Consider the following 72089-nt stretch of genomic DNA (forward strand, 5'->3'; position numbering starts at 1 on the left):
AAGTCCTTGCACGTTAATGCTTTTTGGGAAGGCACCGAGATGCATGCGGTCTTACTGGTCTTAGCCCTAAGTGACACAACAAGAAAAGGGATTGTAGACACAAGGGCAGGAGTTAGTGTACTGAGCCACGCAGTGCTCCAGACTTGGGGAAACCCACCTGTCGTCACTGCTAGGTTCAATGTCACATTAGCTAATGGAATGAAAGTGAAGCCATTCGGGGTGCTAAAAAACTGGCCAATGAAAATCGTAGGAGTCCAATTCTCTGTTGACTTTATAGTCATGAAGGGAGTGGACTACGATATCCTATTGGGCTAAACATGGATGCACGATGCCAAAGTGATCAAAGATTGGGGGAATGGTCTCATCTTCATAGAAAATAGAACAAAAGCCATAAGGGTAGAAATGGACTCTTGGAAGACTACACCAGTCGACCTCGGAGCCATTTCCGCGATGCTTAAGGGTGATGCTCAGATCAAGAAATCCTACGGGCCCTGACTAAGTATATTCCATGTCCTAAAGGCGAGGAGATTGGATGCATGTCCTTGCTACCATCAACCTACCATTCTCGGACAATGAGGAGTACAAATAGGAGGCCATTAAAATGATCGGCAAGCCCAAGGGTACAGCCTCGGTAGTACGGGTCTACATGGTGGTAGGAAATCTTTGCAAAAGACCCAACCCTAGCACTTTTCAAGTGTCAAACAACAAGAGGGAACTCCATGAGATTTTAGAGTATTTGACCGGCAAGCTAGCTGGCAATCCAGCAACAAATTTCAAGCCATTCCTAGATCTCTTAGATGAACCAAGGTGGCAATGGACCAGGGTGCATGACCTAGCCCTCATGTACAATTGGGCCCTAGTCCCCGATCAAAGACATGAGACATATCAAGACTTAGGAGACAATGAGCAGTTAGACGAAGATTCTTTTGATGAAGAATACAAAGACTACCACTCCTTCAGTGACAAGAGTGAGGGTGAGATAGATACCATAGAATACGACATTGAAGGATGAGAGATAGAATAGATATGAGCAGACTCCAAGCCACAGAGAAAGAACACCTTTAGGATAGAGCGAGGGGTCATGTGTGTGGATTATGACCGCACTTGCTTGGAATATATAGGAGCCATAGACTTTGAACAAGCAGGCATAACCCAACCGCATACCACACCAATGCTTAGAATAGAGTCACCCTCTAAGCTGCGACACCACCGGGAGAAACTACCTTTTCTAGCGAAGATGAGGAGTCGATTTTGAGTCAAAAGTGAGTTCAAAGAGTGACCCAGAAATACCTAGCCCTTCTCCACCTGAGGCAGAGACAGTTAAAGAAAGAAAGAGCAAAACAACCTAAGGACACACGAGCAGACGAACAATGAAAACCACATAACCTCCCTAAGAGATTTACAAAGCTCAAGAAGGGTGATAGGGTAGTTATCCTATTGGATGCCAAACGTCAAGCGCAAGCAAGTGAACCCATCAAGGGACCTGCCAAATTCAAGGAGGTGAACCCATCCCAGGAAGGGGAGACACCCCGACCTATCTTTATTGCTGATGACTTGATGGAGGAAGAGGAAACAAGTCTCATTGCTCTCTTGCGAGAGTATATAGACATATTCACTTAGTCCTTAGAAGAGCTTAAGGGGGTAGATCCGAGTGTAGTGACTCATAATATACCCATGATGCCAAATGCAACGCCGGTCAAGCAGTGACCGTATCCTATGAATCCAAAACATGCTCATGAGGTCAAGGAAGAGATTGACAAGCTGATGAGAGCGGGATTCATCTATGACATTGAGCACACAAGTGGGTGTCACCCATAGTCATTGTAACGAAGAAAAACGGAAAGATTAGAGTGTGTGTCAATTACAAGAAGGTGAACGTTGCCACTAAGAGAGGGACAGCTACCCATTGTCATACACGGAGCACATGCTCAAGAGAGTGGTGGGCAAAGAGGCCTACAGTTTTTTAGACGTATTCTTTGGATAAATCAGGTGCAGGTGCATCCTGACAATAGTCATAAGACTGCATTTGCCACTGAGTGGGGTGTCTTTGCCTACATAGTCATGCCATTCGAGTTGACTAACGCTCCAGCCACCTTTCAATGCCTTATGTGCACTATATTTAAAGACATGCTCAGGACAGACTTATTAGTCTTCGTAGACGGCTTGTGTGTCCACTCGACCTAGAGAGAACACTTAGACAAACTCCGAGCAATATTTGAATAGTGTCGCCTATATCGTCTCTCTTTGAATCCCTTAAAGTGCCAATTCTGGGTAAAGTGTGGATGCATCCTAGGGCACATGGTGTCGAAGAATGGCATTGCTACACACTTTTTGAAAGTCAGGGTCATTGTTTACCTTAACCACCTATAAGGGAGTTCGATGCTTCTTAGGACATATGGGGTATTATCGGCGGTTTGTGCTGAATTATGCATTGATTACTAGACCTCTGTACAAACTATTGATTATATTCGAATGGACTGAAGAATGCCAACGTGCATATGAGAAATTGAAAAAGGCTCTAACCACAACATCGATTCTATGAGCCCTAGATTGGACCATTACCTTCCATGTGTATATTGATGCTTCAAAATTCGCTATGGGGGCAGTGTTGTGCCAACATGGCAAACACAATCTTGACTATCCAGTGAGCTTTGCTAGTAGACAACTCACTGAGACCGAGATGAACTACTCAACGACAGAAAGAGAAGGTCTGGCCATGGTATTTTTCGTGAAGAAATTTCGGTATTATTTATTAGCCACGCCTTTCACTTTCTTTGTGGACCATCAAACCTTGCTATATTTAGTAAATAAACCTTGTGCTATAGGGGACATATAGCTCGATGGCTCCTACTTTTAGAATTTGACTTCTCCGTGGTTATACGAAAAGGAAAGCAGCACTACATGGCCGACCAGATGTCATGCACCCCCACGGGAGAGGCCACTAGACAAGGCATCACCGATGAGTTGCCAGACGCGCACTTGTTTAGCCTATCCAGCGAGAGAAATTTATTTTGAGCCAACTTGATGCCATATTGGGTAGACAACATAGTCCAAGTGCTTGAGCATGGACTACCTGAACGATCGATAGAGAAAGCCCGACTTAGGTGACTTATCCTCAAGATCCAACCCTATCAGTTGATAGCAGGCCAGCTATATAGGCTAGGGCAAGATGGATTGTTGCATAGATGCGTATGCGAGAAGGAGATGCACAATGCGCTCTCAGAGGCGCATAGCGGAATTGCCGAAGGACACTTTAGCAGAGATACAACAGCCCACAAGGTGTTGCAGTCTCAACTGTGGTGGCCCACACTTTTTTGTGATGCAGCACGATTCGTTAAGCACTGTGACGAGTATTAGTAGACAAAGGTCCCGATTGGCAAGGATCAGATGGAGCTAACCCCAATAATTGCACGATAGCCCTTCAAAAAATGGGAAATTGACTTCATAGGACCCATTAGTCCTATGCCACAATACTCGCAAGCCAAGTACATCATTGTAGCAATTGACTATCTAACGAAATGGGCAAAAGCAAGAGCTACGAGAAAGAATGATGCTAGAATGACTGCCAAGCTCCTATGGGAGTAGGTAATCTCATGATTCGACTATCCCATCAAACTAGTTAGCGACCAAGGCACACACTTCATTAATGAAGTGATAGCGCATCTTCTATCCACCTTTCTAATTATCCATCGAAAATCCTCGCCATACTATCCTCAGGCAAACGGCCAGGTGGAATCCACAAATAAAATTCTAGTAAATGCCTTGACCAAGGTAGTCTCTACTTCGAGCAGTGACTGGGATAACAAGTTGATGGCAGCCTTGTGGGCTTACCGCACAGCCTATAAAATGGCTGCAGACCAGACGCCTTTTAGGTTGACCTATGGAACTGAAGCAATTCTACCTATAGAGTTCTTCGTTCCTAGCTTAAGGATCGCACTTCACGAACGATGGGAAGGGAAGGAGGCATGGACAGAATGTCTAGTTGAACTCGAACGCCTCTCGAAAACTCGACTTCTAGCTACCCATGCGCACATATGTGAGAAAGCACGACGCAAAAGCTGGTTTGACAAGCATGTCAAGCAGTGCGACTTTGAACAAGGAGACTTAGTGCTCTTGTACCTCGTTAAGGGGCATAAACAGAAAATGAAGTTTAAAGGTCTAGGGCCTTTCAAGGTTCGTTCCATCAACCAAATTAGTAATGTCGAACTCGAGACTTTGGAATGTGAGGGCATAGGCTTCTTCAATGGCAATCGAATCAAGAAGTACTACCCTCCCACGCATCCTCTACAGCATGAACCACCAATGTTAGAAGCCCTTGTCAAGCTATGAGTAGCCACAATCACGAAGATTGACGATGAAAATGAGGGAGCCGTAGAACCTGCTTACCTCTGCATCATGGTCACTTCCAAGCAGACATGCACTTTCAACGCCTTGATCGATGAGGGAGTAGACTTCAATGTTTTAACCCATGATCATTGGACCCACATTGGAAAACCACAATTATAGCCCACTACTACCAAACTAAGCCCATATGGAGGCCAATCATATGCACTCCTAGGGAAGTGTAGGCCCATAGTATCTATCGAGCCTAAGAGCATACCAATTATCTTTTATGTGTTGCCAAACACTAAATATGTCGACACAAAGTCGCTACTAGGTCAAACCTTTAAAAAGCAACCTCACTACAATGTCGATTATGAGTCGCGGTGTATCAAACTAGCCATTGGCAATGTCCGCATAGTAGCAGCTTGCAGCAAGGGCTGTGCAACTCCTACAAGATCCGCAAAGCCACCGATAGAAACACCTACAGCCAAGTCTAAGGAGGGGGGTTGTGACTTGTTACAACCCGCCAAGCCTCTACGCCAGCAACCCGCTAAGGCCAAAGCCAATGCTCGTGAACCCCGATTCACATGGGTATCTAAACATTAGAGCCTGCAGCCACACCTTTACAAGGCTAAGAACACAACCTCAAAACCTAGGAGGCCAAGACAAAGCTATAGACAGTGACATACAGTCAGCTGTGATGGGCTCCTAAGACCCTATTGCAAGTGCAAGGCTATTATGAGGGTAATGCCTGGATACGGATCCCTAAGGCTAAAACAGCCAAAGGCACTGATCAAACGTTGACATCCCGCTTAACCATACCTAGCCATACAATGTGTCAAGGCCTAAAGTAGCATAAGCCTCGAGACACCAAGCCCATAGACTCACAACTGATTATTCCCATGAAGACCGACCAAGTCTATCGGCCCAAATCTCAGCCTGCCACTCCCAAACCAGTACCATGTAACTCTACCAAGACTCAGGAAGCTACATCCGCAAGTAGTAGTGCCCCATTAACAGTCCAGTCGCGTTGTGCAAGGAACCCAACCACAATCTCAAGAACAATTGAAACTGCAACCATCTGCTGCCAAACTCTCTAGTTCTGTCAAACCCCAACCACCCACGGGCCTTAGACCCTCCTATGAGAGAAAATCATTCTTGACATTGGCCGCATAACTAGTCGAAGACATAGGGGATGACGTGATTGCTTGCCTTAGACGCTTAGATACCACATTCATGTCACTGGATCTGAGCTATGACCACTTGGACTCGGACCTATTGCAAGAGCCCTTAGCAACTGAATTTTGTACGATACCTTGTTCATGGGACACATTTGAACTCGCATTCATCAAAGCACCCCACTCAGCTCAGAGTTGCTCAGCACAGAGATATCTAGAGAGCAAGCCATCAAACAGTGTCTCATTACGTCATACGGATAAGCGAGCTACTTCTGCTATCACAGAGCAAGAAATCGAGGAGTTGAAATAGCTTGCTGAAATCGAATCCCTGTTCTTACAAAATTTGTATGCTCTTCAATTGCAATGGGAACTCGAACAATGCCAAATAATGGCCAACGCTGAGTAGCAACGCGCAATCAATACATCGGAGTATGACCCAACTTATGTCACTCCAACCTCGTATAGGGTGTTAATAACTATTTGTGGCCGACCCATGGAAGAGCACATCAAAGGACACCCTTACCCTGATCACCTCCTAACCAAGAAACAGTTACATATTGCTAGCCATGTTGATTCCGAAGACTTCCTAACGGATATCCTTACTTACATCACACACGTAAGCAGCTAACCCTTCAATTTGGACCATGAAGCTCAATTGGAATACAATCCTGATTTCTATACTTGGCTCATGCGAAGGTAAACACTCGACCTGTACGTAGAATGCCCTTGGCCTGCTAACCTTCAATCCTAGGAAGGATTCTTCTCAAATCTGGAAGGGGAGGGGGTAAGGTGAGTCAAATCAGAATCAATCAAAATCAAGCAAGTAAGAAAAAACACACCGTCGTGAAAACCTCAGTCTACACTTAAAAGCAAAAAGGAAAGAAACATGTTAACTTGTGATTGAGAAAAAATGTAACAAAAATTTTAAAATAAAGAGCGAAAAGTGTGAAAGGAAAGTTTATTTTGGAGCTTAAATGTTTTCATTCAACAAACATGAAGTCTCTCTTTTCATCAAATAATTGTTTTGAAAGCACTAAATAATGGGAATCATGGTTCATGATAGGATCGAGACATGTCGCAACAAGATCGTGCTCACTGACTCCCTTTCATGGAGGAGGAGAGGACACAATATGGCATCAACGTAGAAAACTGTGCTTATAATCAGTTGAAATTCCGCAGTATCCACAACCTCGAAGAGATGGTAGCCAAGGAGGAGGCTACAAGGAGAGTGGTGGAACAGTGTAACCTCTCGAAATACCTAGAGAAGTTTGTGCGGGAGCCTAACCACACAAAGTGTGTGGAATTTCTGAGAACGCACAACCCCGATCAAGAATGCAGAACGGTGACTATGGGAGGAGGGGAGAATGCTAAATAGGTGCAAGTGCCATTGAACCAAGCCTTGGTGGAGAAGGCGCACTGGGGTTGGAACATAACATAAGAGAGATGTGTATGCTATGTTAAAGATGAAGAGGGAGGATGTTTTGACAAATGACAGCATCAACATATAGGATATCCCCAATGCTGAGGCCCGTATGCAGGCAAAATTGGTGCACTCACTATTGTCCAGCCAGTGCTATAACTCCCTCACGCACCGAATCAGTGTGCCTGTGCTGGAGAATGTGGCAGCCCACACCTTGGATGGGGTAGGCTGGAAGGGCTATGTGCGCAAGACTATAAACCAAGCAGCCAAAGCACTAGCCCTGAGCAGCAGACCGAATAGGCAGAGTTCAAATGTCACTGAAAGAATAAAGAATGAAGTGATAGTGATGGCCGCCTGCCGCCTGTAGTGTGCAGGTATGGGTACTATCAATGTAGTAATACACGCGCAGCTAGGCAAAGGCACCTTTACCCCCCAACAAGTGTATCCCATCACTCTTGTATCCTAGCCACTATAGCATAAGCACATATCTCATGTGCCCTTTAGGTACCTCATGATACCCATGAAGGCATCCTAGTGCTACCTACTAGGTGTAGCCATGTAGCATGCCACAACTCCCACAACAAATGCTATGTTAGGATGTATTTGAAATTTACTTATAGTGATAGTGTAGTTGTATAAAACTAAGAGTGCTATATGGTTATAATATATGTGCATTCTAGGTTATGTCTGAGAATTTTGAAACCGAGGATGAGACTCCAGATAGGTCATCGATCCACCAAGAGAAAGAGCCATCGAGCGACATGACAAAAACTGAGACAGAGAAGGAGGATCAAGAGGCTCAATCCACAAGGAAAAAAGCAAAGAAGCCCACTAAAAAGACAGCTCAAAAGAAGAAACAAGATGAGGGCAAGAAGAAAGAAAAAGAAGATCTAGAGAAAGCCAAAAGGAAATCCCTAAGAGAGGCTGAAGAGAGGGAGAAGAATAAAAAGAAAGAGGCAGAGGAGTTGAAAGAGGAAGCCAAAAAAACCAAGGAGTCAGAAAAAGAGGCTGAAGAGAGGAAGAAGAAAGAGAAGAAAGATGCTGAAAAGCTGGCAAAACAATCAAGGAAAACAGAGGAAGAGAGAGAGAGAGAAGAGCTGCGGAAAAGGAGGCAAAGTTGAGGAGAAAGGAGGATGAAGATATGGTCGAAGAAACTCACCGATCCATAGAACAACAAAGCCAACTCGATGACCTAGGGGCTTTAAGCACACCCAGGGATGAGGGACCTAGCTCAAGCACTCATGTACCCGAAGTCATACCACTTGTGTTCATCAAAGGCAAGGGCAAGGCTTCCATCCATCCTATCCTGCCCCTCTTGGTGCCCACCAATGAAGCAACCACTCTCACTCCAAGCATCCCGGCCAACGCCGATATAAAAAATTTTGTGGCATAGATGCAGCACTTCATTAATAAGGCACTGGCCCAAGGGAAGCATGTGGAGACTACGGCCATTGGGCGGAAAAGACCGGCCACATATGTCGAGTCTAGGCAGTATCCGAAACGCCAAAAAGGTGCAAGCTTCAACTACTCCAATCCCTACTACTATGACGCCACCAGCAAACTATGATGAATATGTTTCTAAACTGCTCTCTCCACTAGAGAAGGAAAAGAAGGAAAGAAAGATAGTGGTGGCCGAGTTGGAAGAGGAAAAGGAGTCAATGGCAACCTTCTAGCTTGAAAAGACGAGGCAAATAGCTATGCAACAAAAGGAGATCTTTGATCTAAAATAGGAACTAAAGGCCAAAGATAACAAGAAGGAAAGCTGGCGGCAATGGCTCAAAGATGAAAATCAAGAGCTAGTGAAAATGCAGAGAGAATATAAACTTTTAATCATGCAACATGAGGATTTGGCAGCAAAAACAGCTTGGATCAAATGAGGCATGGAAGAGTTTTCCGTAAGGGAAGAAGAAAGGAAGCAAGAGGAGGAGCAACACCACACAAAGAGATGGAAACCATGACCGAAAAGTTCAACCTTGAAAGAAAAGAGCAAGGGAGAATGAGCAGGGAATTGGAAGACCAGGAGCAAAGAATCATGGCCCTGGTACAAAGACAAGGAGAAAGTATGGAGGAGATGAAAAAGAGAGACGAAGAGTGGGCAAGCCAAAATGAATGAAGAGTGAAGACCTTGGGGTGTCGCCTGGCTCTCGTGGAAAAAGAGAAAGTCCTAGCAGAAAGTATAGCAGAGGCAGCCCAAGTGGGCTTCAATACTCAACAACAAGCTTTCCTGAATACTCTAATAGATGCCACTCACACGGAGGAAGGGGAGTCCCTTGAGGTGGTAAAGAAAAAGCTGAGCATAGCACGCAAAGCTCTGCAAGCAGGGCTACACATGCCACCACAACCCGTTGTAGTTGGGTTGTGAGCCTTGATAAACAACACAAGCACCTATTGTTGGCTGGCCTAATCCCGCAAGAGATTGATGCACTGGGGTTTGTAGAGGGGGTACAGCAAGAAGATCACCAAAGGGGTGATGCTGTTGACATGGGCAGATTCGAAGAAGAAGTGATCCCACAACCCCTTTCACCCCACTCTGAAGAACATCAACAGTCAGCAAACACATCCGCGGAAAGAAAAACCACCCTGAGGGAAAAGAGAAAGAAAATGGTGAAAGAAGCCAGAAAGAGATTGAGGACCAAACATATGGCACAGCTGTCCGCACCTCTTCCACCATGCCCAGGTGATCTGCCAGCTAGCTTCCATGTAGAACTCGTAGTCTGGGAGAGACAAGAAAAAGAGAAACGGCCTTTTAACTTCAACTTCCTCCTCCCCAATGGCCTGTGCAGAGTCCTTCCCCTTAAAGTAGTGGAAGAGGTGATCGGCATTGAAAGCCGACTATGACAACAATGGCTGGAAGAAAGAGAGAAGAATCCCACCCTTTAGGACACTGAGGATGCAGAGTATTGGCAAAATAAGGTTTTTGAAGTGCCTCGGCCTGTACCCGGATACAAGTACCAGCCACTATGTGGTGGAGACGCATTTGTGATGACAATGTGTTCTCTTGGATGGTTTTTTGTAATACCCTTCCATTTGAGAGAAACAACACCACCTTCATGGCGTATCCTCGTAGGGTAGGAGTAGATTTTGATACAAGCACCCATGGTCGCTACGACTTTCTCATCATATATAAACCCTGTACTACTACCTTAGCACAAGCCCTCACTTTCACCTCGGATAGCTTGGATGCTACCATGACGTGCTTGATTGCTGACTTCTCCTCCTGTTCTGATCCTGCCTTCATTACCACATGCAACTACCTTAGACTATTAAAAATCTTACTTAAGCAGGATCCTACCCCGGCAGAACGTGGTGTCCCTCCACTCTTTTTTGATCCTAACGCCATAGATAGATGCACAATGACCCGCCTAATGATGCGAGCTAGCCTTCTACCTTCCTTCTGTCTAGCTATTCTCGAGGATATTATTGACGACCAATTCAACTGCTATAACCACCCATTTCTCTCCACCACCTCTCTCTATGTCTGCTTGAGCCGTAAGGGTTACATGTAGAGGTTGAAATTTTTAAGTCACTCCATTAAATCCCCTTGCCCACCACATTTTTATGATTATAACTAGCAATTAGCTACTACCCGAATCATTTAACTCAGCAAAAAAAAAGAGAGAGAAAAGTAAAGTAAAGAAAAGAGAAGGCCAAACATAAAGACAGCAAACAAATAACAATGAAAGGAGCACACGACACGTCCAAACACAATTCGCAGCACATAGCTCATAGTCACTACACCTAGGGTCCTCAAGCTAGGCACGTCCAGTGGCCTTGGTCGGCCGGCTCCGTTCCTAACCCCCTAGCCCTTTTTGACTCCCCACTTCACGCTTAGGGCACCCCAAGGGCAGAACATACCTAGGGAGGTAACACTCGCCTATGGTTAGACCTGTCACCCTAAGCTATACACACCACACCTCCCTTCGCATGAACGGGGTCCTCAGGTGTGGGACATCACCCAAGCTTGCCTATGATTAGACCCAGCTCCCCGTTCCACTAGCACTAGCATAGAGCACTGCACGGTAAGGTAGACACTCCTCTTAGGTAGAGCACTTTCTCCTTTCACGTATAATAAAATACTGCAAACCACCAACTTCGGAGGCCCCCATCATCCAGTCATTGGGTTCTCCATCCAAATCATTACCAAAGCTTCCCAATCAATGGAGTCCACATGTGGCCCTATCATCACCCCATCAGCCACTTGCCCAAAGCCCAACCACCCTTCCACAATAAAGAGCTTAAAGTGCCATGGGACTAGCACCCGTCTCGGAGAGGGGTAATGTTAATCTCAATTTGAGATGGCAGAAATATGAAGCAAAGAATAGAAAAAGAATAGAAAAAGAGCAAAGGTGCATAGGTTGCCCCTAAAGCTAAGCTGAGGCAAAAAGCACAAATTCAAATGGAAGACGTCTCAAAAAACTCTTGTAAAAGAGCGTCGGACTCCCTCATGTGCCATTTGTAAAAGAACAGATGAGTGTGGGCTTAAGACATGAGGCAAGAAGAGGGAAATAGGAAATAGGACCTTGCCACAACGGCCGGTCATGTAAAAAGAGATGGGTGCCCATGGGATTTTAGGGCTTGTATATAAAGTTCAAAAAGAGAATGGAAGCTCATTCTTTGGTGTGTGGCTAACAAGAGTCCTCTCTTCTTCTCTTCACCTTGCTTATGTGCGTGCTCTTGAGAGAGGGAGTGTGAGAGTGTGAGGGAATGAGTGTATGGGAGTGAGGGATCAAGAGAGTGAAGCTCTTGTTGAGAGTGGAAAAAGACTGAATTTTTGGCTGATTTTTGTTGTTTTTTGTGGACTAAATGATTGATTCGATATGATTTTTGATTGATTTTAGAATGATTTTGATTGATTTTGATAGCTCCTGATATTTTTTTATGAAGATATACTGATGTGATAAGTTCTGATGATGTTCTGATAGCTTCTGTATGATCCTGTTTTTTGAGCCTGTTAAGCTTCTGTTTTGCTCTGTATTGTTTGAGTAAGTGAAGTTGGGATATTGAATTATGAATTTTGAAGTTTTATGATAGCTTATTGAGTGATTTATGATGGGTTTATTTGGTTTTAGTTGAGCTGAATGTTTGTTGTTTAGTTGATGTTGAACCTCTGTAGACCTTCTGTAGAGCTTCTGTAAATTCTCTATATGCTTCTGTATGTGTTCTGTGATATGAGGGTGTACTTTGGAAAAGTTTTTTGACTTTTGGAAAGGATGAATTTAAGTTCAAAAGAGCTAAAACAAATGGAAGAAGTAGTTATTGAAGACTGAAGTGAAGTGACAATAGTGAGCTATGAAGAGGCACTGTAGTGGCTCCAGTGTCCTTTCATACCTCCCATGCCTTTTGGAAGGGGCATCCACGACCAAGAGAGGATTATTTGAGTGATTATTGAGTATTGTAGTGAGGATATTATGTACTATTGATTGAGAGAGAGAGAGAGAGAGAGAGAGAGAGAGAGAGAGAGAGAGAGAGAGAGAGAGAGTCAAAGATAGCCAATTCTATCAAAATAATGTATCCTTCTACGAGAGATTGAGAGAGAGAACTACGAACACAATAAACATGAATACTATGTGATTATTTCCATTCAAAAGTGGTGTCTTTCTTTTGTATTTATTTTTCTATTGATAAATTCTATGAAGAAGTTGAAGATTATGGTTGATTCTATCAAATCCGTGGGAGATATCTATTATGATGCTGCGTGAAGATTTGTTCTTTTCCTTGTCGTGGTTCTCTAAAGAATAAAACAAAAGCTTGTTGATGTTATAAGATAGATTTTCTTGCAATAGAATCCCTTTTTCTTTGGTGTCTCTCTTGGGGCTCCATGTTTTTGATGCACAGTCGATGAAATCTGCCATCAATAAGCATCAGAAGAGGCTAAAAATGAAGGAAATGGCATTACCAAGAAGAGAAAAATTCAATGGATGCTTGCAAAGCTCCTTCTACCATTGAAGAATTGGAGATTCTTATTCCCAAAGCCACTTTCTACAAGAAGTTCATCCCACAATGGCAAAAACATATTACCATCATGATGCAAGCTCTATGTGGTGGACTAATTCCTCTTTCAGTTGAAGCAACAGAGACGTGCATCTTGGTGGCAAATTGTTTGGGAACAAACTAAAGTGTAGAAACAAAGAGAATGACCATCCATGGAAGATTTGGTATTCATTGAGAAGTTTCCAAACATCATCGAGTGGGAGATTGTGAAGAAGCTTCAGGATTCGTGGTCAATGGAGGTTCACGAAAATAAGAAAGAGGAGAGTTGGAATTTGTTTGTGGACGCTCAACAACAAGACACGTGGGATGCCTTGTGCATTGTCCAACTGGCAATCCACTGAAAGTTGGTGGATAGAGTATTTTTCACAACATACACTCTTGAAACCATCAAAATCTGGCATTATTATGACGATGGCATAAAAATGATCCTCAAAAGAATGAGTTTTGATACCTTCAGAACGGAATATCTCCTCCTCTATAGTGGTTTGAAAGCTAAATTTAGAGACATAGAGAATAAAGAAGTAGAAGAGATATTGCCTAGAGAGTCCTCCAGAGACAGAAGCCCCCTCTGATTCTATTCTGTTGAGTACAGACCAACTGTTTGGAGCTAACCCCCTGATGAATGATGCAATCAAGAGGCAAGTACTAGAACGAGTCCAAAGGTACGTGGGAAGAGAGAACGCAAAAATCAAGGCCGAGAACGAGCTTGCACAGCAGAAGCCTTCTTTGACGCCCTAAAAGCACTCTTTACAGAAGTCCCCATGGCGACTCAAGGTCCCCTTCCTAGTCAGATTCGTCCTGGAAAGATTGATGACATGCCAGCAAATATAGTCCCATTGCCAATTTTTAAGGGAGAGTACAATGAAGACCCTGATCTTCATGTAGTAGAGTTTATGGTAGCATGTGTGGCTAACAATGCCAGAACCCCTAAGCATTGATTAGCAATATTTCCCACCACTTTCAAGGGTGCAGCGTTTCAATGGTATAAGAGACAAAGCAGTAGGAACTTTTAGCACATGGGACGACCTAAAGTTGGCCTTCCTCACTTATTTCAGATGTGAAGGTTTTGAAGAGTGGATGCGAGAGGAGTTCATGAACCTAAGTCAGTCCTCTGGAGAAAGAGTAGAAGCTTATGTCTCGCGAATGGAATCCATCCTAAAGAGATGGACCAATCATCATTTGGATGAAGGCATCTAGAAAGGAGTGTTCCTCAAAGGCCTACAACCAGAAGTTCACAAGTTCATGGAATTGAGAAAACCAATCAATCTGCAAGCTGCAGTGTAAGGTGCAAGACTATATGACGAAGTTGAAGCAAGGTTGTCAATAACCTCAAGAAGAGGAGTCTTATCTCCTTCCATGCGCTAGAAATGGTATACCCACCAAATGTAGTTCTAGGGACAGTTCCCTATCCCTACCCCTAGATGCAAACAGTGTCGCAATACAATGAACCTAATCCACAGTGGCCACATACAACAATGCCTCAAATGATGGTTCAACCACAACATCAGTGGTCTCAAACAGTTCCTCCAATGGCGACTCGACAATAGTGGAATCCTACCCACTGGAATCAACAACCCCAAGTCTCAACAAGAGCTCTAAATCATAACCAGAACACGGGACCTCCTGGATCAACCCAACCTGTGTATGCAGTAATAACAAAAGCTTCCCAAAACCCTACAATAAGTACTCCAAGAGATGAAAATCTGAAGGACTACCTATCCAATTCAGTGGCTAGTATCAAAAAAGAGCTTATGGATGTGATTACAAAACAGCTACAGACACTAAAGGTGAATATCGTCAATATATCCACTCTTGCGGGAGGTGGTAGAGATGTGATGTGTTCTAATACATGCTGTGGAAAGTGCCATCAAGCGAGACATTTAGCCACTGAATGTACCCAAAAACCAACCATTCCTGGAACCTTCTATTCATATTGTTTGAGGAAGAACCATACAGAGGATATCTGCTCTCTAAAAGAGATGCACGAATGAAGAAAGAAATATGAAGATGCAAGATTCAACTTGCTGGAATCCAAAATGACAACGCAAGACATTGGACCAAAGCCGAGGGAGTTTGGTCCTAATTTCGGTCCAAGTAGGTTTCCCTCTCAAGTTATAAAGGATGGCAATCTAGCAGTGGTCAAAGATCAGAGGTGGAATGTTACAAGTGTGGAGAAAACGGTCATATCTCACCGAAATGTCCAAACCCTAGAAGATCTGTGGATTACAAGCCCTTATGCAGTCGATGCAAAGGAGAAGGCTATGCTGCAAAAAATTGTCCAAGTCCAGCCCCTATGAAATCTACTTTTGATACCCAATAAAAGACCCAACAACCTCCTTCCAATTTGGTGGAATTGAAAGTGGCCACAATAACGCATACAAGGAAAGTAGAACCCGTAGTTCCAAAAGAGAACATTCCTTCTGCCAAGACTGTGAAGTTCACAACCTTCCTAAAAAAACAAAATAATGTAGTACAGAATACTACAGAGCCACAGAGAGCTACAGAGACAGTTGCAGAGACAGGACAGGAGATCTAGGAAATAGAGGATACAAAGTACCTCCTCATGAAGAAGAAGCGTAGATGTTGCCACTCCTAGAAGAAAAAGGGAATATAAAAGTGGGCGTGGTTCCATTTCCCAGCCGATTGGAAAAACCTGTGGATCCTATCAAAGAGTATGATTTAGTCAAAGTCCTAGACACCTTTAAACCAAACCTAGCATTTCAACAATTGTTGATGTTGTCCCCCAGTTGTCGAAAAAGATTCAAAAGCATCTTGACAAGAAGACAGGGCCTAATGATTGCTCCGCCACAGCAACAACAAAGTCCAACAGAGCCTTAAAACCCGTGAAGAAAGTGGATGTGGCTAAGAACTTCTTGGATCTTGGAACCCCAGAGATTGGCATATGGATTGAAGGATGCTTTATTGCAAATGCATTGATTGATGGAGGCTCATTAGTAAACATGACGGATGTGACAATGAAGGATCTAGGTTTGCAAGGAATGCAGCCTACACTGTGGCTTATCAGATTGGCAGACCAAAGCAGAATCAAACCATTGGGCATCCTCCCATATGTAAAAACAACCCTTGCAAGAAGAGACTATTAGCTAACATATTTGGTGGTCAAACCAAATTCTTATGGGCCCTCATACCCTTTGCTGTTGGAATGACCTTGGCTTTTTGAAACAAGAGCAAGGATAGACTGGTTCAAAGGAACCCTAACCCTAGGAAGAGGACCCAATAAAGTGGTGTTGAAGTTGTATGGATTGCAAAAGGGTAATGGATCTACGTCCATCAAAGTCATAACAAACTCCTCCAACGAAAGAGGCTGTCAAACAAATCTTTCCTAAGAAAACAAAGGCAATGTCCCTAATAATGGGCACTGTAAGCCAACTACCTAAGGAAGCAAAGTCTTTGTCCATGGGAGAATACCTCCTGCCTAAACCCAAATTGACTTCTGAAATCACCTGACATCGAAATAGAAGCATGGATGTATTGTTCTCCCTATTACATGGCAGTCGCAGAGTCAGAGACAGAGTCAGAGGTAGAGACAGAAGCAAAAGCAGAAGTAGAGGACATAACAGAGAGCTTGTTCTTCTCTTACAGAACACCCACAAATATAGAAACAGAACCTGAAGAGGACAAAAGTGATAATGCAGACGAAGATTATGAAAGTGAGCTAGAAGGATCTATCCTACTCATCACAGAAGGCACATATGAGAAAGATGTTCCTGATGTTCTTGAAGCCTCAGAAGCAAAAGGTTCCTTTCTATTTGACAAATTTATTGTGGTACCCTTTGGACTGATCCATGAATCGTGTCATACGCAAAGCCTTTATAAGAAATAGATTAAGAAGAATAGGCCTTCCTTCAACAGTGGCTCTTGTCATCCAAAGTTACCCTTCCTTAAAGAAGATGATGATGACGTACCCTACCAACAACCCTCGGCCCTGCAGAGCTCAAACAGAACGCAAAAAGTTCATGTTATGTGACATTCTTGGATGCATCTTCAAAATACAAATTCTTAAGCTAGGAAGTAACTCGTCCCCAACCCAAACTTGAAACCTCAATGATACCCTTTCAACCTCCCAAAGAGCAAGCTAAGCCTCCATTAAAAAACAACGGTAGTTCCAGTGTATCACCAGAAGATGAGACCATTCCCTTGAAGGAGTCAGATCTCTACCCAGAAGCAATCCGTGGGACATTTATCCATGAAGTAGAAGGTGAAAGGCAATTAACATTCCTGGATGTTGATGGTACTGAACATCACCTGAAAGTGGGTCTAAATCTTCTCGAAGAAGAACTAGTGGTCCTACGAGACCTACTAAAGGAGAACTTAGACATGTTTGCATGGTAGTATAAAGATCTAAAGGGGATTGATCCCATAGTATGCCAACACCACATCGATCTGGAGCAGCCTGATGCCAAACCTATGAGGCAAAGATAGAGGCGTATGAATCCCAATTATTCGGCTTTGGTGAAGGATGAATTATTGAAGCTCCTTGGAGCTGAGTTCATTTATCCCGTGGCTAAGAGTGAATGGGTTTCGCCCATTGTGGTCGTACCCAATAAGAACGGGAAACTTCGAATATGTATGGACTTTCGAAAGCTGAATTCCAAGACGAAGAATAATAATTTCCCTATCCCTTTCGCACACCAGATGTTGGACGACATAGTGGCAAGCCATGAGCTCTATTCCCTCTTGGATGGATTCAGTGGATACAACCAAGTCCAAATCGCAGAAGAGGACCAATCCAAAACAACCTTCACAACAGAATGGGGAACCTATGCTTACAGAGTGATGTCGTTTGGGCTCTGTAATACTCATGCTACCTTCCAATAAGTAATGATGGCTTCCTTCCATAACCATCTGTATGATTTCATCGAGGTGTATGTCGATGACTTCTGTGTCTATAACCTAATCTGTGAGCATTGGGGACACCTAGAGCAATGTTTTGACAGATGCCGAGAGTATGGGATTTCTCTCAACCCTGACAAATGTGTTTTTGGTGTCTCATTAGGAGTTCTTCTAGGCCACATTGTCTCTGCACAAGGGATCGCAACTCATCCTACTAAGATTGAGAAGATTGCTACCTTGACAACCCCAACTAACCTTAAGCAATTAGGGGGATTTCTTGGCCATGTGGGCTATTACAGAAGGTCCATTGCACACTTTGAGACGAAGGTAGCTCCTTTGCATAAACTCCTAAGAAAAGATGTCGAGTTTACATGGAGCACTGATTGTGACGACGCATTTAATATCCTAAAGCAGTGTTTGATTGAAGCACCCATCCTGCAGCCTCCTGATTGGACGAAGGAGTTCCATGTTCACACTGATGCATCAATTGAAGGCCTAGGTGGAGTATTATGCCAAAAGGGCCCCTCTAAATTAGATCAACCAATCTATTATGCAAGTCAGAAAGTAACCGATCAAGAGGGGAACTACACAATGACTGAATTTGAGTGTCTAGGAATGGTGTTTGCTTTGGAGAAGTTCCGGCATTATCTATTGTTGATGCATTTCAAATTCTACGTGGACCATGAAGCCCTTTCCTTCCTATAGAACAAGGCCAACGTGAAGGGAAGAATGATGAAATGGCTCCTTCTGTTCAAGAGTTTGATTTTGAAGTGGTCACTAAGCCTAGCCGTTCCCATGTCCTAGCCGATCATCTGTCTCACGGAATCCTCAAACTGCAGAAGAGGAGCAGGATGATCCAAACCTCCCTAATGCTTCCTTATTCTTGGTTGAGACTGTAACTCCCTAGTATGTAGACATAGCCAACCTCCTGGCAACTCAACAGTACCCCCCTGGCCTCTCTAGCAGAGAGAAGAAGAAGCTTCTATTGGAATCATCCCCCTACACTTTGCTAGGCGGTGCATTATACAAGAGGGCAAAGATGAAGTGTTGCAAAGATGTGTTGCAGGAGACGAGATCGGAATTGTTCTTAAGGCTTGTCATGATGAGCCATGTGGAGGAAACTTTGCAGGAGAAGCGACAGCTAGAAACGCTCTGCTCGCAGAATACTAGTGGCCGACCCTCCACAAGGATGTCTATGACTACTGCAAGAGATGCGATGCTTGTCAACGAATGGGAAAACCCACCAAAACAAGTGCCATGCCATTACAATCTATTCTTTCCTTAAAGCTGTTCGAGAAGTGGGGGATTGATTTTGTGGGTCCCATTGATCCGCCAACCAAACGGAAGCAGAATAGATACATCTTGGTCTGCACAAACTACGTAACAAAGTGGTGTGAAGCTAAAGCTCTAAAGCAGGACAATGGTAATAGCGTGGCCTTGTTCCTATACGAGAACATCCTCACCCGTTTTGGTAGTCCCCTAGAGCTGGTAAGTGACAGAGGTACTCATTTCCTTAACAAGATCATGGAAGAGTTGATAGAGCTATACAAGATCTGCCATCGCAAGTCTACCCCCTATTATCCCAAAGCCAATGGCCAAGTTAAAGTCACCAATCGCATCCTCTGCTCGATCCTAACAAGGAAGATTTTTGTACATCGTTGTGATTGGGATGATCGACTTACAAAGGCCCTCTGGGCGTATAGAACCTCTCATAAGGCAACTACAGGACAAACTCCTTTTCAATTGGTGTATGAAACACAAGCTATCTTTCATATTGAACTTGAGCTACCCTCTCTGCGCATGGCCATCAATGAATGCTTGGGAGATGCCGAGTCCTTGCAACGCCATCTCTTGCACTTGGAGTGTCTTGATGAGATCCGCAGAATGGCCCTATACTACATGGAAGCCACACAAGCTCACAGAAAGGTCTATCATGACAGCATCATCAAGCAGAAGGAGTTCAAGGAAGATGACTTAGTTCTAGCTTATGATTCTCAATTTGGCAATTTTCCAGGCGGGTTTCAACAATGATGGATGGGCCCTTATAAGGTACTTGCCGTCAATCCGAATAGCTCACAGTCCAAGTCCAGACAGGGGATGCCTCTGATGATCCTTTTCTGATCAATGGCTATCGCCAGAAGAAGTACTTCCCTCCTTGGGGATCTTAACAATCACAATCAACCCACCCTTTCCCTTTTGGGAGGCACACTATCCTTCTCCTTGTCCTATAATATCCATTACGCTCTTCTCTATGAGACGGCATCCTTCTGCTAGCCCTTCCTAGACACCTCCCATCCTTACTCTGTTCTCGTCTCGTCTGATTCTGCAGTGGTGATGAGGATGGTCTTGACACATGGTATTTCTACCATTCTCTTTATTTTTTAAAAAAAACAAGAAAAAAATGATATATCGATCATGGGAGAAAAGGACTTCGATCCCTGTCATGCCGACCTATTCTTCAACAAAACATGGAAATACCCTCGGGATTAGGAAAGAATAAAAGAAAAAAGTATTTGTTTTAAATAAACAAACTGTTATGGAAGAAAAGAAAGCACTTCCCTGTCATAGCAGGCCTCATTCCAAGAAAAGGTGGTAAACACCCTTGGACAGGAAGCTGGCTATAGAAAAGGTGGAAACACCCTGCAGTCCACACAATTGAATCACTAACCAAACCTTTTCAGACGCAACTTTCCAGAGCCACCTCCTTTGGTGCGTTGTATCAACCGTCTCATTCGAAGGACTAATTCCCTACAACAAACTACTTTTTCCAAAGACGACATACTCTATAGATAAAATCAAGTACCAGATTTGTTGGCTACCTCCCTGGGTACACCTCTTCATCGGCACCTTGTCGACAACCAACTAGCGATCTTCATCGACAACCCATTGAGTGATGTGAGCTTTCATCCTAACCGGATGGGATTGTGAGTATGGTCTGCCCTCTTATATCTATCAAATGAGTGCGAGATAGAGAGTGGACCGAATGACCGATCCTTCTCTTTCAATCTCAATGAGAGGTGACTTGTGTGAATGGAGTGTTGCACGCACAGGTTGGGCCTCTCAATGCACAAAGCACGATATTTTCCTGTGCACTACACTCTATAAGGCTCCCTGGCCTTTCTTCTTGCACTATATGCCAACATAGGGCGGGAGCATAGTTGCACCATCAAATGCACACAAGGCATACAACCTCTGCACAAGTGACTGTGAGGCTAACATCAATGGGTTTTAGGAATGGGCTACCCTCATGTATTCATCAACAGAGCGTCGGACAAAGGGGAGGCAAAGTGTTACTAGTGTGTCCTTAAAACAATCATTGAGAGGTGAGGATTGAGGGACGTTACGAACTTGGAGTTAGGTACATTCTCATTTCCCTATGCACCCATAGGATGGGTCTCTCCCACCATCATAGGCCACGTCACCCTGTTATATACACTGCACAACAAGGCTTCCTTGCCTTCCTTCTCACACCGTATGTCGACACCGAGTGGAACGGACGAATGCGCCATTAATTGTGCACACTTGCATACTCCCTCCAAATCATTTTTTCCTTGTTCAATTCTAAACCGGCCATGAGTTATGGGATTTCATGCTTATTCATTGAGTGATGGGCATCATAGGGCGAGCGACTGTTCTATCATCCTCCTAAGTGCCCATGAGCTGAGAGTTCTATTCTTCGTCATCAACGCTTGAATCGACTAACTTTACTGCCAAAACTACCTCCTTGGGTGTTGATGCATGGTCCCTGCCATGCTGGACATGTTCTGTAGCAAGCCCTAGTACTTCCTATCGACGGCTCCGATCTTCCAGCATCAACAACGGCAGCTCCCTTCAACCATCTACGAAATGGGCCAAGTGTTCCTAACCCTACCTTTCTGTTTGCAAGTGCATGTTATGTCTTAAGTGTGGGGACATCAGCATCCACTCGGTTGACAAGTCCTAGGCCGTGTAGATCAATCTACCCTAACCGGTAAGGTCTTAAGTGTGGGGACGTGTCCTTGCGTGTCTGATATGCATACCCCTCACATATGTCATTAATCAATCATGCATGTCTACCATGTCCTAGTTCTGCCCTAATGGGGTCCCTTCCCTACCCAACCACCCTCGTAACCCCCTGTCGTCAAGGTTGTTTTTCTTGCGTAATTTTTTTCATTTTCTATGTGAACGCACTTTACGTTCACCAAACTCTCGATCCAACCTTATAGCCGTGTTCATCCCTTTGAATGACACACTTTTTTTTCTTGCATCCACTTGTTCTAGCTTACTGTTTTTGTGTTGTTAATTTTTTAAGCTTTTCCTGCACATTTGGATATATTTCCATGCGAACATGCCCTTATCGCTTCTGAACAACGATCTGATACACTAGCCCTATCCACACCCTCTCCTAGACATTTTTCCTTTTACCTGGCTATTATTCTGCTATACGGTTTGTCCGTTATTAATTTTTGTGTGATTTCGTGTCTTTTTCGCATACATTTTTGACCTTTTTCCATAGGCACCTGCCCTATTCTCCTTGAAATTCAATTCTGACTGGATAGGCTTGTCCATCCACCCTTCCTGCACATTTTCCCTTTTTTCTCCATCTTGTTTTGACCTCTAGATTTTTTTGTTGTTAATTTTTATTGGTATTTTCAAGCTCCATTTTATTGATTTTTCCATGTGAACACCTCCTAACCCATCACAACTGAGTTCTAATGTGACATCCCTGAAGATCATCTGTGTCATGACATTTTTCATTTTTACTGCCCTTCGTTTCGGTGCACGGATCATTCAATATTAATTTTCAAATCCCTTTTCGGGTACGATTTTTGGGCTTTGTTCATGTGAACGGGTCTTATCTTCATTGGAACTATGTTTCTGACATGGTAAGACTGTCCATATGACTTTTCGCATATTTTTCCTTTTTTTCCCGCTTCATTTTGGAAAACGGATTTTCTGATGTTAATTTTCATATGCATTTTCAGGTCCGATTTTTGTGTTTTTCCCATGTGAACGCCCTGAAATGTTCTCGAATACCCTGTTGCACTTTTCCCTATCTTCCCCTCAACTTTTGACACACTTATCCTTTTTACAGCATTTCATTCTGGTGCACGGTTTGGGTTTTATGAATTTTTCAGTCCATTTGCACCTGTCATGCCTCTCATGTCCTACGTGACCTCCCGTTTTTTTAATGGTTAATCATGGCATCGCGTTCGTCGCGTCATCTCACACCCGTGTTGCCATCCCGATCCCCGTTGCTTTCCACCACTGTAAATTCTTTTACCCCCCCCCCCCCCCCCGCGCTTATGCACGGGACGAGGGGGGCTTCCTTGTTTTTCTTTTTCTTCTTTTTCTAATGCTTTATCTTTTCTTTTCTTTTTTAAAAAATTTAAACCCCCCTCCCCCCGACGGTTTCCCACCCCCTCTCCTTCCTCCCTCTTCTCTCTCCTCTTCTCTCTCTTCCTCTCTTTCTCTCTCCCCGACCCTTCCCTCTCTCTCCCCTCTCTCCCTGCTCCTATTCTTCCCTCCCATCTCCTCCTCCCCTTCCTTCCCTCCCTCTCTCCCTCTCCTCCCTCCTCCTCCACCACTCCCTTGCCCTTTTCCTTTTCCTCCCCCACCTCCCCTTCCCTTCGCCCTCACCAGCTCCTCCCTCCCCGCCCTCCCTTCCTTCCTCTCCTACTCCTCCCCCTCTTCTTTCTTCTTCCCCTCCCCCCAACCCCCCCGTCGGGACACCAGGCTGCCGCTGCTCGCCATTGCACATGCCATCGACACCTCTCCTCCCCATGCCCGCTGGTCCTCTACGTCGTCGCCTCTCCGCCTTGGTCGCCACGCTGCATGCACCTCGTCGCACCCACTACCCAGGGCACTCGCCACTGCCTCCACCATCGTCGTCATTGCTGCCTGCTAGTCCTCGTGCCTGCCACCTGCACCCATCCACCACCCTTCCCTTGCCCGCCCGCCTTACCCAACCCCACCCCATGTCCGCCTGTCCCCCTACCCTTAACCCCACTAACCTACCCTTAACCTAACCCCCCCACCCACCCAATTAACCTAACCCCCACCCCTAACCTAACCCCCCTTACACTAAACCCTTACCCTAAAACCCCCCCACCAAACTCAACCCCACCCCCCAACTAACCCCACCCCCCTATCCTTCCCCTTAATCCCCCTTCCCACCCCACCCCTCCCTACATCCCTAAATCAACACCCCCCTTGGCCCCCATTCCCCCTTTCTTTTGCCCCCTCTACCCGCACCTCCATTTCCCTCTCCCTACATGTTCGTGCGCTCGTTCGTGGGCCTTCGCACGCAGTCATGCGGGAGTCCGTCTAGTGTTCGCATGTGTGGTTTCGTTCGTGGGGGTCCGTGTGGTTTTTCAAGCGGGTGTTCACGCGCGAGGACTCATTTGTGGGTGTGCGCAGCTGCTGTTCTCATGCAGTCGGGTATCCAATTTTTCATTTAAAAACTGTCAAAAACCCTTAAAAATACATCAAAATAAAAAAAATCCTAAAATTTCATAAAAATTTACAAAAAAATAGCTAAATTTTCTTTTGACCAACTAGACAATTTTTGGATTATTTTCCAAAGCTGAAATCAATAGAACAAGAAACACAAAAGAAAGACACCACTTTTGAATGGAAATAATCATATAGTATTCATCTTCATTGTCTTCATAGTTCTCTCTCTCAATCTCTCATAAAAGGATACATTGTTTTGATAGAATTGGCTCTCTCTCTCTCTCTCTCTCTCTCTCTCTCTCTCTCTCTCTCTCTCTCTCTCTCTCTCTCTCTCTCTCTCTCTCTCTCTCTCTCTCTCTCTCTCTCTCTCTCAATCAATCAATCAATCAATCAACAGTACATCATCTCCTCACTACAATACTCAATAATCACTCACAACAATCCTCTCTTGGTCATGGATGTCCCTTCCAAAAGGCATGGGAGATATGAAAGGGCACCAGAGCCACTACATTGTCTCTTCATAAGTCACTACTGTCACTTCACTTCAGTCTTCAACAGCTGCTTCTTCCACTTGTTTTAGCTCTTTTGAACTTAGATTCATCATTTCCAAAAGTTAGAAAACTTTCCCAAAGTACACCCTCATATCTCAGAACACATACAGAAGATCTACAAAACAGAACAGAACAAAAATAGAAACAAAGCAAGAACAAAGGCTCTATCAAATCCGTGGGAGATATCTACTATGATGCTGCGTGAAGATTTGTTATTTTCCTTGTTGTGGTTCTCTAAAGAATGAAACAAAAGCTTGTTGATGTTACAAGATAGATTTTCTTGCAGTAGAAACCCTTTTTCCTTGGTGTCTCTCTTGGGGCTCCATCTCTTCACCATCTCCTCTTCACTTCTTCTCTTCTCTTCTCTTCTCTTTTCTCACATGCGCGCAGCTATGGTGGATGGAGCTCGACGAAGAAGGATTAAGGATGCTTGAGCTAGCATCTCGGATCATGGAGCTACCGATGTGTGCGAGGGAGGAGGCAACTCATTTCGGCATCGAGGTAAGCTCACTACACTCGTAGGTTCGAAGGCGCGTCGGCTAGGTAGAGATAGCCATTAGAGCTCACTTGAAACGCTTGAAACAATAAGTAGTCCGTGGATCTTGGCAGTTGAGTGTGAGCATGCTCTACATCGTGTATCTCTATGATGGCCTAGAGACTCTTGTAGATTGTCTAAATAGCTACTCAACTTGAGTATCTAGCTATCCTATTTGTCTATTCTACCCTATGTGAAGTTACTCACCTAGCCATGGAACTCTCATCCCAACATTTCCTAGCTATCCTATCCCTACATCATGTAGGACAGGTCATACATACTATTCATATGGTGGTTATCTTCTTATAATGCTTCCCTACATATCTCAATGGTCTTTATGGCTTGTTTATACATCTTCTCCTTGTTTATGATTGTTGCAAACCACCTTTTAGCCTCCAATTCCCATAAACACTCTTCCATCTATCCTAAATCACCTTATCCAAGAGAAATGCATTTTCTAGGCTTAGGATCAAACATGTCTTCAAAATATGCATATAAGCTTCACAGCCAAACACATCTAAGAAATCGTTAAAAGGTTCCTTGTTAGACCACTCCTCCGAATTCTTCCATCCAATGGCTTGCTAGGTGATCGATTGACCAAGTGAAAATTTTTCTTAACATCCTCAACCAAAATTCGTTAAGTAAGACCAACATTTTTAATTTCTTACTTTGAACCCTTTCTTGCATGGTCCTATATATCTCTTCTACCATTCCATTTTGAGCTGAGTTTTTAGGGGTAGTCAAGCCCCTCTTTGTACCATGCATCTCATAAAAATTTTGAAAGACATGAGAAGCATAATCCCCACCATTATCAATCCTTAAGCATTTATGCTTCTTGCTTGACTAATTTTTCGCGTAAGCCAAAACTTTTGGAATGCATCTACTGTATCACTTGCTTTACGAATAGGATAAGCCCAAACTAATCTTTAAACATTATCAACATGAAGGTGACAAAATAAGATGCTCCTCCCAATGAAACTCTAGACATAGACCCACATCACTATGCTTCTCCCAATGAAACTATAGGCATAGGCCCACACACATCATTATGCACTAATTCTAAATGTTCAAATTTCTTTATACCAAGACTCTCCTTATGCAACATATTAGTTTTCTTTCCATACACACAATGTTCACGCACTTTAATGTCAAAATTTTGAAAGAAGGAAGATACTACAATCCAAATGGTGGTGCTAAAGAGATAACCTACATGCTTTTTAGTCATTGCTATGATAATGTGATCCTTGACATTAAACACATGCAAGGAGTACAGAGTGCCTGATTTTGATCCATTAGGAACAACAACCCTTTGTATATCTTCCAATTATGACTGCCAAAGACAACATCATAGTCAAGTAATTGTCCATTACTAACCAAGATTTTCTTTTAAGTCTTTTTGGCACAAAAGAGGAACCATTGGCAAGTAATAAATGTGCATCTCTCATTCCAACAATTCTACATGTAAAAGCATTCACCAAATGACCACATCCTTTTCTACCTACATCATAAGTAGCAAACCGTTTCCTATAAGCATGTAACATGAAAGGATGCCCCTAAATCGAGGATCAAATCTTGGGACATATCAATATCCATAGCAACAAGGAGTACATCACCAAGAGTAGAGACATACAATACATCATCATCATCACTGTTGCTACATATGAGGTTTACTTCTTTAGTCTCTACCATTGGTCTTTCCTCCTTTTTACCATCTTCATCACTCTTTTGGTTGGGACCTTATTCTTGTTCTTCCACTTAAAGTAGTCCTTTTTAATGTAACATTTCTTATTACAACAAAAACATTCTAGATCTTTCCTTATGCAAGACTTGCTTCTAGATCTCCCTCTATCACCTAATGTCCCCCTTGATTTTGACCTCCCTCTACTCTCAAAACCTACAATATTCTCTCTATTTACCTCTTTATAAGTAAACTACTCTTAACATTAGAGCTAGTCAATAAACCAGTAGGTGCTAGGTTACTTATTGCAAACTTAAAAGTATCCTAGTTTTCATGAAATGTCACGAACAAAAGCTTAGCTTTGACTAATTCCTCAAAAGTGATCTTTTCAAGCAAACAATTGGCTAAAGACACTGTTAAAATCATCCAAATGGTTGGGAAAGGATGTTTCCTCTAGACGAAGGTCTATGATCTTCTTTAACTAGTAAATATGTGATGCCACACTTTGCTTTTCATAGAGATTACACGACTTCTTCCAAACTCCATATGCACCACCCTCAATATCCTTTACATTAAAATAAAATGATTTCAAGAGAGTCAACATAATCATAAAGCATGCAAGCCCATCCATCTCATTCCATGTATATCTATCTATTCCTTCAAGCTTTACATCTACCAACTTAATGGATGTAACATGCTTCCTTTGGACCAAGATAGTAAATATCTATTCACTATGGTATGAGAATTTTGTTCCATGCAACTTCTTGATAATAAACAATGCATTTTTTGAAGTAGATGATGAAGTTGCAACCATATAATATGTGCAAACCAATAAGCAGCCATGATAGTATCAACTACATGATCAAGAAGATAAATATCATTGCAAAGTGTCAGTAAACGGCCAAACAATGGCAAATGCAATGCCAAACTAGCTCAATTTTGATGTTGTCTAGGCACTCCACAATATATACTAGTGGAATTTCCCTATAATTTTTTGGAAATTTTTCAAGCATAAAATGACCTAATAAAGTTAAATAGAAATAGCATTTAATGTCTTGCAAGCAACTGATTCTTTCTACAATGTGGACATTAAATACTTGAACTAGCCTTTAGAAATAACCAATTCAGATATTCAGGGCGTGAAAGCAATTCTTGTAAGTGGCTCACAAACTTCCTATGACAACAATGTGAACGCATTTATTTGAACTACTAATTCAAATTGAACTAGTTCCAATGCATCTAGAGTGTGAAATTAACCTCAAAACATCAAGTTCCAATTCGCAATTGTGAACAAAGTTCTCAAAATAACTAGTTGAAGTGTCTAATGTAAACAGGACTTTCATTGAACTACCTTAAAGTTGAACTAGTTTGATTTTTTGCAAATGGGAAAAGGCATATTTCAATTAGTGGTTAGTCCTTAGCTTAAGGCTAAAAGGCTTAACACATTCCACAACTGTGAGTAGGGAAGCATCTTGCAACCCACCTCAAATGTGCTAGGATGAAAGCATGTCCTCACCCAAGTTGAACTAATCCCAAGACATGCTTCTCCAATAAAGACGATGGATTCTAGAGCTCCCATCTCATTATTTTATGCCACATAAGTTAAGTCTTCCTCTTCTCTCTGTCTCTACCCAAGCATGCCTCGAGCTTAAACAAGCCCCCTGCTTAATCCAATGAGCAAGACCCCTAGTTATCAGCAAGTTGACCCTATGCTTCCACAAAAATAAGTTGCCTCTCTACTGCAACCACCCTCGTGCTTGCATACATCAAATACATGAAACAAAACCTCTTCATGAGTAATTAAAAATCCAACTATTTTGCATTATTTCCAACCACTATTAGTTACCCAAACACTTTGGAATCAAATAATAGGAGCCCACGAACTAAGGCTCAATGGCTCTCTTAATCAAAGTACATGTTTGACTTAAATGGAGAGCTCAATGATAAGGTTTGTAACTCTTTCCAATTCGGATGGCAAGCCCTAGAGTTTCAATGAAGCTTAGAATCCTTGCACTTCTCACTCCAACCATGAGCTCCCACAAATGTAGCTCTCCGATAAAGCTGAAAGGAAGTGATGGTTGGATGAGTGAATGGAATGAGAGAGAGAGAGAGAGAGAGAACAAGCACACAAGAAGTTATTCAGTCGGTACTTAGTTGCCCTTACTCTTCATTATCTTCACTTATATATAGTTGTACAATGTGTACAAGGTACCCACTTTTGGTGATTGGCTTTTACCCCAATAGCAATGTATCAACCTTCACAAAATTGTCCTCCCTCAAGATGTGTGATCATGATGAAAAGGATGATGCTTCTTCACATGGCAATCCTTCTGTGGTTTCCTACCACAAATCTACTACCCTCTTAAGGCCTACATATAGAAGTCAAGATACATGGTGCAAGTTGTACGTGGTCTAGGTGGTTGTACAATAACCACGCCTTTGCCTAATGTGATTGTTGAGCCTAGACCATGTCACTCAATAAATAGTTACTAAAGTAGGGGTTATTTTTCCTTAAAGTATGAGAGGACCTATATGTGCCACAACACACCTTATTTAAAACTTTTCAAAAGTTTTCCTCAAACTTGCATATGGCCTTCTCCTTTGAGTCACTGAGAACTATTCTAAGCTTGTTGTCACTATTCTAGTAGACCAAATGACATGTCAATATCACATCAATATCGATAATAGTTCATCCTTATGTTGACTACCTTAAATTGGAAAAGTCATACTAGTAACTATAATAGCTTGAAAAACAATTTTTGGATCTACCCCTTCTCATAGTTAAAGCTTACCCATCTTATAAGTTGTTGGAGATTCAGCCAATTTGTTCAATATATTGTTTGATTGAAGCTTTAATCTTTTTCTTTTTGAATACATGACATGGTATTGAATCATGACAAGGGTACTATCAACTCATGGCCACCCAACAAACATGTGGTGCTGAAATGCTAGGATGCAACAAAGTCTATATGATGTTTAGGTCCATTGATTATTGAGCTATGGGTATTTCCTTAGTACAGTTTCCTTTTCTTATCCTTTTAACATATCTCAAATCATCAACTCTTTTAGACCTTGAAATATTTTACCAATTGACACATGGTGTCATAAGCTTAAGAGTGTTCATAAAATTGTTTTAGGCTAGCCATGTCAAGAATAGTGTCTTTCTATGAGTATGCAAACCTAGAAAAGCATACTCTTACATCTAAGTTAGTTGTCACAACTTGGTCATCTAAACATGTGTGGTGCTAAATGCTAGGATGCAACAAAGTCTATATGATGTTTAGGTCCATTAATTATTGAGATATGACTTGCTATACTAGCAATGTATATTTACATGGGTATTTCCATAATACGATTTCCTTTTCTTGGCCTTTTAACATATCTCAAATCATCGACTCTTTTAGAGCATTTTACCAATCGACACATGGTGTCATAAGCTTTAGAGTGTTCATAAATTGTTTTAGGCTAGCCATGTCAAGGATAATATCTTTCTATGAGTGCACAAACATGGAAAATCATACTCTTACATCTAAGTTAGTTGTCATAACTAGGTCATCTAAAAATGAGTCTTTCTAGGATGAGAGGTGGCACAATATCCCAAGCCCAATCATTAATGGTGTGGATGTGATTGATGACATGCAATTCATCAAGTCTTTAAAGAACAAATATATATTACTTTTCTTCAATTTGTATTAAACAAACTTCTCAAAAGCACATTAGCCTCACCAATGTCAAGGTCCCTATGAGCCTCACCAATTTCTCCACTATTTAATTTTGGTACAAGGAGCACAAGATACTTAGAAATATATGAACTTTTTTTTCATCACACAACACTATGCTACACTTCTTTATGTTATCCAAGTTTCATTTGTAAGGCAAATCTTTTGTTAATCTAGTAATTTGTATAATGTATATATTTTTGTAGATTCGTTCCTATGTTGACAAAAATGATATAACACATTCATAAGTACCTTGTGGTCACTAGTTCGGTCTCTAAATCCAAAAAATTTTAAAATAATCCTACCTAACTTTTGTGGAAGATCTCTAAGGTTAGATTCATACATCTCTAAGGAGCTATGAAAAACCTCTACATATAGCCTAGTGAAACATGTCACTTCTAAAAATTGTTCCACATTTTCACTAAAAACAAGTTCAATTGATGAAGAAACTAGACGTTAGCAAAGGTGAAAGGTGTCTTAATATTCATGTATTGACATTTTCTTTCATCTCATCTACATACATGCACTTTTGTTGCAATAGAAGAATCTACATATATGCGCTTCTTTCACTTGAGGAACTTCCTTAACTACTAACATATGCATGGTAGTGCTCCTTATGGATTGTCATGATCAAGATTAGCATCTAGAGGTTTGACTTCTTTTGTCCAATATGTGCTCTAGTAATCAAAAACCATATTCTACTAGTCTAATCTTAAATTTTGGTTTGTATCATTTACAACTGACCTTTAGGAAATTGATAAGCCTCAAATTCATCACTTTTAGCTGTCAATGATTTTTTTAATTTATGATAGAACCCACCACTGTATCATGGTTGTATATAGTTTTTCCATTTAAGAAGCCCAATTTAAGATTCAAAAGTCATGGCATTTATAGTGATATGAGTGTATCCCTACCTTTGTTGGCATTGAGTCCACCTCTAAAAGCATGTTTCCCATATGTGAATTCGCATGGCTCATCATACTTACAAAGTGATATTATGTGCGCTTGCTCTTGTAAAGATCTTTTTCTTGAACTTTGAAAACTATTTGAATTACGGACATGCACCTATTTGCTTGTAACCCCTTCTAACTTCTATATCATCGATTTGTTATTTGGTGTTTTCTCTTTTTGGCTAGAGAAAGTGGTCCACCTTCTCTTCCTCTCCACAATCCATAATAAGCACCCTTGTGCTAGGTTTCTTTCTGAAAAAAATTGGCCTTATCTTTGCATTAATTGACATTGCAAAAGACTATCCATGTCATCTTAAAGCTTGGAATCACCCCTCATAAAATCTATACCATTCTCATCTCGAATTGATTGTAGGCTTAAAATGAGGTCCTTTGAACTATATTAGTACTTTAGAATATATTGGGAAGTAGATATGTCTAGCCATTATGATATTTATGTGACAAATGCATTCAATTCCAACAAATCATTGGCGTATAAGAAAAACTCCACCAAAAATATTCCTTGTACTAGAGCATTAACTTTCATAGACTCATGTTTGCTCAATTTTGAGGAATCAAAGGGATTGAACTAACTACTAATATAGCTTTTGTATTAAATTGCTACTCAAAATTTTTGAACTTGGCAATAACAAAATTTCATTTAAAAACTTTAAGATTTAATGTCAGATTTTGAAGTAAATGCATGTCAACTTGCGATGAACTATTTATGGAGCATTCACGTGTATGAATACTTTTTAACGTTCATTTGTCTAATACGCCTTAAACCATTTGTATCTTGTAGCCCCTTCGTTAGACAACTCAATCATGTGACTAGTACATTAAAGTTATTTACCAAAATGGCATGGAATTTTTGAGAATCTCCCAATTTTTATTTTTTGAATACTAAAAAGGTGACACCCAAATAACATGCCCATAATTTTTTCAAAACCATATGATGTGACCTATCATTGAAAAGCGCTTGTAAAATGAAATCTATTGAGTTATAGAGCACTCGATTTGGAGTTATAGTATTCAAGTTATAACATCCAAATATTTGACATGTCCCAAACTAATGAAAAATTTTCATATTTCCCAATATGGTGTTCATAATTAAGTGACGTTAAATGATTGTTATTGTGCATGATTGTTAGTATATCAACACACACAAGATTGTGATCCACATTGACACTTCATTGCTATGTGGGTGAGACTTCCAAATTTTGTTGTGATTTTTAACTATAGTCTCAAATACACACACACACACACACACACACAACATGCACCATAATTCAATCCCTTACAAAATGTTTTTATGGTATGAGAGAGAGAGAGAGAGAGAGAGAGAGAGAGAGAGAGAGAGAGAGAGAGTGTGTGTGTGTGTGTGTGTGTGTGTGTGTGTGTGTGTGATGTCCTTTAAGATGCCTCAAAGGAGTATAAGACAAGTGCACATCATTTTAGTTATAATCCGCATAGGGTGCTTTTCCGCACGTATTATCTGTCATGAGATGCACATCAAGATTTTAATTACAATCCATATAGGGTGCAATTTACTCAAACATTAATCTCCCATCCATTTGTCTCATGATATTGGAGGCAATACCTTTCATACATCAATATCGAGTTTGAAATCCATGTATATATTATAACTAGAGAATCGCTTCAAATGATATGGCTCACAATTCATGCATAGTGAAATAAAAGCATTGAAACCTACTTATTACTTTTCCGCTAGACAGTCCCACTACTACATGGATGCTCGTTCATGCACAAATCAATGTTGAAATACAACATGTTTACACTAGCATTTGGGCCTGCATATAATCTTCAAGCTTTTCCTTGTGCAATGCTTGATCAACAACTACTCGACACAAAGTTGTTTTAGTTTATTTGCAAGAAATCTCGGTCAATATTTGTGATATTATCGACTGTTATAAGACAAATTAGCAATGAAAGCCGCTAATACATAAAGTTATTTTAGTTTATTTGCATTCTTGAAAGAAATCAATGTCCCATATTTATGACCTGTTATATGAGAAATTACAGATGGAAACCGCCAATACATAAAATACTTCATGAAAAATAGTGCCTAGCATACCTAAGAGTGCAATCCTAGCCAAACATCTTAGCCCAAGAGTCCATCTGTCTAGACTTAACAATCGCATTGGCCTTTGTAGACCCCTAGTCTTGGGAGCAATAATAGTTTGCCACTATATGCAACCTGAACACTTGACACCCAACAGCTACAGACCCCTCGATGTCGACACCAATAAGTAAAGCCTGAACATTCGAGGCCAACAGAAAGCAAACACAAAGACCTCCACATATCAATACCAACCACAACGTAACACCCAAAGGAGTAACCACACTTCTTATTTCCAAGAGTACTGGTGCAACCTGCCAACACATTAGGTAAAACACAAGCAGGGATACAATCATGGATTCCATTACCAGACTGCTTTGTACATCCAAATCAGTCCACTATGCATACATGCCACGTGTACATGATGAAAACATGCCTTTAGTTGGAGTGAAGCCAATGTATATGCCAGCATGGCCGAAGTACATTTCATTGAAATACACTAATACACTACAAGTAAGGGAGATTTCACATTGCTTGCATCCCATCAGAACCTTGGAGAAAAAGCCCATAGAAGATGAACCATAGTCACCCCTAGAAGCAATGCTCATTGCTAACTATCGCCATATTACATCTACATGCCAAAAAACCAAAAACCATCTCTAGAAGAAAAACATGCTGCAGAGTACCTCCTGCAACTCGTCCAATTTGCACCTTGCATGCAATGCTCATTGCTAATTATCTCCATATAAAATCTGTACAATTAAAACATGCTGCATAGTACCTCCTGCAAATAAGTCCAATATGCACCACATGCTGCTTGAGTCCAAGCACTGCAACAAAGACTGAATGCTCATTAAAGCAGGATTGCACAGCACGCTCATCACAAATGATCCCCATCAAAATTTAGATAGCACATTATTGCTTATATGGATGATTGCCAGATCTGCATTCTTACCATGCAATCATTGCTTCCTAAGAACTCTTTTGTTGAGGCAAATCACCACTAGTTGGAACAACTTTAAATTAGTTTTAACTCTTTGTTGGAGAAGACAAACAAATCCTATTTGCAACTATTTCAGATTCAGTGAAGAAAGACGTGTCCTTGAAAGTAAAAATTTCCAGAAAGTTGAACCCTATTCATTAAAACGAAGAGAATGGCCAGACTTTGTTTGAAGGCCTCACAAAACTCATATGAAAATTTGAAAGGCTTCTCCAATTACAGGCCCTGTGATGAGCAACTTTCCCTAAATCTGCAAAATCCTAGTCCCATTTGAAAAGGCCATCTTCTCATCTACTCAAAGCATACCTGTCATGCTTCTGTTTATCAAGGCCTTCAAGTGCCCTTTCCAATTTGGCACTGACAATTTCCCTTCAGGATCCCTCTCTGATATTGACAATGAAAATCTTTTGGGAAGGCCCTTCATAAAGCTTTATTCCAAGTACCATCTGGCATCATCCAACCTCCTGGATGATTTCTACATTCCACAAAAATATTCTTGCTATGTTTGATGTGCACATTTCTTGTCTGTATATGAAACAGCCTCTAACTGGAAGCTGCTCTTCCCTAACTGGAAGCTGCTCTTCCCAACCATGGCTCTTAACATACTTCCAAACAGAACATCACATACCAGAGTATCCCAGATGTGGTTCTACCTCTTAACCCATTGAAAGCTCTTTCTTGCCTTTGCTTTTCCAGGTTTCTTTCTTTCCACTATACGGGCATCTCGTGTCAACATGCCAGCTGTAATAACACAAAATCAGACTAACATTGTGAAAAACAAGTACTTCACAGTTTTCAAAACAGTAATAGCAAGCTCAATCCTTTCCCAAACATAGAGGGATGAAGGGAAGAGATGAAAGGGGTACAATCAATTACTTCTCATCACTCTGAGCCAGACACAACACACGTACGCTCCATATTGCACAAGTAGACAAAATAAACAGGATACCGTATATTGAGACTGCCATAGAGTACATAAAAAATAGCTGAATAGAGTAGGCCATAGATGCTAGGCAAAGCCTGCAGGAGAAGTTATACAAAAGCCTAAAGTCGAATATTGGTGTTGATCAGAACATAGAAATGTGATGAATGGCAAATACCACATACACATGAATGCGCAGGCCTGCCTTTGTTGGGATTTGTAGCGAGCACCACTTTAAAGTGTGCAGGGACAGACCATTCGGAGTAAGGCAATGCTTGAAATGGGCCAAGGTTGCCATTTCAAGTCCATGCTTTAGATGGTCCCACTTTCTTGTCATCACACCAATGGTTGTTTAAATTGGTAAGCTAGGGTCGAGTGTCCCAATTGACAATACAATAGTTGCATCAGTACACATTCTAACATTTAGATGTCCCATTTTTTTTCATAAAGGCCATTGAGAATAATCAAACAAGCCATATACACAAATAAAAGCAGAAAAACCGCATGGCTACTAGCCACATGCACATGCTATAGTTAAAAACCAGAAAAAGCCACATGGCTTCTAGAACTTGTCAAAGTCCTTAAACACTAAGACTCCCATTTTCAAAAACTCACCCTCATGTAATCAAGTAGCTACCTCAGTAGTAAGCCACTTGTTTTATCAACCACAAATCTAGGTTCAAATCTTGCCTTTTGCTCCTATTCTTATATGAACTTATGGGCGTGATATCACATCTGAAGACCACCTCTTCAGGGTGCCCTTGCCCCCCTATATGATACCCATATGTCTAGTGACTAACCAAGCGACTTTTTATCCCCAAGCCCTTATCACCCTCGACTATCATGCATTCAAATTAAAGGCTTATGCTACTAAAGTGGTGGTGCACTTTCTAACAGCTGTGGGCTAATGATATCGATAGGAATATGGTGACGATTCATGCCTGCCGAGGGTGAAGGACGATGATACCATTCCCTAATTGTAAGCAACCTTTGTACATCAAATGTTACTAAGACATTGGCTCAATGATTTAAATTAATTTGATGCTCATATACATTGAAAGGTAATTTGTATTATTTGAGCGTTTTAAAATATGATTAAATGTTCATCTTTCTATTCAAAGGTGGCCAATGGCCTTGAAAACCCTATAATTATACTCGGGTCGTCATTGATGAGATGCCCAAGAGAAATTAAAAGTTTAGTTGGGCAGTCAAATTGACTAGAAACCTCAGATGACTATGACTTTTACACTTGGGTAGTCACATTGACTAGAAACACACTTGCGTAGTCACACTTGGGTAGTCACATTTGAATGCTCATGGTAGCTCAAGTATCAAGAGCACTCAGCTTTGGCCTTAATGCTAATAGTAGTCCAGGTGTCGAGAACATTTGACTTTGACACAATGTGAGAACATTAGGGATAACTAAGAATGTCTAGAGATGTACAGATGACATGCCTAGAAAATTGTACTCAATAAGTGGAATGAGATGGAATGCACTAAATAAACATGAAGAGTACAAAGTACAAACAAGGAGTGGAGAGGCCAATTGCAATGTAGCTAAAGCAAAAGTAGAGGTCTTAAGCAAAGGCAAAGATCAACAGGAGCATGTCATACTCAAATAGAGCCCAAACTCAACAACCACAAAGAAGGTAAAACCATGAGGTCATTTTTTATGTATTATTCTAGCCTATTTATAGGCTGCCTTTCCTCTCCTCCATCTCATGATCATTCATACATGTACACTACGTCATGTTGGAGAGAGGGAGACTAAGAACACTCTACTCATTGCCACAACCCATGCCTTTGTACACACTCTTGTCCTTCTCTATATGGATTCCTATTCCCAAGTTCATCACTTATAAGTTCATGTGTTCTTATTCTTCTGTTCACTTCTTTATGTTTACAGCAACTCTATCTTTTTGCTTTATTACTTCACATCATTCCAACATGGAATCAAAGCCCAAGCGTCTTGGTTTTGGTGTAGTCCTCTATTTTTGACTACTTTTTCAAGTCCGATTGCTCTTTCCCACTCCTTTAAGCCGTGCATTTTGCTACTGCCTAGGCGCATCATTTGTGTCAGAAGTAATGGACTGCACAACACAAGAGAAGTGAAAAGAGAAACACTGCAAAAGAAAAGAAAACATTGCAAAGAGAACTCAAAAGAATGCTCAAGAAAAAGAATCCATACACCAAGATGAGAGACAATATAAAAACAAAAGTGAGTCACCAGCTATATGGACATTTGAACCAACTCCCTCTGTCAAACAAAACCTATTGCAAGAATATTGTTACACTTGTTGTATTCCTCCATAGTTCTAGAGTGAACACGACACTCCCTTATCCATGGGCACATTTTACCTTCTAGCTAGAGAAGGGTTTTTAACCCATGTGAGCACCCATCAATGGGGGTGGTACTTAGAGATTCTACTTTAAGACTCATTGGATGTGATCTTCCAGCACTCTCCTCTCTTCTTGTTCACTTGTTCATTGTGAGTGTGTGTGCGCGTGTGCGTGCGCACGTGCACGTATTGCCAAATCGTAACCTATCAATGGTATCAGAGCCATATCTCCTTTCACCCATCGCCACCACCTCAACCGCCATTGAGTCTCAAACTCAGTATCTGTTGCTCCTCATGCATCAACTGCCCTTCTACGCATCTCCTAAACAGATTACTTCAGCCTTCTCAAAATCTGTCTAACAAACACATTGTGACTACTATCTTAACTGTTGCAGCCCACACATGTTGCCAAACTTGTCGCCAACCGTCCCCTAACATTGATCTACCTGCATTGTCTCGTCAACAACCTTGTATACGCACCCAACAATAGCCTTGCACATTCTTCACACCTACCATTTTTTGCCCCCAAGCTATTTGCATTTGTCCTTGCCACCTCACATCGGCTCCGACACAGTCCAACAAGTTCAAACTTGGCATTTAACATTAATCCTTTGTCAATTAATTAATATTTAAGTTGCTCATGCACCTATTCCCACCAACGCCTCCATCTAAGCACCATTAGGGATAAATTGGGGGATTTTCCCAAATCGCATCAAACATACCAAACTTTGTCTCTCAATTTGGGGATTTCAGTCAATTCTACAACTTTCTTCATTAAATTCAAGAAATTTGACTCCGGTGTTTCCAAAAATTTGGGGTTTTTCACTTTTAAACCAAAATTTGACCAAATCTCAGTCATTAAAATTTGGGACTTTTGTGATATTTTCCCAAATTTATCAACATGGCAGCCCAATTCATCATTTTGTAAAACATTCAAGGACATTGAAACAAATTTCCCTTCAATTTGTGTCTCCATCAGCATTCAAGCCATGAAATTGCAAGTTCTTGAGTCTCCCTCCGCTTTTTTTTTTTGGTTGCACCTGTATTTGTGCTTTGGGCAGCAGCTGGTTACAAATACCAACATGTTTGGGGATTCCGATAAATTGAATGGCAAAGATTATCAGATGCAAACATACTTTTTGGTTGCCAAGCAACTTTGGGATTGTGTATCTAATCCAAATGTTAGGCTTGCATGCCCTACTACACAAAGTACTAGAGGTTCATCTAATGCATCCACCATCACCAGTGGATCTTCCGCTCCAACCCCTCCTCCACCTCCCATCGCGGATCAGTTGAGATGAGATGGGCACCATGCCTAGGCACATGCTTTGATTGCACTCTTGTGCAAAAGAAAGGTTATCCCGCATATTCAATCATGCACAATGGCCAAGATGCTTGGGATAAACTTGCCTCGTTGTATCAAGTGCACAATGAGACTCATGTAGCCCATTTGCACAAACAGCTTGAGATGAAGCACATGACAAAGGGTAATTCAATGGATGCCCGCATTACATGTGTGAAGGACATAACGAAGCAACTTGTAAATATTGATGAGATAATTCATGATTCCTCTCTTGTTTCTACAAACCTGGTTGGCTTACCTGACACTTATCAGAGTTTCGCCACTACACTTACTTGCAAAAGGAGATGTTGATAAATACACAATTGATGCGTTGGTGTCATTGTTATTGCAAAAAGAACAATCACTAGTGAATTGCTCTAACATAAGTATGGAAAATCAAGCATTTGCAACCAGCCATAGAAACAAAGAGAAGTCATGGCAACCATCAAACTCAAAGGTAAAAGCAAACCAGCTTCTTCCACAAACTCCTGGAGCACCAAGGATGAGGATGCTAAGAAAAAGAGATGCAATTATTGCAAGAAAAAGAGGCATGTTATTAAGGAATGCCAAAAAAGAATTGCAAGTGAAAAAAGGAACCAATCAGGCATGACTGTTGCTGAAAATTCACGAAGTGCAAAGAATGCAACAACACATTTAGCAAATTTGGACATTCGTCAATCTTAAGCTTTTGTTGTGTGTTGTTCGTATGATCCTTCTTTTCATGCATATGGATTATCAATTGCTGAAAATAGCAATACATTGTATTTTGATAGTAGTGCCTCTAAGCACATAATATTCTTTCATGACTTATTTGTATCATATGCAAATGTACAAAAGGGGGAGACAAGTAATGCTTAATATGCAATCCCAGTCATTGGACACATTCCCATTATTCAAATAGATGGGAAAACTATTATGCTTGAAAAGATCTTGTATGTACCTGGCATAAAGAAAAACTTCCTCTTAGCTTCAACTAGTGCATGCATGTTGTATGCTTTCATATAATAAGCTATCCCAAAAGTTTTGGCTTGATGCTATTATGTGTACAATGTATGTCTTGAATTGTAGCCCCACTAAAGCATTAGCTGAATATACATGTTATGAGGCTTTGCATGGTCGGAAACCAGTGGTGTCACACATTCGTGTCTTGGTTGTTTGGCATATGCTTTGGTGCCACAACCACGAAAACAAATTGCAAGACAAGGCTGTTAAATGCATCTTCATTGATTACAATGCAAAAAGTAAAATGTACCGCTTATACCAAGCCTCCAAAAACAAGATTGTTGTTAGTAGAGATGCAGTATTCATTGAACACGCTGGTCATCCCTTCATGGACTACAAAAATCAACCCAATGTCGGGCCTATGGATATGTTTGACAGTTTGTTACCATTGTTTCAACATAGTACACCTGATTTTAGTCAATTTCAGCAACCTATTGAGAGTTTATAGCAACAACCACATACTAAATAGCAGCCTAATTTTCAGCCCATTGATCAAGGCATTGCTGATGATAAAGTGGGCCATGAAAGGGCTGTTATTCAGCAAGCTAAAACAGTCCCTAGATGGTTGTCATATACATTAGGGAACAGCAAACAATTTGCTCCACTTCCCGGCAAAACTAGAGCAACCACTGGCTATGCACAGGGTAACTTGGTTGCGCAGGCACCTTTAGCTACTACATACAACAAGGAACCTGTTTCTTTACGTGATGCCTTGGAAGATGAGCATTGGATAACAGCTATGCAATCAAAGATAGACTCTATTCATAAAAATGACACATGGGAGTTATGTGACTTGCCTGATGGTAAGTTGAAACACGGATCTAATGGTAGCATTGATAACTACAAGGCACATCTTGTTGCCAAAGGGTATGCCCAACAACATGGGATTGACTATGATGAGACATTTGCACCCACTTCACATATGACAACCATTCACAATGCTCTTGCCTTGGCTGCCCATTTTGATTGGCATGTGCATCAATTGGATATGAAGACTTCTTTTCTAAATAGTGAACTTCATGAGGAGGCTTATGTCATGCAACCTCCTGGCTTTGTTTAGAAAGGCTCTGAGAGCAAAGTGTGTCAGATACATAAGGCCTTTTATGGTTTGAAGCAAGCAACTAAGGCATGTGCAAAAAGAAATATGCATATTTAATTGCTCTTGGCTTTAGCAATTCACACACCAAAAGCATGCTTTATGTCCACAAAGATAGGGATAACCTCTTGATTCTCATTCTTTATGTGGATGATATTTTGTTGAGTAGACCTCATGAGACATAGATTGCAGCTTTAAAGACTAGATTGCAGCATGATTTTGACACCATAGATCTTAGACTACTTGCACTACTATCTTAGCATATAGTTTACTGCAATTGAGGGGACATTATTTTGCGGCAATCTAAGTACATTGGACAGCTCTTTGAGCAATTTCAAATGTAAGATTGTAAGCCTATCTCTACTCCCATTGAGACAAGCCACAACTTTACACTTCAGGATGCAAGAGATCCATTTGATGCTTCTCTTAATCAACGAGTTGTTCATTGCCTGCCTACTATATGTATAATACACAGTCAACTATTCAGTATGGGAAATCTCAGTTTGCACACTTTATACATAGCCTTGGTACTATACATTAGGAAGCAGTCAAACATATATTTCGCTATCTTAAAGGCACCCAAAAATTGGGTCTTGTCTACCCTAAAGGCACTTCTCTTTACTTGCATGCATTCCGAGACAATGATTGGGCTGGTTGTTTTGGCACATAGGTGTCCACTAGTGATGATTCATGCTTGGTGATTCATCTATTTCTTGGCAAAGCAAGAAGCAATCTACAACAGCCACATCTACCTATGAAGAAGAATACAAGTCAAATTTACAAGCTTAAGGCATGCCTGCCCCACCTCCATCACCCTCTCCCACTCCCTCTGGGGCAGCACTATAGCATTGTGACATATCACCTGCATCACCTTTACTATAAAGCTAGAAGGGAGCCCCTACGACCATCGTCGAGGCTGCATGACGAGAGCTTAAACCCAGCCTTGTAGATGATAAGGACCCATCAATAGAGTCATCATCCTTCTGCTTTCTCTACTCCTACTTCCACAAGCTACTAATATCTTGCAATCTTTCCAGAGATGTCCCTTCTTGAAACAATAATAACACTGAGGCTATTGTTTCTTTTCCGTATGTGACCCTAAAGTTGGAGCATCTAAAGCACCTTGAGACAATCAAAACCTACATCTAAACACAACGAGTCTGCAAAAGAACACTTGTAGATGAGTAAACAATGTTTGCATGCTAGCCATCAATAGTAAAAGCCAATGGAGCCATGATGAGGTAGATACAAAGAAGACGAACACATGCAAGGAATCTAAAGGGATAGATGTGTTGAGCTAAAAATGCATTAGCTTCACTAAACAGCCCCAAAACATGCTTAATTAATGAAGTAACGTTATTTATTTAAAAGAAATGCATTCCTAGAGAGTGTCTATGTCCCATAACCACAAACCCACTTGGGAGGGCCCAAACTTTCTATAAATAGGGATGCTGCCCTCCATTCAGCTACGCATCTCGTTTTTGCAAGTTTCAAGTGTTTTCAACTTGCTGCCCACACCCCTTTCGCGGAGGACGTCACAATCTCAGCTGTTCCTTGCTGTCATCTACAGTCTGGCGCCTCTTTCCAACCTTCCACCCACAGTTTGCAGCTGTTTACAGCAGAGCGACTGTTGCTGATCACTCTCCAGCTGCAGTCTGCTCAGTTTTCTCTCTCCTCCTTGCTGTCGCTGCTGTTTTTCTCTCTCCTTAGCCTGTCGCAGCAGATTTTCTCTCCTAAGCCTATCGCAGCAGATCTCTCTCCACTGCCTGCGTTTGCAGATTTTCTCTCCTTTGCCTGTGTTCAGCTGGTTTTCTCTCTCAACAGTCTATGTTTGCTGTTTACAACCTGCGTTTGCTGTTTACAGCCTGCGTTTGCTGTTTTTCTCTCTCTACAGCCTGCGTTTACTGCACACTCTCTCTCTAGACTGCCGTCTACTTCAGGTCCAGCCATACACAGGCTGCATTTACTATTGTTCGACATCCGAAGGCTACCTTGCTGCAATTCGGGATCTGTTCGGAGTACGACACACTCTCCAGCTCATTACTCCTGCCCTGATCCTTGAGATACAAGAGTTCGAGGTTCAGTATTCATTCACTGCATAGTGTGTTTGCTGCATGAACATTGTATATTCAGCAGTCATATCACTTCATTTATTTACTGTGTTCATTGTCTTTGAGTTACCCTAACCCTAATTCATGCCTAGTCAGCCCATCCCTACCTATGGATCCACCTTGCAACCTACCCGCAAGCCTAGTGGGCACCCTGGGGCCCATTCCCAAGTGTACTCCACTCCCCCATCCTACCCCCACTACACTTTTTCACACTATCCATCTCCGAACACTACCACTCCTGTTGGAACGGCCAAGAATGCCGTCACGGATAAGACACATTTTAACGGGTCCAATTTCACTACTTGGTCGAATTTCATGTAACAAGTGCTTGAGTCTCAGGGTCTTTGGGACCTCATCATTAGTCTAGAGCCTATGCCGGACCCTCGACTAGCTCACCCTGACTACATCCGTCAATGGAGAGTCTGCAATGCTATAGCCAATGTTGAGATGATGCAGGGATTGCTTCTTGAGTTTCACTCTCAGTTGCAGCTCTTCTCGCTCGCGTCAAAGCGTTGGAGTCACCTTCTCGACCACTATGCGGCTCGTGATTGTACTCGGCGCATCAATCTCGACTTTGAGCTTCAAGAGTTCTCTCTTAAGGAAGGGGATGATCTAAAGTCAAGCTGGCTGACTATAGGCGATTACTTGCCGAGTTCGCCACTACTGGCTCTCCAAAGTCAGATGACAATCAGGTTACATTCTTCTTGAATAAGTTGCCCGCAAAATACTTCAATTTCATTCAGCACATCATCTCCCAACCTCGATTGCCAACCTTCTACGAGTTTGAGTGCTAGTTCTTGCGTTACGCAAGGCTGCATGATCAAGTCCACAAGGAATCCTCATCACCGCCTTATTCAGAGCAGAGGGGGTTGGTTGCTTCTTCTTCGGGAGGAAAAACCACCAGTGGCAAAAACTCGCTAGATACGAAGGCAAGCCAATCAAAGGGTGACTCCTCTTCCTCCGATGGAACCAAAGAATCAAGACCTATCTGGCAGCAACTCCCTAAGAAAAACCGGTTTTGCACACAGTGCCAGAGAGCAAGCCATGTGGACAAGGAGTATCGCTCCAAGGCCCAAGGTCTTTCACCTAAAAAGCCTCAGCAGACCGCTGCGACTTCACACTCCAGTGGGGCTACGCCTTCCACTGCTGCCCCATTTGCTCCTCCAGCTCCCACAACGACTGCTGGACATGTTGCACACGGACAGTCTCAGTGGCCATCCTTCTCTACTCCTGAGGGATTGGCTGATTGGTCTGCAGGTACCGATTCTGTTGCACTTCATGCATCTATCTCACCTTCCTCCCCACCTCGTCAGGCGTTCCCTTGGCAGAGCCCTGCTACTGAACGTGCGCGATGGTGGCCACCTTCTTAGACTAGCATGTCTCTAGGTCCTTTCGGATACCCTAGGTCAATCTAGCATTCATTTTTCGCACTCTTAGAGTCGGGCCCATAGGATTTTTGTCTCTACATTTTAAGTCTTCCGCTGCATTTACAAACACACACATACACATTTGCATCTTTGCACTTGTTCCTTCAGTTAGCTTTTCATTTTTGTTTTGTTTTGTTTTTGGAGCATCTCACTACTGACCTCTGTGATTGCAGACTTTGATCTCCTTTGCAGGTTTTGTTTTCAGTGTAGGGCTAACATGCTGATTTTCCCAGTCCTACCTGGGCTAGAGACTTGGGATGTGCGCCGTTCCTTCATGGTTTCATCATCCTTGCAGTTTTGCTCTTCTACCAGCATGGAGGCTTCCCCTCCCAAGGCAGATAGCGGATCGTGTAGCATCTCTCTTGGTGCTATCATGGCGGTGACTTCTACCTAGCTCTTCCAGCTAGGATGCTTCTTCCTCCTCTTCATTCCTTATGGTTCTCGGCACCACACGAAGGCCGACATCAGGCTCCTCTTCCTTCTTCGGCATCTACATCCAGGTTGAGAGGGGGTTCCTACCCTTCTTGGTATTCTACAGGCTTCAGCACTTTGTCTTCGATATTGGCTTATCCCCCCTGTTGTACCTTACCCTTTGCATTGCATGATTTCATCATCTTTGTACTAGGACGCTTGGGCAAGTGACCAATTTCCCTATGAGGGACACTGTCCAAGTGGCACCTGCTGCATGAGCATTCTTCAGTACGTAGCATACTTTGCATCTCATTGTGCAAAGCACCACTTGTGCGGATCCTAAGCTGTTTCCACCAGCGGCTGTTGTTACCACACCACCATTCTTCTTCATCACATGGATACCTCATCACCTACTTTTCCTCATCATCGACGCCCTGAGTGGATGGGTTAGCTTGTACTGTTTTGTGATGTGTTGGGTGTACCCTCCCTGCTCCCGTCTTCTGGGTCACTATTCCTCAATCGACCGCATCCCATAAAATTTACAACACTTATTCAAAAAAAAAACAAAAACAACACACAAAAGCTTCATGTAGTTTCATCCGCCTTTATAAGGCTTGGTAGGCCACTGGGCAGCCGACGTGCACTCTTTGTCCGATGCACTGTCCTCTCTAGGATGACTACTTGGATTTCCTTGGTAAGATAACCATCGCCTCTGTAGTCTTGGTAGGCCACTAGGTAGCCGACGTACACCCTTTGTCCGATGCCTTGGCTGCTTTGGGGTGGAACGCCTTGGGATACATCAACATCACAATGGCTAGCCTAACCTTTCGGCTCAGTTTTGGGCCTGAGAGGGGGTGTTGAGCTAAAATATGCATTACTTGCTGATAAGCCTCTTAAACAACCCCAAAACACACTAAAAATGCTCTTTTAGAGTAAAACCCTAAAACGGGGAGCGGTTCGAGAGAGTTCAGTGGAAACCCTAAAACGGGGAGCGGTTCGAGAAAGTTTAGTGGAAACCCTAATTTTTGGGACGCCCTTCCACATCTATAAATAGACAGGCTCTCCCCATTCAACAATCATCCTTGTTTTGCAGGTTACACCAGCCCACACACCCTCTGCTGCTGTTGGCGCCCAGTTTCCAGCCTGCAGCCCGCCTCCATCTGCTGTCCAGCCATCATCGACTGCAGCCACATTATCTTCAGCCTGTCCATTGCTATAGGCGACAGCTCTCAGCTGCTGGCGACTGCTCCAGACTGTCCCAGACTACTGTTCAGCCTGCTGTCCATCATCTCCAGGGTCAGCCAACCTGCGTTTTTAGCATTGCAAGCCCTGACACTCTCAGACACTGTTTCAGCCTGCTGTTTACAGCAAACTGTGCACAGTTTCCAGCCCCCGATCGGTGGTACACTGCTGCGTTTACCAGTTTCCAGCCTCCAGACTGCTGCATTTTGGTGACCGACCTCCTGCCATTCACTATTCAGCACTCCACTCCAACTGGTGGTCACAGACTTGGGATCCGTCTTCGATGGACGTCACACTCCAACATTGCTCTGCCCTTGAGCACACTGTACACTCTTACATTCATTTACAGCATTCATGCACTTCAGAGTTGTGTTCTCTCTCTCCCTTCTTCTGTTTGTGTTTGAGTTTTTGTGTTTGAGTTTTGAGTTTTGCATTTAGGGTTTGAGTTTTGCCCTCTGTGTCTGTGTCTGTGTCTTTGTGTTTCTATCGTGGTCATACACTCTGTGTCCTCAGTGCAAACCCTAGCAGTCTTCTTAACACGCACAGCCCTGCAACAAACACACATACTGAAAACACAGATGCCACAGCCAAAAATGCAGTTAGTATACAGCAAAGACAGGCTAAAATAAAGCAGCAGATGGTCACCCATGCTGAAGATCAGTCACAGCAGAAAATAGATGAATAAATCAGCAGAAAAAAGAGCTGAAATGCCAACCCGCAGCAGAAGAAATCAGCACCACATGACCTAACACAACTCTGATACCATGTCAAAAGTGGGTGCAGTGATGGAGGCATGTAAATCTGTCGTAATGGACTGCCCAACACAAGAGAAGAGAAAAGAGAAACATCGAAAAAGAAAAGAACACTGCAAAGAAAACTTAGAAGAATGCTTGGGAAACGAAATCCATATACCAAGATGAGACAATACAAACACAGCAATGCATCACTGGCTGTGCGGGCACTAGCACCAACTCCCTCTCTCCAACAAAACCTGTTGTAGGAGTATGCAGTGAGAATACTGAGGAGGGAGTGGCAACCTATAAATAGGCAAATAAACATGATCAAGTCGGCCAGCTATATGGACCAAAACAAAGTCAGCTAGCATCAAAAGGATGCAGTCAGCTACATACAAGCCCCAATAAAACAGGTGCCACTAGATCACTAGAAATAAATGTGGCCAACCCACAACTCATGCATAGACTCATACACGAATTGACTAATCTTCTAATGGTGACAACTAGGTGACAATGTACAGCCACTAGGCAGCCTATCTAGTAGTGTTTTTTGGTGCTGAACCCTAGGCTCTTATTGCCTCAACTCAGTTGCTAACATTTTAGTCCTTTCTACAGCCAATTTTCTTCTTTTTTTTTTTGCAAGCTTTACCTCTTTTCTATGTTTTCAGCCTAGTTTCCTCACTCAAGGGAAGTTTCACACATTTCGATTGTCATGCCCCTATTCCTTGCACTCACTTCACATTCCATTCCTCTCTTGACTCTAATCTGAACTTATATTTCTTGCTTGAAATGTTGTTCTTGATATTGGGCTTATTAGCCAACTCCCTAAAACCCTTCTTATCTTCTCTACACAATGGCTCCTCCATATTGTAACACAAATGACAAGCTTCAAGACCTTGACTATCTAACTTGGAGTGTGGTAGTGAAAGCCTAGTTTGTGCAAAGGCAACTTCGGAATATTGTTCAAGATCTACATTGCATCCCCAAAAACCCTCCTCTTCCATCCAACTGGTACAAAGACAATCACAAGGAAGCAGTCCTCGAGTGGGACAACGATGCCAAAGCAAATTCATCCCTTCTTCGTTGCATCTCGAAGGAAATCCTTCAGACATTCACCTCTTGTAGGGCATCTCCGGAGGTGTGGAAGAAGCAGCTTATTTATGAGGCCCATTTGACCATGATTGATGTTACCCTCTACAGTCAATTTACAGAACAGCCAATTCAAGGTGACTAATATGACTCAATTATTCATTCTCACCGTGACACAAATCTAGGATCAGCTTTACAACACACAATCTACTCTTCCTAAAGCCCACCTTGTGGGGACTTTTCCCTATGAACTACCTCCGGAGTTTGATGGTGTTGTTGATGCCTTTTGAGCTTGAAAATTGAATTCACCAATATCTAGGTGTCTTGGACCTTAAGTGTGGCTTTCTACATGCACCAATGAAGTCTAGCAAATATAAATCTTCAAGCTCATTTGCCCTTTAGGCATGGGAAAAGCTCAAACTAAAACAACTGAAATTAAAGAGAGACTCCAGAAAACACAAAACACAAAAGTGTAGAGTGAATGAATAACTCAATGAACTGAATAAAATAATATATGTCCAAAGAGCAGAGAAAAACTCGAACCACACTCTCTTTCTACAAGTGGGCTGAGCAAAGGTAGCCCATGGACACTGCCTCCAGATGATCCCAAAGCAGCATGCCACAAAACCTTGAATGTTGGAGGACACCGCCGCAACTGGAGAAGAAGAGTATGCAGTTGTAGCAATCTCACAGAAGTGGGCAGCAGCAAACACAGCCTCTCAAGGAGAAAATGCAACTGTCTAGGTGATCCCAAAAATGGGCAGCAACATCAACAAGTGAAAATACAAGCAGCAGACTGTCCAGAAGATAACATCAGTCAGGACAGTTAGTACTACAGCAAAACACAGCTGTTCCAATGCTGCAAGTGGAAGGCAGTTGATTGAAAACAGGTCACCAACAGCCGAAACAGTTCATGGCAGCAGAGTGGCCTGCTAGACAGTAAAACGCAGCAGCGGGTCTCAGCAAGCACCCGACTACATATGAACCTCATAAAGAGAGGCTACAATTCACTTGGTTACAAAAAGACAACAAACATGAAAAAAAGGGCAATTGACCCCACCCCCAACCCAAAAACTGGGGAAAAGTTTGTAAAACAATCACATCAATTTTCCAAAGTTTAGACATTGATATAATCTACACATTAGCGAAATGTAACACCTCTAAAGTCAATCAACAGAAAAATAATCAGCTTTTCTTGTACAATGTAACTAGATTCAATCTATGAGCAACAGATCCATCTCTAGGTCTACGAAGAAGGACAAATGCAAGCTTTAGAAAAAGAATCAACAAGACCATCAGTACAATGATATACCTTTCTTCAAGCATCCTCGCAAGGAAGGATCATACCACATCAATGCCCTACTCAACCCATGCCTGATAGCACTTGCTTGCCCTACAAATATGTCAAGAAGAAAAGAACTGTTGAATTTCTTGTGTTAAATGTCAAATTACATGACACACTTTACATAAATGACAAGAGAAATAATATCATTTCTTCCAAAAGCAATCTAGGTGGTGAATGTGCAAAAAAATGGTGCTCACATCTGAAACAACTCAACATAGTTTCTATGGCATTGCACATAAGGTCTTTTGAGTCCACTATAACTAGCAAACTCATAGCCAACCTGTTCAGTTCTCAATGCTCATATTGTTTAAAACTACATGTCACCCAAACTTTGAAGATAAAAACCTACAGTCACAAACCCCATATTACTTATCATATTCTTGTGTATCGTGCAGATTTTTCCCTTCAATGTAAGACTTACTCTATCTCATGCATTCAGTTATGAAACTTTCATGATGTGTTCAGGCAAATAATCACATACTGCTAACGTAAATTGGACTCCAATCAAATAAAACAACCTTGGGCCTCAAATGTTGACTTAAAATGTGCCAAAAGTTGGCAGGTCTCATCTAAAGAAAATCTTACGTAAAGAGCCCTTGCTTGAATGTCACCTAATATGAAAGCTAGCCCCTACACAAAACACCTGAGCCATTTCACACTTTCTTCAAATCACAACACATATCCCCACATGATCAAACCAAGTCAATACTCTCATGTATAACATATTGAAACTTAAGAGAAAGGGCTTCTGTAAGGCAATCAAAATTTTGTAGCTAAACATTCCCCATCATAAGATTACATCAACTCGTACTCCATAAAAATCCTGATTCATTGTTTAAGGGAGTGACAGTACCTGTTACACCACCACCTTTGACGAGCACAAATGTGTCGAACATGCCCAATGTGTCAGTCACAACGAAAGGCTCCAAGTACTCAACACGATGGTCAATAACAGGGAAGTATAGGTCATGATGTCTTTTATTGATCACTATTCTTCCCTCACCTTGACGAATCCACACTCGAGCCGAACTTGATTTCCGTCTACCTACACCATGAGCAAACCCATTTGCATCAACTTTTCTTACCCAGCGCTTTGCCATTTCTGCCATTTTAGCCAACTCTATCTCTCTGCGCTTCTTTTTCCTCTCTTGTTCCATATCAGCAAGCTTGACATCATCCAAATGTGGAAGAGTGACTGGCTCATAGAATCCAGCCATTAAGTTAGCAATGTCATCATGTGTAAAACCGCTTTTCCTGATCAAGTCTCCAAAAGCAGCATCAGAGGAAGCATCTCCTGCAAGGTGAACCAACAAGCAAATCAATAGTGTGCGAGTGCTCAAACTCCAGCATCTACTAAGAGACACTTGGTGCGATTATTTTAGCTTTCAAAGAGAGCATTTGTTCTATGACCCCCAAAAAACAAGTAAAAATCATTAACTTGTTGGCCAACACTATCGACCTTCAAATTTAAGGTAATGAAAATTAGTGTGTATGAACGCATAAGTATGCCAGCCTCTGAAGTTATACAATGCACTGAGTTTAAGCAATGTAATGAAAGTTTGTTATTTATCAGATAGCAGTGTAATATTTTGTCGATTTACACTTTCAAAACCAACTTTCAACTGTCATCAATCATCATACCACAAGCATGCATAAAAAGCTATACCAAAAATTCTCATATCAGTACCTACAACGTATGATGCACTGATCAATTTGTTTTTAATGTGTCCTATGGCTTGCTTTCAGTATCTGTTTCCAACTGGCCCCTTATATTCTCGTGTAAAGAGTAACATCAACAGCTTCAAAGGGTCATACTGATGATCCTGCCTTAGTCTTATGGCATGCTTAACTCAAACTGCTCCTTCTTTGATGAAATTCACATATGGATGCACACAGAACGTTGTGAGATCATCACAATTGATTGCATTTCCAGGTGACTTTGCTTACCCTGGGGGGGCTGAGCTCCTGCCTTTCGAAGGCGGCCATCTGGACCCCATTCACCAATATATCCGGAAGCCCTCCCTTGTGTAACACTATCTGCCTCCCATCCATACTCGCCATGACTCATGTCTTCAACATGTACACCTGCATCCCTTGCCGCAGTTCCCAGAACCTGTTCGTGTTCAAGGCCATCCTCTGCTGGACCATACTCTATTCCACTGGTCTGTTCTGCATCTGCAGTCCATGACTCGTCTCCATAATAGCCCTCTTTGTCTGCATAAGCAGCCCATGGTGGAGCCTGCTCGTCCACTTGCTCTTCCCAATCATCGACAGTGCGACCTTCAGTTGCTGATGGCCGTCCAAAGATGCCACCTTCCCCAAACAAGCGAGGTTCTTCTCCCATATCCTCTGCACCAAGGTCATCTGATCCTGTGCCACGACCACCACTGCTTCGGAAGGGGGAACTCCTGCGGGAATCACCACCATCGGTGCCATTACCATTGTTTCCAGTGCCGCCATCTCCCCCAGACGCAGCCGAGAAGCGTCGCAGCAGGGCTTGCCACGAGGTAGGCCTGGTGCAGGGTCGTTGCGAGGGCAAAGGTGATGCAATGCGATGGAACGGGAGCTTAGGGGAGGCTCCTGCGCATCGAGTGCCTGAGAGAAGGGCCCTGAGGAGTCGTGGGGCGGCGGAAGGCGCCATGCCAGCAGGGTGTACAACTCAAAGGCGGGCAGAATTGCTAGCTGCCGAGGTCATGGATGATGGTGATGTTGTCGTTGTTGATGTGTGCAAAAACACCTAACTTTCACACTGCACCTTCCGAGGTCTCGTCCAATCCGACGACGAAGGGAGGACACCATCGCCTGCATCAGCCTCTCTGCTTCATCGTTGCCGTTTTCCAGGGTTTTACTCACCTAAATCTCAACGTTCCGACCTTAGCACGTTCTTTAGATCCTATGCACGGTAAGCAACTCTCTATTCTCTATTCTCTATCAAAGATTACGTTCGCTAACATCCTTGCATCTTCTATGGGCTCCCGGGGGCACTATGTGTATATGCTGCCATGGATCCATGTTTCTCCTAGCACACATTACCTCACAATTGCCCAATCTGGGTTTTGTTCCTAACGTTCCGGCGCTAGATGGACAACAAGCTAGTGGGTGTTGGCCTAATCCCTAGGCAATGTTCTTTACGTCCCCCATGAAGTTTTGGTCATAATATCTTCATATAATCCCATCTGCAAACATTGAACATCCCGTTGTTAAACAAAGGTAACTTTTGATGGGATTGTCCAATATGTCAAAAGAAAGCACATATACTTTCATCCTATATAAATAAGTTATCCCTAAATTTTGATCATGAAAAAAATCATTCTAAAAAAGTGAGCTATTCACCATGAGCTATCTACAATGAAACAAGAATCAACAATGGTAATGGAAGACTGTTCTAAGTTGAGGGCTAAAAATGTACTTCTGAAAGCTAGATTGTAGCCATTATTATTGCATATGGAAAAGCATTTGATGCATGATTTGGAGCTAGACCTTGAGAGTTTAGTGTTCCTTTAGGAATATTTACTGGTTATGAAAAGTGCATTAACAAAGTATATGGGCGAGTAGTGGCAATCAATTATAGGTAGAATATGAAAACTGCATTAACAAAGTATATGGGTGATTAGTGGCAATCAATTACATGTAGAATGCACAAGTTATATGCCTAGCCATATGGTCCATTAGAGCAAGCAAGAGAAGGCTAAGTTGCATGAAAGAGTTAATGGTATGCATTTAGATTATGAAAAATGAGTATAATTGATATCTACTTTGAAAAGCAAGGGGTAATGTTGAGCTAGCAGCACAAAGATCTATGGACACTAACCATTCATATATCAATGACATTTGGATTGATATTTTTGAGCAAGTTAAGATCCATGAGTTGACTATTGATAAAATCAAAGAAGTGGATATTAGTTCTTCACCTACATTGGAAGGTAGTCACAAGTTATTGATCTTATGAAGCTTGTTATATTGCATATGTTTTGATCTTACTAAGTTCTCATCGTTTTGTATGTGCCTACTAATTTACCATAAGTAGTTTTTGGAAGTTGTTATGGATACTACTGGTGCACAGATCGGATGCCGTAAGCGCGCGTAGTGAGTGTCAGAAGGTCCCCAAGAACAAAAGAACTCTACTTTTGCACAAAATTCAAGGTAGAAAGCATGCACGACATGAACAAGAGACCAATTGGGTGCAATCTCCCCCCATGCCTTGTGTGAGCGCTCCACAAAGCATGTATTTTATGTATTAATCATCTTCAAGCTCAAATAATAGCCCAAATTACAAAATAGCACGCTTTTGGCTTTTGAGTTTGCTTTAGTGCCAAATAGAAATAAAGCTAATGGGCGGGCGCCCAAAGAATCAGGCATACCCAATACAATGTCCAAATACAAATATCATAATCGTGCGCCCATGCGCATACAAAAATAATAAATAAATATCCAACGCCTTAATAAATAGGCGAGACAAAATATAGACTCCATGCTAAGGTATGCGCCCATCAAAATATAGGTGATAACTCGAATACACGCTATCCTCCAATGCTTTCCTCCGCCACTGCTGCTATCTCTACACATCAACTGAAGCATTCACAATCGTTAGTAAAATAATACAATTAAACCGACAAAAGTGAATACCTAGCAGTCTTCAGCTACATAAATAAATCAATTGGTTAGAAATCAATCCTAACCTTAATTTATCACGAGTGGGCACTCTAAACTCATAAACGTTTATTAATTTAATATGTATTTTACGGAATCACTCGCTATGGAATCACCCATGTACACACTAAATTAACGAAACGCCCGAAAAGGATAGGCATCCCCATCAACTTCTCGCACAAAGAATACACTTTGTGTATGAGCCCCGGTAATAAAAGTTTACGGAATCCATCGTAAAACCTCACGGAATCCACTGTGGCACGGAATCCACCGTGTAATATGCCTCCTGGCATCAACTACACTAGAGGATTGTGAGTATCCCAAAGAGACTTTATCCATTGTTGCTCAATGTGGCTCATCATGAGGTGAAAGGCCTCTAATGGAGTATAACAATGTTCTTTAGATTAGTTGTTTTCGGACAAGGCATTTTATCTAGTAATTTACGAGTTCAAGTCTTGATTATGGTTGGGTTGTGCCAAGTGTTCGAGTGGACCTTAATACTTTAGTCTTATGCCTTATTATATGTGAATGTCCTTAAGATGTCTTAGGAATAGGAAGTTGACAACTATTATCGGCATGGGCTATATTCGAGATTGTTTTTTTATGAGAACGTATGAAAATGATGTGGAATAAGAACGTTTTAATGTTTTTTTACATTTGTGGCTTGAGTTTGTTGTATGTATGTTTTGAGAGAGATGACATGGAACAAGAACACTTCTTCTTGTTCAATGCAGTTTTTAATAAGTCTCTAGTCATTTCTCTATAATTTCTAAATACAATTTGTAGTTTTGCCTATAGTAGTTATGTAGCCCTTTAGCTACAATAGCTCTACATGCTCAACATCAACTTGAGTTCTTATTGAAAAATAAGAGAATGCATAAAGAAATTCATCAAGAAGTTGCAAAAAGGATTATTGAAGACCATCTTCTATATTCTATTGTGGTGGCTTCCCATATCACTACAAGATATAGGCCTTATACCGACGTTAAAAGTGAAGAAAATATAAATAAAAAAAATTTCCCCCGTCATCGTAAAAAGCATCGTTATTGGCGACGCCATAGAACAGTCGGTATTACCGTCGTTATCAGCGTCGCTATTTGCGTCAGTATCAGCATCGCATTTAACGATGCTTTGCGACACTAATAACGACGCCAATAACGACGTGTGCATGTAAATTTGCAACGCTAATAGCGATGATAATAGCGACGATAACAAGGAAAAAAATTTGCAACGCTAATAGTGACGATAACAGGGGGAAAAAATTTGTGTAGGAATATAGCACTATGTGCTACACAAAATAGTTTCTGCATTGTGTACAATGCTCGTGTAAATAAAGACAAAGTGTACTTAAATCATAACACTGATACATGAAATATATACATGATCACATAATAAAAGCGACTTGTACAATCATGGCAAGATGTCACTACTACATAGAAAATGTATACACAGATCAGGCGACCAAAAAAGAAGGGTGTGTGAGCTCCAGGGATCTAAGGGCGAGCTATACATCCTCACTATCCGAAAGATCTTCCCGCCTCAAAGGAGTATCAAACGGACTCTACAAACAAAGAAACAACTATATATCAGTCCACTATACAATAATGCATTCTAATTAAACATGGTAACTATGAACAAGAAAGATGAGCGACTTACAGGGCCGCCGCGTCTATACAACCGATCGATCAATGTAGTGAGACCATGGCTCTCTGCATATCGAGTCTCAAGGCCGGTCGGATCGCGATTTGTAATGGAGTGCTGCAAAGGAAACAAAATACTAACTGTTAGAAACATGATTGTCAATACAAAGAATATTGTAAAAAAATAAGCAAGCAAAACAAAAGAAAAGCTTACAAAGTCCTCCAGATATGTCATGTGGCCGCCACTCCCAAGATGATAGACCACTCTGGCCTCTAGTCGTGCCCTCGCCGCCTCGCGCTGCTGGCTCCAACGTCCTGGAGAATCTGTAGCCTCCTTCCTCAGTCAGCGCCAGTCGTCCGTGTCTAGCCACTCGGGCTTTGCAGACCCACTCTTGAGTGCCTTGCGTACGTTCGATCGTTTGTGTGATATATATGCACGCATGTACTCCATTATCCAGCTCGTAGAAAACATATACCGGAAACTCCTCATGCAAGGATGCTACTATGTAGTCCTTCCTCCCCTTCAGTATGTTTTTCCAATGATCTAAGACATTGTGTCAAAAAACTTGTTGGCACAACTCTCTCATGCGAGCCATCACCCTCCTCCCCTCATAATTCATGATGATGGCTCCTGACCTATCATCGACAAGATTTAAGATGGGTCCTCTCCCACCTGCGACCACGCTCCTAGGCATATCTAGGAGACCCCTGTACATCTGGTGTACCAACTGAGGTAGTATCTATCGGTGTAGCACCCATAGGGGTGCTACCTGCGAACGACTAAGCAAAAGCCGGAGTAATTGGAGCAGACGTCCCCACAGGTGTGACAAATCCTGAAGGTGACGCAACTCCAGCAGAACGAAGAGACGGAGACACTGCGCCTGTGCCTCCACAGCAACCACCTGAGCCATGCTCTCTGGAACCGCCAGAAAAGTGAGGAGTAGTACCTGTATCCCGAGCCGACCGTGGACTCATTGCCTCCGTATCTCTGCAGCATCCCCCTGACCTTGAAGCACTCCCTCCCTCTAGCCCAAGTCTAGAGCGTCGACCTTGTCTGCTCGAAGCTGAAGCATTTGATCGCGTCGAAGTACATCTAATAGAGCGGCTTGACGATGTCCAAGACAGCTCCTGGTCTGCCATGTCTTTGAATCTCGCCATCTGATTTGGAGACATGCGCGTGAAGATATCCTACAACTCCTCATCGCTCATCCCTTAACTCATCCTGATGATCTAAGTATCCACAAAGGTCACCTACACAGACAAAAAATGATGTTACTACAATCAATTTAAATCATACAAAGCACGGTAATATAAATCTTTAAAAAATGATCTCACTTAAAATTCATATCTTATGTATCCTTATAAGCGATTAGTCAACGAATTGAGTAAGTGGATGCTCCAAGTATGAAGTATCCTATGGTCCCATGTCAATCTCCTGACACAACATGGCATAAACTGGAAGGTCGATAAACATGTCACCACAAAAGAACAAGTCCACCTCGTTCTCAAAGAATTCTTGGACTCCTGTATTTCCATAATTGTTACCCGATGCTGGCTCCTCTACATGCTCTAAGCTTTCGGTGGCCTCCACCCCTTGCAATATCGACCCCTCTATTTGCATATTGTCCTCATCTATGCTCGGAACATCGCTTTGATCATATACTCTCGTACTTCGGGGAGCTGAAGGTATAATATACCACCATCGAGGTTGTCATGGGTTTTGATAGAAGATTACCTGTTCACAAATATGTACAAGAGAGATTAAACTATTGTGACAAGTACCATGTCGTAATACAATTAACCAAAAATGAGTTCATGCACCTGTTCACAATGGACCGGCAACACAAAGGTGTCACGCAAATCCGTCCATTTTTTTTCAGAATCTATTTTGATATATCTAGATGGACCTCGTCGAACTGTTGCTCCAACTCCTTCAAGTACCACTTTGAACCACTGCACATTGAATAGTATCATGGAGAACCTACGGTAATCCACCGTAACAATACTTTGCAAGTTCCCAAAATACTCTATCTCATCTATAACCGTGTTTGGATCCGTTGCTTGCCGTCGGCTCTCTTACTCGAACCTTGCCATGATACCATAGTCTGTTAGGGAGCGCATTTTGTCAATACGTTCCACGTGAAAATGCCGTCCGCGCGACCATGCTGCACTATATATTTTGTATTGTACATTGAAACACTCAAATTAGTTATCGTATATAAAATATAGATATGACAAATCCTAAACACATAATCACCTTTGGACTACATCCCCTCGAGAATTCTCACTCCTCGATTGGAACCTTTGCCCCTTCGTGAGATGCGGTCAAAGCTCCATACAACCATTGCGTTGACATGAAACGCGGCATCTCCTCCATGCCCTCGGGATATCGAATCGGTCGATGGTGCGTACTACGTCAAAATTCAAATCGCGCTTTCTCTCGATCTTGCATAGCTTGTTGGTACCTAGCGAGCTACGTCTTCATAGAGGCATGGCGCAACATACAAAAGCGATTCACATTCTCCTCCATTGCAGCATCCATTCTTTTTTCTACCCCATTTCCAACCACCACATCTCCGATCAGTCTATCATGGTCCTTCAATGACCATAGCATATTGTTGTCAGGATCTAGCGTTGATAGCCATTGTGAACTATGCACTAGCGCCTCAAACACCAACCAACCTTCAGCCATGCTACCTTCTGGCCGAGCTTGTTGTCGCACAAAGCCTTTCAGGGTTTTCATGAAGCGCTCCAAGAAGAGCATCCATCACGTATGGACAGGTCCAACAATCTCCACTTCATCTAGAAGATGCACAAGAAGGTGGATTTGTATCGTGAGCATGCTGGTAGGCAGGTATTTCTCAAAGAGACAGACCGTCTCCACTGCTCCCGGCCTCGCGGATTCAATAGAGGACGTCTTAATCTCCTTCTATAAGATCCATTGCATGAAAGTCGACAACCTGTAAATGGCCCCTCGTATTTCCGGAGTAAGGCATCTTGCGATCGCGATCGAGTAGTATAAATTGCCACAAAATAGAAAGCATTATGAACAATGGCTACACTCCAAATAGCAAAATGTGCACACCAATTACAATCCATTCGTAGTACAAACCTAACATATCTTATGCCAATCATGGGATTTTAGCCCTGATAATTGGTCGTCTTTAGAAAACGCAGACCTGAGAGAACGTATCATACCCATCGGTGTGCGGATAGACTTGACTATTTGCTTCACAATGCGCTCTTCTTTAGTGGACAAAACCCAAGGAGCGCGAGGTAGCTGCATGCGACCATTAGAACTCGGCTATGGCCAAAGCGCCTCCATCTTGTCTATCTCCTTCAAATCCATTTGTGCCCCTATAGTTTCTCTCTTTCCTGTGATGTGGTCCCATAGCAAGCTGCCCACGTTCCTGAAAATATGCATGGGATCCAACAAGTGGTTGATCTATAAGTGGGTCCAATATGGCAACTCGTAGAAAACTGAGAACTGTCGCATTCCGTTTGGATGTGACTCCACGTGGACCATTTTCAGCTCATACGAGCTTGCGGCATTCATACATGTTGGAGGTCGTCCAAGAAAACCTTCCTTGAGTTCATGACTCTCTGGCAAGAAAGCGGCGTGTCCTTGATGTACCATCTTCTTCATGGTTCGTGACCTTCGGGAGTCTAACTGTGGCCCGCACAATGGACATGCATGATAACCCAAGGTAACCAGACCTGTTCCAACACCTCTATCCAGTGAATACACACTTGAACGAGATAAAATATAGATATTACCAACGAGAACGGAAGCCTATTTACCTGAGCACTCTCCGAATCCTCGAAAGTCATGCATCGTCCACATGAGAATGGCTCGAATATTGGCAGACCGTCAACCATCGTGCTTGCTCATATATTGCACGGTGACCCCCTCCTCCCACAAAATATTAAGCTCATCGACTAATAGACGAAGATACACGTCCATATTTTTAACTTTATAGGGGCCAAGGATGAGTAAGCTAAGGATGAGATGTCCTTTCTTCGTAAAAAGCCATGGAGGGATATTGTAGTTGACAAGGACTATAGACCACACACTGTAAGAAGTTAAGCGCAGACCGAATGGGTTTACGCCATCCATTGCAAGACCGAGCCGAAGATTCATTGGCTCTCGGGCAAAGCCTGGGAAGATAGAGTCAATGTGGCTCCATGCATGCGAATCTACTAATATTCCCACATGTGGACCTATTCTGCGCATGCCACATTGTCAAGCTCGCCATGTCGGACGTAGAAACATGTGGTTTATGCGAGGGATAAGCAGAAAATGTCTGAGAACTTTTTGAGGGATGGTTTGTCCTTGCAAGTCCTGTCGATACCTGTGAGCACCACACTTTGGACATATCTCCATAGTCTCGTATTCTCCTTGAAATAGTATGCAATCGTTAATACATGCATGGATGTTGTTGTAGTCCATGCCAAGCTTTCGTAAAACATGTCATGTATCATCACGAGACTCATGCATGGTATTTATAGGTGGTAATATATGATATTTCAGTAACTTTAAAAAAATCATAAAACACCTTGAAAAAGCACAAATGTTTTTAATGATAGTACTGAAAAGAAATCAACAAAGCGTACGTACAAGATACCTAAACAACTCGGTCACACTCGCATCGCTCCACCCGTATTTTGCTTGCACACTTAGGAGTGCAAGCAGTGTCTTCAGGCGAGATACTCGGCATCCATCATATAATGGTATGGACGCTTCCGCTTTAAGCGGATCAGAAGTCTTGACATCCATGGGAATCAATGCATCGATCATTGCCTCCATCTCAGGCTCCAAGATTGTAGGTAAGTCTAGAAGGCTGCCTGTCTCCTCTGGTATTGACGGTATAGATTGGGTAGTACCTTCCAAGTGGTGGATTGGCTCAGGCACTTCATCCATCGCACGCCCACGAAGCCTTCTAATTGGCCGCAAAGGGTGCACTCCTCCTTGGGACGAGACGTCACCTCCCTGGATAGAAAATTTGCTAGCCACACCCAATCTTTTTGTATATGGTATTCAATTAGCTTGCGAGTACAATGCATGATTGATATTAACTTTTCTTATCGTTTGTTGAAAATCCAAGATCGCCTGATCAATGATCTCAGATTGAAACTCGCCGAAGCGTCATACGTGTTCTATAGACAATCGACATTTTTGTCTAATTGCCAGCTTGCATTGAGAGCAAGGACATGGACACGCTGATTAAGATATGCCTCGCGATGTTGAACATCAAGACCTTCATCCTTTTCCATTTTGTATACGTTATAACAAACAATTTGTTTTTGTTATCATTTCTTTTTTTCTTTCTTAAATTGTTTGAGAAGGGATTTATTCTCTTGTAACTTAGCAAAAATTAACGTATGTAAAGTCTCCAACCACCCACCCACAAATTAACGTATATATGTCGGAGTGTTTCCCGTCTTGTGGTGTTGCACCGGACCTCGCCACCACTCTTTCTTTGTTTTTTATCCATTCATTATCACCTCTCCTTCCATCTCTCTCTTTTTCTCTTTCTTTATTATGTTATATGTTGATTCCCTCTCTCTCGTTCCTTTTTCTTTTTTCTCTTCCTCCCTCTCTCTCATTTTCTTTAACAAAATATATATATCTCTCTCTACTACTACTACAACAACAACAACAAATAAGAAAACTAGACAACAATAAACAAGAAAAAAAAAACCATTACTACAACAACGACAATAAACAAGAAAACCACTATTACTACTACAACCACGACTACGACTACAACTATGACCATGACCACGACCACGACTATAACTACAATTACGACTACGACGACGATCACGACTACAACTACGACTATGACTACGACCACAACCATGACTACGACGACGACCACGACCACGACTACCACTACCACTACCACTATCAGTACAATAAACAAGAAAATAAGAAAAAAAAAACAACAAGAACAACTACTACTACTACTACCACGACCACGACTACCACTACCCCTACGACCATGACTACGACTACCACTACCACTATAATAAACAAGAAAAGAAGAAAAATAAACAACAACAATAACTACTACTACTACTACTACTACTACTACTACTACAATAAACAAGAAAAGAAGAAAATACTACTACTACTACTACTACTACTACTACTACTACTACTACTACTACTACTACTACTACTACTACTACTATTACAAAACAAGAAAACTAAACAACAATAAACAAGAAAATTAAAAAAACTACTACTACTACTACAACAAACAAGAAAACAACAACCTCTTCCTCCTTCTCTCTCTCCCTCCCTCTTCCTCTCCCTCTCTTTCTCTCTTTCCCTATTATGTTTAATGTTTTCTTCCTCTCTCTCTCATTCTTTCTTTCCTTTTCTCTCTTCCTCTCCCTCTCTCATTTCCTCTCCCTCCGTCTCCCTCTCCCTCTCTTTCTCTCTTTCCCTATTATGTTTAATGTTTTTTCTCTTATCTCCTCTCTCTCTCTCTCTCTCTCTCTTTCTCATTTCCTCTCCCTCCCTCACCCTCACCCTCACCCTCTCTTTCTCTCTTTCCCTATTAGGTTTAACGTTTTTTCTCTCTTTTTCTCTCTCTTCTCCCTCTCTCATTTCCTTTTCTCTCTTCCTCTCCCTCCCTCACCCTCACCCTCACCCTCTCTTTCTCTCTTTCTCTATTATGTTTAATGTTTTTTCTCTCTCCTCTCCCTCTCTCATTTCCTTTTTTCTCTTCCTCTCCCTCTCCCTCTCTTTCTCTCTTTCCCATTAGGTTTAATGTTTTTTCTCTCTTTTTCTCTCTCCTCTCATTCTCTCATTTCCTTTTCTCTCTTCCTCTCCCTCTCTCATTTCCTCTCCCTCCCTCTCCCTCTCCCTCTCCATATTTTTCTCTCTTTCCCTATTATGTTTAATGTCTTTTCCTTCCTCTCCCTCCCTTTCTCTCTTTCCCTACTATGTTTAATGTTTTTTCTCTCTTCATCTCCCTCTCTCTTTCCCTATTATGTTGAATGTCTCCCTCTCTTTCCTCTCCCTCTTCCTCTCCCTCTCCCTCTCCCTCTTCCTCTCTTTTTGTCTCCCTCCCTCTTCCTCCCCCTCTCTTTCTCTCTTTCCCTATTATGTTTAATGTTTCCCTCTCGTCCTCTCCCTCCCTCTCCCTCTCATTTCCTCTCCCTCTCTCAATACACACGAATTATACCAAAAACAAGTAAGAGAGAGAGAGAAAACACAAAAGCAAAGCAAGAATGAACAATGCACTCACTGTAAAGGCTAGAAGAAGGGTTTGGCGGCTCCTCTTCGCCCTCCGTACACCTCCTCCTCTTCTTCGCGAACGGCAGCCGCAGCGGTGAGAAGCCTTCTTTCTCCCTCTTTCTCTCTTTCTCTCTTTCTCTCCCTCTCCCTCTCCCTCTCAAATGCAAGATGTTTGCTCTCCCTTTCGCTTTCTCTTTTGTGTATGCGCGCAAAATAATGCACTCGGGTTTCGGCCCGCATTTTTTTTGTCTGAGTACCGTCGCAATTTGCATCGCTACGCAAATAGCGATGCCGCTATTTTACGTCGCAAACCGTCATCGCTATACCTCCATATCCTTGTAGTGTATAGAATTTATTAATTATTTAAATTTTAGATCCATACCTGTGATATAAAATAAGAAAGAAAGAAAAAATGCGTGTCATCTTGTGCATCTAGATGTAATTTGAGAAACTAGGAATTGTTTCTTCTTGCCAATCAAATCCTTGCCCTATCCCTTGTTGATATTGATTAGATTACTCATAGACTTCTTGTTTCCCTTAGCATTGTTACTGAAGATCTTGCCATAACCACTTTTTGTTACCCTAACGGAGAGCATCATGACTTTCAAGAGCATTACAAGATGTGTGACCTTAGTCTTATAATTTCCCATGAAGATGCACAAGGTCATCAAGTGTGTTTGCCTAGCTAAACCAACATAAGAAAATATTATGCATAAAATATAGTTAGGATTGCGTACCTATAATCCTATGACATATGATAACATCATCAATCTTACATGATTCCATATTTGACATGATGAAATATATATATATATATATATATATATATATATATATAGAGAGAGAGAGAGAGAGAGAGAGAGTTGAGAAAAGCAATCAAATTGTCATCATCATTATGAATATACAAAAGATAGATATCCTACTTAGTCATCTTGAGCTTGTCATTACTTGACTTACATGTCATATGAATATGTAAATTAGCTTTTCACCTACAATGCATAATTAAGGCAAATATTCTCTTCCATTTGTGTTATCTTACAAGCATTGATGAGACTTAGGCTTTGTCACTATCACACACTTGACAAAAATGGTTTTACAAGTGGTATTGCCATTCCTCGCATTTGTGATGTTCTTCACTAGTTTTTGTTCCTCCCTTCCTAAGAAGCATGGTAGAATAGTCACATAGTATTCATTCTGGTAAGAGTCTCATAATGAAAAAAGAAGCTCTTTTTTTTAAAAAAAAGTTGATTACTAAGTCATCTCTTAGAGTAAATAGCTCAAAATTAAATTTCAGCTTGATAAAACCATAGTAAATGATAAATTAACTAAAGATAATGTCCAAAATAAAGTGCTCCCACTATTAGGAAGTCCGAAAAGTAGACCAGATTTATAATGCAACTAATAGTGCCCAAGAAAGAGCATGCAACTCCAAGTACCAGATAATGACAGAGACTCCAAAGCTATCATGTATAGATGCATCCCAAATATGAGGTAACCATGTACATAAGCTAAATATGCATAAGAGATCTCCAAACAACCATGAGATCTACTAAGCTACAACCAAGACTACTCATGAATTGTGAAGTTTAGTATATAATGAAGCATGTATCCATGACTGACAATCCATTTGACATGAGGAAGTACTAGATAACTAGATATCAAGTAAAGATTTTCCCATAACGATCAATGACTGCAAGGACAAGCTTTACATAAACTCGTAAGCATGTAGAGAGTTCCCACAACTCTAAAGGCCAAGCTCTACAATTACAAAACTAAGAATGCTTCCATTGGAAGCAAACCAAAGTATTAAAGTGCAAAGCAATCTCAATGTATCTAAATCATAACATCTGCATGCTTGATAATGCTAAGGAATACGTTCAAGAGCATATAAGTGATAAATATCCAAGCCCATAAGTGGTAAAGCATTGACCAATGCAACCTATGTCAAATATGAATGTAAAGGAGCTTAAAACCAAAGCTCAAAGCTCAAATAAGAGCATTTCCAACATAACTGGTAGTAATAATCATGCATGTAATCCAATAGGACAACAATAAACATTCCAATGGTGGCTGAGAAAATTAAGCTCTAATCAATTTGTAGAGTATCCCCAAGCATTAATACATTATCTGAGCATTAGACCTTTGGTGAAGAAGCATGGAGAAAGCATAAGCATTGAAATGTTTGCTTCCCTAAATCATGAACAGTAGGTCTATCCATGATAGTGAATATATGGCTGACTATCTCTACCCCAAATAGTGTCTAAGGCAGAGTCCAAGATGCCATGAACAATACCCAAAGGTTGAGCAAGGAGCAAGAGGAGTGCTAGGAGCAAGAGGCTGATGTTGTGAGTCTAGGGAGAGCCCCTAAAATTGCATCACAATTTTCAAGCTATTGTCTTGGGGGCTTATCTCTTGCTTCTCGAATGTGTTTAACCTCTAGGATCACTTGCCAATGAGTAGAGGTCCTCTTGGAGCTAGGAAGGTGGGAAAACTAATGCATATCTCATACAGAAGGAGGAATGGCTACCATGGAAGCTCGGTTGAAGCTCTCTTTCCTAGGCTAAAGTAGAATGATTGAAACTCCTTCGATGCCCGCTCTAATACCAGTTGAAAGGGTGGGTAGGAATGAGAGTGAGAGAGAAGCACAAGCAGAAGTAAGAGAGCCATGGCTATGGAGGTTTTGAACTCAAGATAGCAAGATCAGTTTGTGGGAACTCCAACAGTCATAGTGTGTGACCTGCCAAAACTATTTCATTGAAAGGGTTAGCATGAATGAGAGTGAGAGAGAAGCATAAGTAGAAACAAGAGAGCTATGGCTATGGAGGCGTTGAACTCAAGAGAGAGCAAGATGGTTTGTGGGAAATCCAATAGTCACAATGTGTGGCATACCTTTCCTTTATTATTCCATAGTAAAGAATAAAGAATAAATATGACAGTGATGGGTAGCCACCACTTGCAATGTACTGGTGCATGAGCACTAAGTATGAGATAAATATAGGTGGCTAGGCACATGCGGCCTTTAACCCCCAACAAGTTTTGATCAATTAGTTGCCTCTCTAAGATTATGACCATTAGCACTAATCATGATTGTGAGACAATTTGAAACATTGATTGCAAGTCATCATCATGGTTGTGTGATAGCAAGCTTGCCCGATTACAACAATGAGTGCTCATTACCATGGGGAGCAAATCCAACCTCAATCCATTTTGATTGCAAGCATCCACCAATACTTTGTACAAGCACTCGTAGACACCTTACTAATAGTGAGCATTTATGGACCACTACTAGAAAACACATTGAACCAACAACTTGTGGAGATCATAATTAGAAACTTAAAAGACAAAAGCTTTGGGAATGGAACAAAGTTGAAAGACCAAGGAAAGAAGCATTGGTACACCCTAGAGCACTAAGCAAATAAAGCTTCACATCTTACAAAGCCCATCAAGAACACAATTTCCTATAAGGACTAAACACAAAGGAACCCAATACACATAAAGGACATGATATTGCAAGAAGAGTAGAAGAGTTTCATTTAGCTATTTAGAGCTTGACTCTTTGTTAATGCACTTGTGTAGTGGATTAGAGATCCCAACTCTGAGGTCTCTTAGTCCTAAACACTTAGATTGCCAACAAGAAATAGAGAATGTTCCCATCGAGCAACTTATTAGTGGGATAATGGAGCTAGCAAATTGAGAAGTGAACCAAGGGCTAGAAGATATGATGGTGATAGAAATATTCGAGGGGGATGTCCCATGAAATCTATAGGGATTTACTCAAAACTTGAGAATGCTATGGATCTATTATAAGCCAACTAATAGAAGGAGCCGTACTAGACAAATTATAATCTCATTAGACCCAAGGCAAAGACACTCTCAATTGATTGTTAGAAGTAAACTCAATTACATAAAAGAAAGGAGTAAAAATTCAAATAGAAATTGATGGTATTAAGAGAGTAATTCTAAACTCTAGGTGCAATGGAATCATCTAATAATTCCTTATATTGGATTTCATACAAAATTGATAACTCCCAACATGTTCTAAGTAGGGATGCACATCGCCAATACCTTGCTAACAGGATAAGGTGAAATACCTCAGAGTTGAGAGCAAGCCAAAACCCCTCTTATTGCCAAACAAGTGGAAAATGATATAGCAAATAACAATTTCTATAGCTTTGTAGAGTAGTTTAAATAAGTATGTGAGTTGAATGACCTTAGGCCAGACACAAGAAAAGCATAAGCATTGGATTTTTCTTAGGAGAGAAAGGGTGACCTTGGTTTATTGGCTTGGATGTTGTTGAGAAATCACAATTCTCAACACTAAAAGGCCTTTTTATTATATGCTTTATCAAAGCCGAATATAGGGACAATCTCATTATATGGCTAATGAATCTAGAGTAGAAGAAAGGAGATAGGATGTTGGATTATATCCCTAAAGTCAAAGATCTATACAAAAGAATCTCAATCACATAAAGATTGAGTTCAAAAGCTACAACTAAGGCCTTCACCAAAGGCATCTAAGACAAGAGGATCTGTGAAGTTGTGGTTAACAACTAAACCCTAGATCACTCCAACATCAATGACGTACTTAACAAAGTAATAAGAATATGTTATCTCTAGAAAGAAGTAGATATAGAAAGGGAATACAAACTTAGGAATTCCGATCAAGTTGAAGTGGTGGTAAAGAGTTCAATGCAACATGATAACTTTTTGTTTTTTAGTAATAGCAACTCGAGTAGTTTGCAAAACTCACGTAAATTGTAAATGAGCCAAGAGCTTATAGACCGAATGTCATGCTATGGTGGAGACTACATAACTTCAATATATCCTAGACTCGAGTGTACTCCAATTGCAATTGTTTTAGCCATGATGTGGTTTATTACTAAGCCTCCTAGAAAGTTGTATCTTACTCCACGTGCACATGTGGATCCAAAGGAAAGGAAGAGGTATGCACCACCCAAGAGAAACACTTGAGTGCTAGAACTACCGTCAACCTAGTTCAAAAAGCAAGAATCACTACAAGGATATGAGGCTATAGCGACGGGCGTTAGCGATGACAAATAGCGGCATCGCTATTTGCGTCGCAAATGTGATGCTAATAGCGAAGCAAATAGCGACGGTACCCAGAGCAAAAAAACGCGGGCCGAAACCCGAGCACGTCATTTTTTGCGCATTCACAAAAGAGAGAGTGAGAGGGAGAGTGACCATCTTGCTGAGAGGGAGAGAAAAGGAGAAAGAAGGCTTCTCACCACCACCGTCGCCGCCACCGACGTTCGTGAAGAAGAGGAGGAGGTGTACGGAGGGCGAAGAGGAGCCGTTGTTGCGAAGAGGAGCCGCCAAACCCTTCTTCAAGTCTTTACGGTGAGTGCATTGTCCATTCCTGCTTTGCTTTTGTGTTTTCTCTCTCTTACTTGTTTTTGGTATAATTTATGTATATTGAGAGAGAGAGAGGAAATGAGAGAGAAAGAGAGGGAGAGGGAGAGGGAGGGAGAGGAAATGAGAGAGGGAGGGAGAGAGAAAGAGAGGGAGAGGGGGAGGAGGAGGGAGAGAAAATGAGAGAGGGAGAGGGAGTTTTCTCTCTCTCTTTTACTTGTTTTTGGTATAATCCGTGTGTATTGAGAGAGGGAGAGGAAATGAGAGAGAAAGAGAGGGAGAGGGAGGGAGAGGAAATGAGGTATAATTCGTGTGTATTGAGAGAGGAGGAGGAAATGAGAGAGGGAGAGGGAGAGGGAGGGAGAGAGAAAGAGAGGGGGAGGGGGAGGGGAGGGAGAGAAAATGAGAGAGGGAGAGGGAGTTTTCTCTCTCTTTTACTTGTTTTTGGTATAATTCGTGTGTATTGAGAGAGGGAGAGGAAATGAGAGAGAAAGAGAGGGAGAGGGAGAGAGAGAGGGAGGGCGACATTAAACATAATAGGGAAATGGGGGAGGGAGAGGGAGAGGGAGAGGGAGGGAGAGAGAAAGAGAGGGGGAGGGAGAGGAGAGGAGAAAAAACATTAAACATAATAGGGAAAGAGAGAAAGAGAGGGAGAGGAAGAGAGCAAAAGGAAATGAGAGAGGGAGAGGAGAGAGAAAAAGAGAGAAAATATGTTAAACATAATAGGGAAACAGAGAAAGAGAGGGTGAGGGAGGGAGAGGAAGAGAGAAAAGGAAATGAGAGAGGGAGGGGAGAGAGAAAAAGAAATGAGAGAGGGAGAGGATAGAGAAAAAGAGACAAAAAAACATTAAACATGATAGGGAAAGAGAGAAAGAGAGGGAGAGGGTGAGGGAGGGAGAAGAAATGAGAGAGGGAGAGGAAGAGAGCAAAAGAAAATAAGAGAGAGAGAGGAGAGAGAAAAAATGAGAGAAGGAGAGGAGAGAGAAAAAGAGAGAAAAGATGTTAAATATAATAGGGAAAGAGAGAAAGAGAGGGATAGGGTGAGGGTGAGGGAGGGAGAGGAAATGAGAGAGGGAGAGGAGAGAGAAAAAGAAATGAGAGAGGGAGAGGGAGAGAGAAAAAGAAATGAGAGAGGGAGAGGAGAGAGAAAAAGAGAGAAAAATCATTAAACCTAATAGGAAAAGAGAGAAAGAGAGGGTGAGGGTGAGGGAACGAGAGGAAATGAGAGAGGGAGAGAAAGAGAGAAAAGGAAAATGAGAGAGAGAGAGGAGAGAGAAAAGGAAATGAGAGAGGGAGAGGAGAGAGAAAAGGAAATGAGAGAGGGAGAGGAGAGAGAAAATTCATTAAACCTAATAGGGAAAGAGAAAAATAGAGGGTGAGGGTGAGGGGGGAGGGAAAATGAGAGAGGGAGAGAAAGAGAGAAAAGGAAATAAGACCTTACAATAAGCTTATCCTAGGCTCATAGGGGTTAGGCCGATCCTCAACAAACCTAAGGGATATATGGCTAGAGAACCCTAGCACACTTGCGTCTCCTAGCATAATGTTCTTCCTATAAAGAGACCTCTCATACATGGGGCTTGTCCCAGCCTCCACCACGCTCAAACTATCCCCTTGGTGAAGGGATCTAGCCACTAACCTTGGGGGAGGTATAGTGTGTAACCAAATATCCACCTATGAGGGCACATGAACTTTTGTAGAAGTATACAACGAAGGCAATTAGCCTATCAGTAAGAAAAACATTCATTTTTCATAACTTAAATCCAAAAATAACTTTGGATATTCCATAAAAATCAATCTCTTCTTAAAAAGACAAATACAAAAAACTAAAACAGCATCATTCATATGCTTCGCAAAAACTAAAACAGCATCACCACAAGATCTCTTAGGAAACTCAACTTCAACTATCAATTTTAATTTAAAAATATAATATAAAATCACTTGCAAGGAATGATACTCTTTTATCATTAACCCTCTTTCATCCTTAGAATAGTCATATGAACAAATTTCTGCTCTAACAAGCATATATTTGAGCATAATAACTATTTTAAGGTTTCTTCCATGAGTAGTAGTAGTATATATGCAACCATCAAGCTAGAGATCATGCTTTGGTATCTGTGGAGATCCCAATCTCCTGCCCTCATAGAGATTGTAGTGTTCAATAGTGTGAAGAGAAGGTGGGTGAGTTGTAAATGGTAAAGGGGAATTCTATTGATGATGGAGAGAAGATGAGGTGAATCGCCAATTCTATTCTTAGTGAGTGCAACCTACCCATAGTATGGCATCCATGACCGATTGAAATCAGTAAGACTTTGAAATCCTACCTCAAGTATTATAACTATTGTTTTGTGGTGGATTTTCTTGCCATAATTCAATGTCAATTTGTACTTGTGTTCTCCACGTGTGTTGGCTATGGGTGTTAAATGCTCTAATCGGATCTCTCTCTCTTTCTCCTCTCTCTTCTCTCAACCATTCTCTCTCCCTCAATCTTCCCTCTTTCTCTCTTGCTATACTCTCCCTAAATCCTTCTCTCTCCCCTATCTCTTTTCTCTCTCTATCTCTCTTTCTATTTCTACCTCTCTCACTTCTCTCCTCTTCTTCTCTAACTTTACTCTCTCCCTAACTCATGTCTCTCTCTTCATCTCTATATAAGTAGTTGTAATCGTGGTCATGGTCGTGGTCATGGTCGTAGTCGTAGTCATAGTCATAGTCATAGTCGTAGTCGTGGTCGTGGTCGTGGTCGTGGTCGTGGTCGTAGTCGTAGCATAATAAAGAAAGAGAAAAAGAGAGAGAGATGGAAGGAGAGGAGAATAATTTAAGAAAGACAAAAAAAAAAAACAAAAACAAATTGTTTGTCGTAACGTAGACAAAATGGAAAACGATAAAGGTCTTCTTATTCAAGATCGCGAGGCGTATCTTAATCAGCATGTCCCATGTCCTTGCTCTCAATGCAAGCTGGCAATTAGACGAAAATGTCGATTGTCTATAGAACATGTACGACGCTTCGGTGAGTTTCAATCTGAGATCAGTGATTAGGCGATTACAGATTTTCAGCAAACGGTAAGAAGTTAATATTAATCATGCATTGTACTCGCAAGCTAATTGAATACCATATACAAGAAGATTGGGTGTGGCTGGCAAATTTTCTATCCAGGGAGGTGACCTCTCGTCCCAAGGAGGAGTGCACCCTTTGCAGCCAATTAGAAGAGTTTGTGGGCGTGCGATGAATGGAGTGCATGAGCCAATCCATCACTTGGAAGGCACTACCCAATCTATACCGTCAATACCAGAGGAGACATGCATACTTCCAGACCTACCTACAATCTTGGAGCTTGAGATGGAGGCAATGATAGATGCATTGATTCCCATGGACGTCGAGACTTCTGATCCGCTTAGAGAGGAAGCATCT

The 72089-nt window shown here is 41.9% G+C and overlaps 1 protein-coding gene across 2 annotated transcripts; it reads right to left on the reverse strand.

Annotated features, from left to right (window-relative positions):
* Window positions 1-34747: 34747 nt before the first annotated feature.
* LOC148009985 (Ribosomal protein S5 domain 2-like superfamily protein) lies at window positions 34748-52733 on the reverse strand. 2 transcript variants are annotated; one of them, XM_087672549.1, is made up of 4 exons: window positions 51719-52730; window positions 50625-51065; window positions 49739-49819; window positions 34748-35452 (listed from the first exon to the last, which is right to left on the reverse strand). In XM_087672549.1, the coding sequence occupies exons 1-4, from the start codon at window positions 52410-52412 to the stop codon at window positions 35361-35363; spliced, it is 1308 nt and encodes a 435-aa protein (XP_087528675.1). In that variant the 5' UTR covers window positions 52413-52730; the 3' UTR covers window positions 34748-35360. The 2 variants fall into 2 exon arrangements, with proteins under 2 accessions (XP_087528675.1, XP_087528676.1); XM_087672550.1 differs by lacking the exon at window positions 34748-35452 and adding an exon at window positions 35629-35998 and having other exon boundaries at window positions 51719-52733.
* Window positions 52734-72089: the final 19356 nt, after the last annotated feature.

This window comes from Lygodium microphyllum, chromosome 30 (genome assembly GCF_053477565.2).
Source record: "Lygodium microphyllum isolate KBCC chromosome 30, Lygodium_microphyllum_v1.1.10, whole genome shotgun sequence".
Lineage (NCBI taxonomy): Eukaryota > Viridiplantae > Streptophyta > Polypodiopsida > Schizaeales > Lygodiaceae > Lygodium > Lygodium microphyllum.

Bases quoted from the DNA above. Each gene is read 5' to 3' on its own strand.
- LOC148009985 (XM_087672549.1), bottom strand. From the start codon at position 52,412: ATGGCGCCTTCCGCCGCCCCACGACTCCTCAGGGCCCTTCTCTCAGGC. The intron at 51,066-51,718 runs GTAAGCAAAGTC...TTCACCTTGCAG, and splicing joins AGGAGCTCAGCCCCCCCAGG to GAGATGCTTCCTCTGATGCT. The intron at 35,453-49,738 runs GTATATCATTGT...GTGTTATTACAG, and splicing joins GCGAGGATGCTTGAAGAAAG to CTGGCATGTTGACACGAGAT.